The sequence below is a fragment of the Odocoileus virginianus genome, chromosome 15, assembly GCF_023699985.2.
Source record: "Odocoileus virginianus isolate 20LAN1187 ecotype Illinois chromosome 15, Ovbor_1.2, whole genome shotgun sequence".
Lineage (NCBI taxonomy): Eukaryota > Metazoa > Chordata > Mammalia > Artiodactyla > Cervidae > Odocoileus > Odocoileus virginianus.
The window spans coordinates 10,750,548-10,822,636 of record NC_069688.1 but is presented as its reverse complement, the minus strand read 5'-3'; the positions used below and the strand labels follow the sequence as shown (position 1 = coordinate 10,822,636).

At 44.9% G+C, this 72,089-nt stretch overlaps 1 protein-coding gene across 2 annotated transcripts; it reads left to right on the top strand.

Moving 5' to 3' along the window:
* Positions 1–39,308: 39,308 nt before the first annotated feature.
* On the top strand, positions 39,309–44,543 carry MYC (MYC proto-oncogene, bHLH transcription factor). 2 transcript variants are annotated; one of them, XM_020875260.2, is made up of 3 exons: positions 39,309–39,872; positions 41,588–42,350; positions 43,613–44,543. In XM_020875260.2, the coding sequence occupies exons 1-3, from the start codon at positions 39,861–39,863 to the stop codon at positions 44,173–44,175; spliced, it is 1,338 nt and encodes a 445-aa protein (XP_020730919.1). In that variant the 5' UTR covers positions 39,309–39,860; the 3' UTR covers positions 44,176–44,543. The 2 variants fall into 2 exon arrangements, with proteins under 2 accessions (XP_020730919.1, XP_070333112.1); XM_070477011.1 differs by lacking the exon at positions 39,309–39,872 and adding an exon at positions 41,100–41,372.
* Positions 44,544–72,089: the final 27,546 nt, after the last annotated feature.

Below are 72,089 nucleotides of genomic sequence, written 5' to 3'. Positions count from 1 at the left end.
CAAATCCCATAGCATTTCTTTTACTTTACACCACCTCCTACCACAAATTAAAGTACATGGTCCAACAGGGAAAGAATTCTGACTCACCTAATTATAATTTGCAAGCTCAGTACAAACCAGGTGGCTAAATCTCACACATGGGCTGTCCTTGACATTCCTTTCATGACTAGGTCCCTTCCCATCATGTCACCAAGGGAGTGACTTGAGGTTAGAGACAAAGGAAAGCAAAGTACCTCATTCTAAGAAAAACAAAAACTGCTCACTCTACATGCTCCATTTCACAATCCCCCTGGCCAATGCTGCTTCCAATCAGATTGTCACTGCTGAGTTCCTCTCAAATGAAAACTCCAGAGACTTCATGCTCTCTCATTTTTGATGCCAGAAAAAAAATACAGGGCTGTAGGTAGTGATGTGGGCTTTGAACAGACCAATACGAGATTCCTGCCTTGTCTCTTATTGACTGCAAGACCTTGGGCAGATTAGTAAAATTCCTTAAAACTCAGTTTCCTCATCTGCCAAATGGGCACAATGATGGAGCTTGGCACCCTCCCATGGCCATACAGCAAGTATCTCAAAAAGTCATATAAAGGAGCCAGGCCTGGAGTCTAATTACAGGTGTTGTCCTCAAAAATGCATGCAGGGCTTCCTGTCCAAAATGTCCAACTACCTTGCATCGTACAACTTTGCTCTGACACTTCTGCCCTACGAGTATTAGGCCACAGACAGCTTTGTCAAGGTGCTGTGGAATTCTGCACATGGATTCATTCTGACTTCTCTTCCTCTCACTGGAGCTCAGTGAAGTTCAGGTGTTACTTGCCATCTTTTAGAAAACTGTTGAGACAGTTAATCATTGCACCAGTCACCTGGGACACAGGCTGTCCAGGAGGCAGAGGACAAAGGTTTGTAGTCAGCGTGCAAGAGAAGCTAAGTTTCCCTCAGACTCATAAAGAGCTCTTGAACAAGAGGCTGCTAGTGAGGGGCATTTGGCCACTAAGAAGTTTGGGTTGGCCACCTTTTGAAAGTTAGATTTTACAATGAAAATTCAATTTCTGGCTTCTCTTGACACATTGGAAATATCTGGAAAATGTGGGTCTATATTCTGACACGGCAGCATTCAGTGAGGGCTGAGGAACCTCGGCTATCCACTTCTCCCTGCTCCAACCTCAGGTAGAGCACACCACAGCGGAAACCACTGCCTCACTCCTGTGTATTTCTTGTTTTGTTTGGTTTGGTTTTTGGTTTTGCATTCTTCTTGTCATGCAAAGTCTTTCAAGCCTGGTATGCAATGCAAGGCATGGGGCTGCGCCAGTGCTAAAGAATCTGCCTGCCAATGCATGAGACATAAGAGATGTGGATTCAATCCCTGGGTCAGGAAGATCCCCTGGAGGAGACATGGCAACCCACTCCAGTATTCTTGCCTAGAGAATCCCATGGACAGAGAAGACTAGCAGGCTATAGTCCTTAGCGTCGCAAAGAGTCGGACACAGCTGAAGTGACTTAGCACACACAGCACATGCGATGAACACTTACAGAGCATCGGATTAATTGCATTTCAAGCCCCTAGTTATCATCACACTGGGCCATAAGCCTCAGGAGTTGCCCATCTTCTCCCCTCCACTCACCCAGGCAGCAAGACCAGAAGATGGCCAAGTGATAATCCTGCTATTTTGGTGCTGAGAAGCAAAAATCAGGAGGATGTGAGATTCTGGGATGCTGGGAGTTGAAACCTCTCCAACTGCATCCTGCACAGCCTCCAGCCCATGAGGGCACCCAGGAATCTGTGAGACGGCGCACAAGAAACCACCGGATCGTGTATATTTCTTGCCTAGGCTTGGCAGGCATTTGTTTTCTAGGCCTCACTGAACAGTATCTGGAACTTAGAACATACTGCTGCTTCTGCCTGGAAGGCCCTTCCCACCCTAACACTCTTTCTCAGCCACGCTGACTCCTACTTGGGACTCCTACTCACCCTTCAAGACAAACTCGTTGATCACCTCCTCCAGGAAGCCTTTCCTGATGGCCACCTCCACTCTTCCCTGCCTGGGTTCCTGAGTGTTTCTGTTATCTACTGCTGCATAACTAATGCCTTGAAACAATAATAAACACTTATTATCTCCCAGTTTTAATGGGTCAGGAATTTGGGAGCAGCTTGCCTAGATGATTCCAAATCAGAATCAGGCTGCAATCATCTGAAGGCTTGACTGGAACAAGGTTTGCTCCCCAGATGACTCATTCATGTTAGGCAAATTGGTATTGGCTGTTGACTGGAGAAGTCAATTTCTCACCATGTGAACTATCTATAGGACTATGTACGTGTCCTCATGACCATGACGTGGCCGCTGGTTTTTACTAGAGAGAGTGATTCCAAAAACAAGACAAAAACCACAGTTGTTTTTTTTTTTCTGATCTTGCCTTGTAAGTCATGTGCCATCATTTCTATAATATCATGGTTTTTCTTGGTTTTTTTTTGGGGGGGAGGGGGGTATACTACATAACATGTGGTATCTTAGTTCCTTGACCAGGGACTGAACCTGCACTCACTGCAATGGAAGAGTGGAGTCTTAACCACTGGGCCACCAGAGAAGTCCCTGTAGTATCATTCATGCCTCTCGGGTCAGCCTTTTCACAGGAGAGGGGACCAGCTACATACCAAATATGAGGACCTCTCGGGGTTGTCGTGGAGGCTGGGTACCACACTGAGATCCATTTGGCCTGCTCTGTCCTGGCACTTTTCATGTAGTATTAAAATGTATTGTTGCCTTATAGAGCTCTCCCAGGAAAACTATGACTTATTAAAGGATTCTCTCTTGGAGCCTGATATTCCCTGTGCTGGTAAATAGTAGCTATAAGCTTGCTGAGGACAGAAGTCTTTGTCTCTCATATTTCCTGATGAAGCTCTGTCACCCATAGCACCATAGATGTTCAAAACACAATCATCAGTGTGAACAAATGGATGAATCAATTTACTGGTACCCCCAAGTCTAGACGTCAGAAAATCTGCCATGCTATTTTAAATCAGAGATTAAGAAAATTCAAGATTCTATTTCAGTTTCCAGAGAACATTCTAGAGATGCTCAGAGGTGGATCAATGCATAAGCATTTGTTCAGGACACAAAATGAGATCATAGATCAGAGACCTAGCTCTGTGCTCAGCATGCAGGGGCCGTCTGCCCAGACTAGGCTCCTTTCTGTCACTTGTCACCACCTGAACAGGGATGACCCTCCACCCAGCTGCAGGAATCCCCATCTCTCCTACAGTGTGATATTCAAGTGCGTGAACTCACCGAGGATGACTGGGGGTCAATCCCCAACTTCCCTCCTGGGGATCTAAGGGAACTTCAGCAAATTATTGAGCCTCCCTGTACCTCAACTTTCTCATCTGTAAAATGGGAATTGAAACAGGTGCCTTCTCACACACTTGAGGTGAGGACTGAATGAGATCATGTGATCGTGTGTTTCCTTTAGCACCATGCCTGGCACAATTAGAAGAAGCATTTAATAAATGCCAAATATCATCTTTATTCAGCACTGACACAGCATGTGACGGACTGTATTAAAAACATCAAAAAGATAGATTTAATAAACAAACAAGGTTCCTAACGGCCACGTGAGTATGGATCAGAGGATTGAATCTATTCTAACTCCTGCTAACTGGTTAACATGTCAGCTATGCGTGTGTGCTAAGTCACTTCACTTGTGTCTGACTCTTTGTGACCCCAGAGACGGTAGCCCACCAGGCTCCTCTGTCCTTGAGATTCTCCAGGCAGGAAAACTGGAGTGGGTTGCTACTTCCTTTTCCAGGGGATCTTCCTGACCCAAGGGTTGAACCCCCATCTCCTGCGTCTCCTATATTGGCAGGCGGATTCTTTACCCCTGGCACCACCTGGGAAGCTCCAGTATGCCAGCTAGGCATCCTCAAATATAAAATCACTTTATCTACCTTCCATTTAAAGGAGGGGGGGGGTGGAAATCAATGAATTTTTGTTTTCCTCTCTTATCCTTTGCTTACTTAAATGTCAAAGAAGGTTATTGTGCAAAACACCATGGTGTGACCTCTAAATGATCACCAGCCCCTTTGTGTAGCCAATATCAGCACAGAAAGGTTCTGAAAGGATTTATTTTGTCAAAAATCTTTTTTGCTATCCCAGATCTGACCCTAAACATAAATACTGGCAGCCTGGTTGGCATATAAAAGGCCCGGTTGACCCACTGACCCAGTTTACAGAGATAACACCACACAGAACAACTTTACCACTGGCTGCTGAGAAACCTCCTGGCCACACAAGCCTAAAGCTTCTCATTCATTCACTCTGATTAGTCCTGGAAGACCCACCATCCAAGGGCTCTGAACTCAGAGATGCTCGTAAGCTGTGCCAACACTCAGCTCTTTCCAGGGCTGACTTGACTCTTATATGTTATGAACAAAGAGTAACAGAGGTGTTTCTGATGTTCCTAAGAGAAGTGGCTGATAGTACTGCTTCTAGATCCAATGAGAAAGCCCACCTGAGTCAGCGCCAAGATCCACCTCTTCCCAGTAACAAAGCAGATCTTCTGTATGGAGCCGACATCCATCTTTCTTTCTATTGCCCTTGTCTACTGTGCTATTCCCTCTGAGTAGAACAGAAAAGCAAAGAATCTCACCCAGCACAACTCATCCCCACAGGAACAGGAGGCTGAGATAATGGGCAATGTGGGCTGAGCCCCAAAGATCACCCTAAAAATAGCATCTCAGTCCTACCACCTCGTCTCATCTGGGAGTTGACTGTCAGGTAATCCCAGCTTCTCTGTCTTGACTCCTGTTGGAACTCAGAGTCCCAGTGTCACTGAAGGAATCACAGCCAGTCTGACTTCTGGCAACTTCCAGCTGACAAAGAGCTATCCCGTGTTGTGATTTCACTTGATCCCATGACCACTCACTCAAGTATGTGTGACAGCCCCAGTGTACAGACGGACACACGGAGCACTTGTGAGGCAAAGTAGCTTGCCCAAGGCCATGCGGTTAACAAACAGCAAATTCATAAGGTCAAACCAAGTTTATCCATCCTGGACCTTGTAGGATGACACATGGTTACATGTGTGGGCCCTAGAGCTGGCTTCCCTGGGATCAAATTTGAGCTCTTCTCTCAAGCCCCCTCATCCCTACATCTCTCCATTTGGTTCTTGCTGAGTTGTATCTTTTAATCTTATAATACTGTATAATAAACCAGTAAATGCAAAAGGAAAAGAAACATTTATTTAATACATGAATGGAGGAAAGAAGAGAGAGAGGACAAGAGGAACAAAGGAAGGAAGGAGCGAAAGAGAAGGAGGGGACATCATTGCTCAGGTAAGCAGTAACATTATAAAATAATAACAGTAGTCATGTGTTGAGAACCAACATTTCAGAACCTTTACATCCATTCTTTATCTCATTTAGTCTTCACAGTGATCCTGGAATATAAGAATGAGAAACCCCATTTGACAGGTGAGGACCCCAGAGGCTAGGTGACAAGCTAGCATCCACTAGCTAGTCAGAGGCATTGCTTGGGTCCACACTTGGGCCTTCCTGACTTTCTCCAAAGACAGCTAGCAGCTACCCACTGGTATTGACCCGGGTGTTTGAAATCTGTATATCTCTACCTGAAAGAGTTCATAAAAGTTGGTTAAACCCGTTGAATATCTGAACACCCTTCTTCCTAGTTGATCGTTAATTCCTTAAATATTTTCCCTACCTTAAAAGGATGACAGGTTCATTAAGCTGTGAGATAGTATCTGTTCATTAATGTGTGCTAAATTGCCATGCAATTTCTGTTGAATTAAATTACATATTCAATGAATAAGCAAATAATTCATCAAGACTAATGTGACTTCTGTGAATGCCAAAGCAAGATTTGGGCCATTTACTTATCAAATGCTGATTTCTTAAAAAAAAACTCACAATGAAATAATAAATAATCAGCTTGCAAGTTTCATTTGGTATTCTGGTTCAATCAGGAACATATGCACAATACCAGGGACCCTCATTGGCTTCCAAATAAGGTGGCGCTCAGAAAGATGAGCCCATTCATTTTCATTCAGCTGTGTGATTACAGGCTAAGACTGTACAGCTAAAACACACATACATAACCAAGCACAGCATCTAGGCTACTTGGTGGGAACCATAGGCAAGGGCAGTGAAAAGTATTCAAGCAAATGTGGTATTTTATGGGATCTGCCTGACCTGAGCACCAGCAGATTGAGATGGGGAACAACAGGGGTACCCCCCTGCTCTGGAGTTCTCCAAGTGTGGTCCCGAGATCAGCAGCAGCTGCACCAACTGGGAACTTTATAGAAACTCAAATCTCAGGTCCCACCCTAGACCTTCTGACTCAGAAACTCTGGGGGTGGGGTGATTCCTCCAGGTGACTCTGAAACAGCAAATGTTTGAACCACCAGCCAACCTGTAAAAAAATACCAGAAGAGCATGGGGTTTCCCCTTATGTAGATCTAGGTTTGAATCCTGATGGCTACATACCAGTTGCATAGCCCTGGGCTGGCTATTTAACTTTTCTGAGCTTTATTTTTATCTTTTTTTTTTTTTATTAAGGTTAAAATATGAATGTGACCTCCTTCTTAACCTTGCTGGTGGGTCCATGGAGATGACACAGGCAATGGGAACACAGGGAGCCCTGAGCCTTCTCCCTTGTGTTGGGATGTCTTGGAAGATTCAGCATCAGCTCTCTCCCTGCGAAGTTCACCTCCTGGCTGCATAAAGGGAGCCGGGCTCGTTTCCCAGCTTGCCTTTCCTTATGTGGTTCCCGGGGAGAGTAGGCCAGTAAGAGAACCGATCCTGGAAAGCACAGGGGAGGAGGGACTGTTTGCTTCGGAGGAGAGAACAGCAGCCAGGCTGTGAGACTCGCAGCAGCTTCCCAGAGGGTTCCTGAGAACACCCGCTTTCCTGCTGTAGCCCGGGAACTTTGGGTGGTCACTTCCCAGACACACTTGGGAATGAGAGCTCATGAGAAACTTTTGGCTGCTTCAGGCTAAGACCAGCCCTAGTAGTTTTCCTCCTCTGGCTGTTCCAACAGTCTTACATGCCCCTAATACCTTTTAGTAAAACCCTTATTCCCTAGAATCTACAGAGTAGTTCTTGTTCTCCCAACCAAGCCCTGATTTATTCACAGCTCTTGGGCTGGCCGATAAGTTCGTTCGGATCTTTCCGTAAGATGGTATGGAAAAAAACGAACAAATTTCTGGCCAATCCAACATTTCCCTCCCTGAGAAAAATCTTCCCATGATGAGCAGAAGGATTTCACTTCCTTCAGAATTGGAAGGCTCTCCTAATTACCTAAGGGGACCCCCCACTCTCGCCAAAAGCATGCAGCCCCACCGCACACATGGAACGTTCTTCCAAGAATCTAGTATGTTCGCTGGCATGTTACACTCATATTTCTGGCCTTTTTTTTTTTTATTTTAAATAACTGTTTAAAGATTTTCTACACTTCTGAGTGTGATTTCACATCGTTGCAAGCCCCCTGCCCCCATGGAAACCAATCATCGTTCTTTATGCAAATCAATGGGGAAATATGATTCAATTAACAGAAACTGGCTTAACAGTCATCAGCAAGGGCTTGTTTTGTTAATTTGACTTTTAATGTTTTTATAATGTCAGATAAGCCATTTTTCTCCCCTCTTCCAGAAAATGATTCTAAATATAAAAGGCAAAATAATAATGAAACCTCAAATAGGTGAAGCCCTGGCAGCACTTCAAAGCCCTGTGATCTTTTACCTCCGGCTGTCAGGTATTCTCAGCCTCACATGGAGGAAGCCACTGAGGCACAGAGAAGGCATGAGCATGACATTAGGTCACACAGCGTGTGAGAGGAAGCGTGATAAGAGTGCTTCAGTTCCCCGAATACCCCCAGGAAATCCCAGGTCCCTGTTGGTTGGAAATAAGTCTTTGATTAGATGCTAAGTAAATTATCAGTCCTTAGTAATAAATCCTTGATTAGCAGAATAGGTCCAGAATTGCAGAAGTGGGGCTCTCTCTCTCTCTCCCCCTCCTTCTCTCTCTCTCTTTGGAATTTTACTCATGCAAATCTGAACATGGATTTGAGTTCTTTGGCTAAAATGTCTTTCCCAGAACATGGGCTAGTTTCCAGACTTCTGTTTTCTAGTGAATATACCCACTGTTTTGGACTCCTTGGTTTTCCAAGGCCATGGCTACCCAATCTGGCTGTGATAGGGACACCGATACACTAAATCAATGAAGTTCTGTAATGCAGAATGTTTTCCAAAATGAATTCATGGAGATGCTATCACTGAGAATATGGAGGAGGAGGGGATGTCCTAACCAAGGCATTGGTCACATTGATTATTGAATTGGACACAGAAAATATATAGAGGGAAAAAAATGGAAGTCAGAATATTCTAAAATGAAATCTTTAAACGAGATGCAAAAGATAATCAAAATAAGTGGCAAAAATCTGTAAGTAGCTTGTCTAAAACTCTGGTACAAAATTGAGTGTACAAAAATGATCAGTACCACCAGCTGGGCCACCAGGGAAGCCCAAGAATAATGGAGTGGGTAGCCTATCCCTTCTCCAGTGGATCTTCCCGACCCAGGAATTGAACTGGAGTCTCCTGCATTGCAGGCAGATTCTTGACCAGCTGAGCTACCAGGGAAGCCCAAAAGCCCAAAAATACTGGAGTGGGTAGCCTATCCCTTCTCCAGGGAATCTTCCAAACCCAGGGATCAGACGCAGGTCTCCCACACTGCAGGTGGATCCTTGACCAGCCAAGCTACCAGGGAAGCCCAACACCCAGAAAATTATGGCTTTTCTCTTCCAGGATAAGCTGGTCCCTCCAGGTCACCCTTTTGATCAGGACCTAAAATGACCCCACAGACTGTCTCTCCCTGGTCCATAGGAAGTATAGAGACTGAGAGAGGATCCCAGAAGATTTCTTTCAAGAGAGCTATTCCCCTACCCAATGGGAGGTTTGATTTGTTGTCTTAGCTATCCTTTGCTGTAGGTTATACCATCCTACAGCTGAGGGCTCAAAATCACCATAATGGTTGGTGATCGCTCATGGTTCTGTGTGTGTGAGGATTTAAGTCAGCTCTGGCTCGGGATCTCCTGTGGCTGCAGTCAAATGTCACCCAGGGCTGCACCATCCAAAGTCTCCACTCTACTGGGGTCAAAGGATCCACTCCAAAGCACTCACTCATATGGCTGGCAAGTTGGCACTAACTTCTGGCCAGGTCTTTTCTGTAATGTCATCACCATAGGGCTTCTTGAGTGTCCTGACAGCATGGTAGCTGGTTTCCCCTGGAGAAAGAAAACCAAAGGATCAAAGACCTACCGTTGGATGTCACACCCATGACTTCCACAGTATTCTCTTGGTCATACAAGTCAGTCCTAGTTCTGCACCAGAGAGTGAAAAACAAGAAGCTAGCATCCTTGAGTGCCATCTTGAAGGCAGCCAGCACTCAGCACACGGCGCATGACTTTTGCTGAGAAATCTAAAAGGGAAAAGGCTGATGAAGCAGCGGAGTCAGCAAGTGTGGGGTAGAGGATGTGGGTTTCCCATGGACCAGATGTGGACCTCTCTGTGAAAGAGCCCTGCTGAGGAGTCAGATTAGAAACGTGATGAAATATAACGGGGTTATATTCATCAGGACAGGCTTCACGCAGGGCTCTCAGAAGGGCCCCACAGTTGGGTTTAATGCTCAGCTACTGTCATTTTGAAATTCTGAATACTTTTTTTAACAAACAGACTGATGCTTTCATTTTGCGCTGGGCCCCACAAATTATGTAGCTGGTCCTGGGTAGAGGCTAAGAAAGAAGATAAATATCCATGGACATAAAGATGCCATTCCTCTGTCCAGGAAGTATGGGTGAGAGATCCCCAGTGACGGGGTTCCCTGAAGAAACCATGAAATCATCTCCAAAAGAGTCAGTCCTAAACTGCTGAGAAATCTGAAAAGGTATCTAATGGATAGATTTCTGTTTTAGCCCACTGTTGTTCAGTCACTAAGTCATGTTTGACTTTTTGCAACCCCATGGACTGCAGCACGCCAGGCTCCCTTGTCCTTCACTCTCTCCTGGGGTTTGTTCAAATGCATGCCCATTGAGTTTTAGCCTGAATACCTCCAAAAAGCATAGCTTAAGACAAGGGCTTGCAGGCAGGTAGTCCATTTGAGGAAATGACCACCAAATACAGGTTTGGGAGTTCAGAAAGATCACAGCGTGGGGAGGAGGAAATTATGGTCCATGGTTGCTTCATTGAGCTCACGTCTCTAGGCAACCAGAGCTCTGTCTCCCTAGGAACCGCCCCGGAGGTTTGTAGGGTGCCCCTCGGATCAACCTCCTGAGACACAGGAAAGGGGAGCACTAGTCCGCCAGCAGCCACCCCCACGGGTCGAGGATTGCCCCACTGGGTTCTCATCCCCGTGCATGCATCAGAAAGGCTGGGCGGGGTCTTTCAGCATCCTGGGCAGTAACAGCAAAGAAACTCTGGGACCAGAAGCCAAGAATAAGCTTGTGTCTCCAAGTTGCTCCTCCTTGTCACTGGTTGTTGAAGCAAAAGATGAAGTAAACTGTCAGGCTGAGGGGTTCACATGGCAGCTAATTGGTCTCCATGCAGCATCAACAGAGTGAAAACCTTCCTGCCCTTCCCTGAATTCCAACACTAGAAGTCTCAGAAGCCTTGACAGGAAGACACGGACCAGCAAAGGATTGGAGAAGCCAGTTCTCTACCCCTTCCCCAACATCAGGCTTCCCTCTTGAGCTGGAGGGAAAGTCAAGTCTCAACTCTCATCAGCTTAGAATTATATTGGGTGACTCCTACACTGTTGGTGGAAATGTAAATTTGTGCAGCCACTATGGAGAACAGTATGGAGGTTCCTTAGGAAACTAAAAATAGAGCTATCATGTGACCCTACAATCTCACTGCTGGGCATATATCCAGAGAAAACACAATCCAAAGGATACATGCACCCCAATATTCATTGCAGCGCTGTTGACAATAACCAAAACATGGAAGCAACCTAAATGTCCATTGACAGAGCAATGGATAGAGAAGATGTGGTCCATATAGACAGTGAAATATTACTCAGCCATTAAAAAGAATGAAATAATGCCACTTGCAGCAATATGGATGGACCTAGAGAGTGCCATACTGAGTGAAGTAAGTCAGACAGAGAAGGAGAAATACTGTATAGCATCCCTTACATGTGGAATCTAAAAAGAAATTATACAAATGAACTTACTTACTAAACAGAAAGAGACTCACAGACTTAGAAAAAAACATATGGTTGCCAGGGGGACGGGAGAGTTAGGGAGTTTGGGATGGTGATGTACACACTGGTATATTTTAAATGGATAACCAGACAAAGACCTACTGTATAGCACATGGAACTCTGCCCAGTGTTACGTAGCAGCCTGGATGGGAGGGAAGTTTGGGAGAGAAAGTGTACATGTATATATATGGCTGAGTCTCTTCACTGTTCCCCTGGAACTATCACAACACTGTTAATCGGCTATATCCCCTATATAAAATGAAAAGCTCAAAAGTAAAAAAGTAAGGAGAAAAAGAGCAGCAGCAACAGAAAAAAGTCATATTGGGTGAGACATTTTAATTCTTCCATCAAAATGCTGTTTGATGATAAAGTAAAAAGACACCAGGGTAATCCTGGGGCCTGAGTTTTCTCCTAGGGCCAGGAGGATTAGCAGGCTCCCAGAGTGGACTTAAAAGGATGGAGGGCAGGCCAAGGGAAGCTCCTTTGTGATCACCCCCAACGAGTCATGCTTGCTCAACCTAATAGAATATATTCAAAATATACTTGTACTGATGGTACTTGGGCAGAGCAAGAAAATGAAGTTAACAGGGGAAGTGTGTTGTTACAGGAGTCTCCTTTATACCACTGAAATGGAAACCAGAACCCGTGTCCCTTTCACAGCTTCCTGCTTTTCCATAGGCTGTTATCCTGCCTAAAACCTCTCCTCCACCATCCTATTTGCCTCCCCTCTATCATGTGTCAACTCAAGGGTCTCTTTCTGATGGTGAGGGGGGATGTGTATGGATATTTTTGTTTTTGTTACATCATCCTTTTCTGCCTAGAGCAAAAATATCCTGGGAAATCCTAAGACAAGGGCAGAAATGACATAAACTAAAAGGTAATGAGAAGGAAAGATAGCAACTTACGAGAAGACAGGAAATTACAACAGAATCTGGAATGAACTTCTGCAACTCTATGTACACCTTCAGTTACTGACAGGTGCCATGGGGTGAGCCAAAACTTTGGTTCAAATTTCATCAACAACTGATCTGTAAATGGGCATCCAATCTCATCCCAATCAAGGCAAAACTGAATCATTTCTTGGGAAAGAGATTTGTTCCTGATGCTGAGGCCAGCTGGTCAATTGCTCTCCCAGAGTTCCCCTAAAGAGGACACACAATGCCCACGTGTTCAGTACCATTCTCCACAGCATCTTCTCACCAATGATTTTTTATAAGGTCCCCCCACCTGTGACAAAAACATCACAAGCAGAAAAGAATCTTCAAGAGCCAGGCTGGTTGCCAGCACCTTCAGGCCACACTAACGCCCCTTCAGGGCCCTTACATTTCCTGTTGTAATCATTTCTACACCTATCTTTCTCTCTTTTAGTCTGTGAGCATCTTGAGTGTTAAAAACCATGTCTCACATATCCCTGTGCTACCACTGGCAAACATTTTGCTTCCTGCACATGCAAGGAACTCATACACATTTTCTGCTTAAGTGGGAAAATTACAGATTAGCACTCTCAGAGTATATGGGGCAACATTCAAGGCAGGAAACAAATAAATAGGTGTAGCTTAGTCTGGGGCTCTGGAGAAATTTGGCCTCTAAAATGTATGAAACCAGGTGGGATGGGATAGTCTGAGTAAGGGAATCCGAATACAAAATGCAGAAATGATGGCTGCAAAATTTCTCAAAACTTGTGTCACCGTCTATGTTGGTTATTTATTTCTCATAGGAATGAGTGGCAAAAATTCTTTTGAAATAAAAATATCCTTTTGGTTGGTCTTGAGGCAACAGAGAAGCAAAAACTGTCCCGCGGTCTGCATCCCTCTTCATGTTGAGTGGGTCTGTCCACCCAGCATTTAAGATCATGTGCTAACCAATGGTATTTGACCTCCATTCCCTCAACAGACATTAAGTGAAGCCTATTCCTCTTCGTACAGAAGATAAAATGATAATCGAGACAAAGTCTTTGTCCTCAAGAGACCCGTGTCTATTTGAATCATTTTACTGATGAACAAGGTTTCTTCAAATCCTAGTTTGGCCTTTCATTTACCAAAAAAATATACAATTCACTGCACACCTACATCAAAACCCACACCTATCACACAGCGACCTTGTCAAAAAGACATGATGGAGTGAAAACCAGAGGTGACGTGAATCCTCAGAGGATCGTTAACCCTTGCTTTGTGGTCTCCTGCTCAAATCCTGTATTTTCCCACAGCTCTATGAGAGACGCTTTCAGTGCACCTCTTGGGTGATCATGTTCTGGAATATTCTTGAGATAAGGAATGAAAGAACTAAGAATTAGTTATAACAGCTACTTCATACTCAACTTTAATTGCAGAAAAAGCAAATCCCTTGCTCCCCTCACCCAGATGGGACTGAATTCTCTTCCATGATGTCACACTGTTATCTCGCTATACTCCTTATGAGCTCAAAGGTGATGTGGCATTTTCAGAGAGAAAGTTGGCCAATGTGCCCATCCCAACTCAAAAGTGTATTATTAAACAAATACTAAACAGAACCCAAAACCAAATCTAAGTGTGCTAAAAAAAAAAAAAAAAAAAAAATTGCTGGACTGGTTTAAAATATTCTGAGAACCAAAGCAACTACTCTATTCCAAAACACTGGGGAAAAGATTGTTACACAAAGTCTCATTGCTGGCCAGTGAATATCTGAACAACGTATCTCACTACGAACATAATTTGAGAAGAGTGGCTCCTGTCTAAACCTCTATTTTTGGTTCACTCAAAAAAGAAAAAGAAAAAATTCTTTCAGCCTTAAGTTTCTCTGTCTCGGTCTCTAGTCTGAGGACCATATCCATTTGAAGACTTCGGCAATTTCTGTGGAGCCATGTTTAAATTGGGTGAGTGAAAAACTAACTCTCTTTAATAAAAGTGGCATTGTTTTGCAGTCAGGTAATTCCAAGTGGGCTCACTTTTTACTTTCCATGGGAATAGTCCTTGAGGAAGAAAGGGCCTTTGTTGAGTTTTGTTTTGTTTTGAGAACAGTCAATTGGTTCTTTCTACCCTTCCTTCTGGGGCACCAATCTCTCCAAGAAAAACCACAAAGTTCAGGCAGAAATAGTGAAAAAAGAAAGAAAAGAAAGAATCTGTACTGTATGGAAACCGAATTTATCATTATCTGGGGTTGTTTTATGTCATTATACCCACCCCCCACCTTCCCTAGCCCATACCTGGCAGACAGTCAGAGGACCCTCCTCATCCAAAACTCTTTGCTTTGTCCCTATTTCTGGACATAAGGATGTGCGGAGGTGAAACTTTGTTATATGTCCTCTTTCTCAAGTAATCCTGCTTTCTGAGTTCCTGTATAAGTGACTTCTTACCTTCAAACTCACAGAAGTTCTTGTTTGGATTCAGATAAGTGGTTGAGATTTTTAATTGTTCTCAATGGGTCCATTTATCAGTACAACTGTTTCAGTTTCTTCAAGACAAATGATTAGGTCCTCCAGTCTTTATCAGCATGTTGCAGTGTATTCTTCAGGTGTGGACTCAACTTTGCCCTCCACTTCCAGCAGCCATTTCCAATCCATAACTAGGGTATAGAGAGTTTGAACACACACACACACACACACACACACACATTTGTTCTGGGTTATTTTGGAAAGTTTATTACCTACCATTGACATCAAACCAACCACAAAAGACTCTGTTTTCTCAAAAAGGAAGCAATATTCTATATCTGAGTATGAATTGGGAATGGAGAAAAACAGAAGAAGTGAATAAAGCAAAGGGTGACAGGAAAAACTAGGCATTCTCAATAGCTGAGAAAGATAGCGAATAAAGTAGATGAAGTGCCTATAAAAGATCAGGGCTTCCCAGGTGGTGCTAATGATAAAGAACTTGGCTGCCAATGCAGAAGACTTAAAAGACACGGTTGGATCCCTGGGTGGGGAGGATCCCCTGGAGGAGAGAATGGCAACCCGCTCCAGTATTCCTGCCGGGAGAATCTCATGGACAGAGGAACCTGGAGGGCTACAGTCCATGGGGTTACAAACAGTCAGACAGGACTGAAGCAACTTAGCATGCACATGCCCAACTCAGAAATTGAGGTTCAGAAAGATGAGTAGTGGAAGGGACTGTTAAAAGGGAGGGGACATGTGTGTACCTGTGACTGATTCACGCTGATACACTGCAGAAAAGGAAGAAAGAAAGATAGCGCTAAGTTGTGTCCAACTTTTGGGATCCCATGAACTGTAGCCCGCCAGGCTCCTCTGCCCATGGGATTCTCCAGGCAAAAGCACTGGAGTGGGTTGCCATTTCTTTCTCCAGGGGATCTTCCTGACCCAGGAATTGAACCCAGGTCTCCCACATTGCAGGCAGATGCTTTGCTGACTGAGCTATGTGGGAAGCATATATGGCAGAAGCCATCACAATATAGTAAAGTAATTATCCTCCAATTAAAAATAAAATAAAATTAAGTAAAAGGAGATGAGTAGCTTGCTGAATGTTATATAGGCAATAAGTGGTGGAACCTTGCAATAAGCCCAATCCTTTTCATTTAAAAAAGATGATTTATTTATTTATTTGGCAGCATCAGGTCTGGTTGCATCATGCAGGATCTTTCACTACATTATGCAGACTCAGTAGTTGTGGGGGGTTTAGTTGCTCCCCGGCATGTGGGATTTTAGTTCCCCAACCAGGGATCAAACCTGAGTCCCCTGCATCACAAGGTGGATTCTTAACCACTGGACTAAACCAGGGAAGCCCCCAGTCATTCCTTTTTATTAGCCAAGAGAGCAGTGGGACATAGTGGAAAGAACCCCAAGCTAGAAGTTCATGGATCTGCATTGTAGTCCCAGCTCTGCTCCAATAAGCCATCCCTCCAATGCCCCTCTTTCACAGTTAAACAACAGAATTAATTGGACAAGACATTCTGTGGCTCCAAGAGCAATGCGAGAGATTCTACTGTAGACAGCACATACACAATAAATATTTACTGAATTAGCTCTCGACTGGCTGATTACTGAGGTGCTTGGCAAGGTAACAACCTAATATCTTCAGCATGAGGACATGGATATCAGAAAAGGCCACAGTTACATACTTCACTTTAAATTATTTGATCAAAAATTATCTCTTTAAATGCTTGATCCCTGGTTGGGGAAATAAAATCCCACAAGCTGTGGAACAACTAAACCCAAGCACAGAAACTTCCCTCCTGGCAAATTTCCTGAGAGTAGGGGTTTTGACTGGTTCATGGCTTGGCCCAAGACGGAGAAGAGTAACTGACACATAGATGGTGCTCAATAAAATGAACAAATGAGTGAATGAATACACTAAGACTTTACAGAGCAAACCAGGGAAAGTTTATAAAGGCAGGAGCCTTTATAAAGGCTCCTAAAGAATCGAGAAAGATTCTTAGAATTTCAAAAGTGAAACAAAAAGTTTATTTTAGCACTCACCATGTGTGAGCAATATTACAATGGATTGTTGACCAAAGGACTAAAGTCAGAAAACAGTCCAGGAAATAGATTGGAAGAGTCAGATTTAGAGAGCTATGAATGGGACAAGAAGAATATAACAGCTACCTACTGCGGCATACAAACCAGACAAAATGTAATGCCTTAGAAAAAAAAAGAGTAACTTCATGGCGGGGAAACCTGGCAAACACTCCTTTAACCAAGTGTCAAGGTTAACATCATCAGTGTTGTCAAGTGGATCTCATGATAAGAACAATTCACTTCTGCAGTGTTTTAAAAAATCCATAGCCCCAGTTTAATCGTGAAAAAAAAAAAATTAGACAAACCCAAACTGAGATACCATCTACAAAACTCCCAACTAATACTCCCTCTAAACCTCAAAGTCATGAAAACTAGGAAGACTGAAAAATTGTCACAGATTGGAGGTAACTAAGGAAATACATTAACAAAATGAATTTTGATGTCTTGTTTTGAACCCTAGAATAGAAAAGGGATAATAGTGGAAAAACTTGCAAGATCTAAATGCTATCAACAGTTCTATTCATAGTGATATGCTTATGTTGGTATCAGTTTTCACAAATGTACCACAATAATGTATAAGATGGTAATATTAGTGGAAATTGAAGCTAGGTGACAGGCATATTACCTTTTCAACTCTTTCAAAAATTTTAAGTTGTTCCAGAATAAAAAGGCTATTTCAAAAATGGAATGTTTTCAAACAACAACCATTCATTTAATGCACAATTGTGTGGGTAGGCAGTTTAGGCTGGGCTCAGCTGAGTGGTTCTGCTAGTATTGGCTGGATTCAGTCATGCATACAGTCCACTGTAGCTAAAGAAGGCAGCTCTGCCTCTAGGGCTTCACTGGCTTTGGGCAGAGGCATCTTGGCTCTGTTCCATCTAATCTCCCATCCTCCAGCACCATAGCATGAGTTTGTCTTCATGGCATGGGGACAGGTGTCCAAGACAGAATAAACAGTAGTGCACAAAGCTTCTTGAGATCTCGAGCTGAAAGTGGCACGCCATCAACTCCATCTTGTTTTAATGGCTAAAGCAGGTAATAGGGCCAGCCTAGATCCATGGGAGAAGAAATAGACATTATCTCTTGATTAGAAGCTGTACCAGCATAGTGTAAATGCATTAATTCCTGTCATTTCTACAACCCGTCTTACATGTGTTTGTCACTTTATCTCATCCTTCTTGATCCTTAAAGCACTTATGTGTGGTCCAGAAAAGATCAGTGAAACAGTTATTATTTGTTATTATTTGTTTGCCTGTTATTTGTTTGCAGCCATTGGTAAATAGAGTCTCGGAGAGGGGAGGACCAGCGTTAGCAATCCTCATTAGGACTCCTGGCATAAGCAGAAGAATGCAGACATTGCAGACATAAATCTGAATCTCAGCTCTTCCACCTATGACTGTCATCTTTGCCAAATTTTACCTTTCTGCAACTCAGAGTCCTCCTTTAAAATATGCGGATAAGAGTAACAGTGGTAAAGTGTTGTTATAAGGATAAAATTTATATAAGGCAGTGTCTGGTCCCGCCTCCAGCCCTCTTTTCAGCATGCACTTGACTGTAGCTGAGGAAAGCATCAGATGCAATTCTCACTGAAGAATTTTCAAGCACAGACACATCACAGCTTTGCCAGTAAGGGCAACGCAGAGCAGCTTCTGGTTCTGCCTGGTCTCTTGAAAAACCAGACCATCCTCTGTAGAGTTTGAATTGAACAATAGTTAACTAGACACTAAACCTCAGGTTAAGACACCCAGTTGAGAGGTGCTACCATTCTTGCTTTATGGAGAATGAGGAATACAGAACTTGTCACATAACTATGAAGTGAAAGAATAAGGCTTAGAACCAGGCTGTTGGACCCCATGCCCAAGCTGGCAACTACAGTTATTGTCTCCACCCCTAGCTATGTGATCCTTCATCACCCAGCCCCCACTTAACTACAGACTCTGTTCCAAACACAGTAGAGTCCTTGATGGAGACTGAGGTGCCCTGGGGACAAACTCTGAGCAGCATTTGGTCACTTCAAGGTTCTACATTAAAAACTCCAAATACTCTTCACTTTCCCCAGTGGAACTATTACCAACATTGTTATTCCAACACCCCTTCCCCCAAGAACTACATTTGTTCAGAAGCAAACATTAGGGAGTAAGATAATGAGACTTTGAAATTAGCAACATGATTCAACCCCCAAGCTCAAATGGAAGCATTTGCAGCTTCGTATCCACCCCCACTAATGTCACTGTCTCTCTGTCACCGCTGAGGACCCGGGAGAGGCGTAAAGATGCAAAACCCTACACTTGCACAGCTGGGAAAGGAGCTCGTCCACTGCATGGCTAGCCCAGTGCTTTTATTGCACAGATGCAAAAAATAAGCCCAGGGAGACCAAGGGACTTGTCCACAAGGCTAACTGGAAACATGAGAAATCCAAAGTGTTTCTCTGCCCAGGATTGCCTGTGACAAGGACACTATGAGGCAATAAAACACAAAGTGTTATTTTGCAAAAGAGAGGCTGGGTTGGCAGATCAAGGGCTTGCAGAGGATCTGGGCTGGGAATAAGACTGCTGATGCATCAAATAGATTCATTGACTCCTGATCCATCAAATAGACAAGACTATGTCTTATCTTGACTTCGACTTGTAACTTGTCTTTAGGTAAATCAGGACTTCTTTGAACCTTAGTTTTCTCATCTGTGAAACAGGGATAAATATGATCATACCACAGAGACACTGAAGGAATTAAAATGAAAGAATAGGGAATTCCCTGGTGGTCCAGTGGTTAAGAATCTACCTGCCAATGCAGGGGACATGGGTTTTATCATTGGCCCTAGAAGATTCCACATGCTGCAGGGCAACTGTGTGCACAAATACTGAAGTCCTAGAGCCATGCTTGGCAACAGGAGAAGCCACCACAAAGAAAAGCTAGGGCACTGCAACTAGAAAGTAGCCCCCACTTGCCACAGCTAGAGAAAGCTCACTCATAGCAACAAAGATCCAGCACAGCCATAAGTAAATAAATAAAAGCACGGAAATTGTGCTCCCTGATATTTACTCAAAGGAGCTGAAAACTTATGTGCACACGAAAACCTGCACACAGATGTTTATAGCAGCTTTGTTCATAATTGTCAAAACATGGAAGCAACCAAGATGTCATTATATAGGTGCATGGATAAATAGAGTGTGGGACTTCCAGCTAATGGGTATTATTCAGTACTAAAGAGAAATGGGCTAAGAAGCCATGAAAAGATATGGCAGAAACTTAAATGCCTATTACTAAGTGGAGGAAGCTAACCTGAAAGGAGGGTTACATGCTGTAGGAATCCAACTATATGACATTCTGGATCAAGCAAAACAATGCAGATAGCAAAAATATCAGAGTTGTGGGGTAAGGGGTTGGGAGGGGGAGGATGAATAGATGGAATACAGAGAATTTTCAGACCTGTGAAAATATTCTGCATGATACCATAATGATGGATATATGTCATTACACATCCATCCAAACCATAGAAAGTACAACACCAAGAGTGAACCCCAAGGTAAAGTACAAACTTTGGGTTTGTATGCATCAGTGTAGATTAATCCTTGGTAGAAATGTACCATTCTGGGGAGTGTTGTTGATAATGAGGGAGGCCAGGCATGAGTAGGGGCAGGGAGTATATGGAAAGTGCATGCATCTTCCTTATAATTAGGCAGTGAGCCTAAAACTGCTCTAAAAACTCTTTTTAATTAAAAAATAATAATAAAATGAAAAATGGTGCATTGTGCTCTTGATGCAGAATTTAGCATGTGACACATGCTACATGAGTGACAGCTGTTTATATGATCATTTTAGTTCCAAACTCCAAATTTTTACAAAGTATTACTGAGTAATGGAATATGACTCAGCCATAAAAGAATGGATGAATGCCATAAAAAGAATGAAATAATGCCATTTGCAGCCACATGGATGGACCTAGAGATTATCAGACTAAATGAAGCAAGCCAAAGACAGATATCATAAGATATCACTTTCATGGGGAATTTAAAAAAAGAGAGACAGCAGTACAAATGAATTTATATATGAAACAGAAACCGATCCAAAGACATGGAAAACAAACCTATGGTTGCCAAAAGGGGAGGAGTGGAGGATAAATTAGAAGTTGGGGATTAACATTTATGCACTATTATATATAAAATAGACAACCAACAAGGACCCACTGTATTGCACAGAGAACCATACTCAGTATTTTGTAGTTAAGCTATAAGGGGTGGTGGGGGGGGGGGGAGCTGAAAAACAATAGATGGATATTTGTAAAACTGAATCACTTTGCTTTACACTTGAAACTAACACAACATTGCAAACCAATTATACTTCAACAAAAATAAATTTTTAAAAATATTATGCCTTATCGGAGTTTTTAAAAGGTTTTGATGGGCTCCCTGGTCTCCATTCAACTCTTTGCCCCTTTCTTTTTCCACCAAAAGGGCAATTTAAAGTGTCAGTTTGAAGACACTGAACTTTTGTTTGAGCTCTGATGTAATATCCAGATGATTTATTCACAGAAGCTAATCTGCTAACTCAGGCACCTTGTTTTATGGTCCAAACTCTTTCCGTCTCATTCAACTCAGCTCTAGCCAGTTCCCCAGAGACAAAGTCTAAACACTGCTTTCTGAGACAGAGATCCCTACTTTGATCCTGAGCAGCAGAAAAGCACTAGATTTTGTTTTGTATTGTATTATTTTGTTTTGTTGATCCTAGATGGCCTAAAGGAACACAATTCACAATCCATGTCGAAAGCCCTTACGTCTGGGTGCATCCTAGTCTGTTTTCCCAGTGGACTTCAGGTCCACACCCTTTCTCCTGATCTATCTCTACACATTAGATAAGTTCTGCAATCCTATCCTTCAAAAATTCTCACCAATCAACACATTTCACAGCAAGAGGCTTTGTAGTTAAAACCTTTGACCTCAGAATTTTATCTTATCCCCTTCCTGGGTCATCCAAGACATTTCTACCAATCTCATAGAGTACAGGTGAGGCTAAGCAAATATTTGTTGAAAGAAAGAATGACTAAATATTAACAGCTAACATTTATTGAGTATTTATGATGTGCTAAGCAATAGAAGCACATTATATGCATAATCTGATTTGTTTCTTCTAAGAATACTATAAGGCAGGTACTAATGTAATCCCCGTTTTAAAGACAAGAGGACTGAGGCTCAGAAATTTTTAGTTCAGATTTATAGAGCAGGGACAGCAGGATTTGAACCCAGGGGCTTCTTTTCTCTAACCACTCATGGTTTAGAACCACTCTCTGCCCACTTCATGGATTATGAATATGAGAATATACAAGTAAATGGATAATTGATAGGAATGTCTCAATTCTTTCTTCAGCCGTTGGCCTTCAAAAGCCTATGTGTGGGTCTGTTGATCTTCCCTAATATCCTATTTCAACTGATTTAATTGATATCTTTCAGGAAGCCAAGGCTGGCTCATCTGTTTTCAACGAAAATTCAGCCTTTTTTTTTTCAGTCAGGAAATCTACCACAAAAGGATGGATACACATATAGGTATCGCTGAGACCCTTTGCAGTTCACCTGAAACTATTACAGTATTGTTAATTGGCTATAACCTGAAATAAAACAAAAAATTCAGAAGAAAAAAAAAAATAAATAAGAAATCTACCACAATAGACCACATTTTCCCAGTGACTTAATCATGGTTTTTGCTCTCCATTTTTTTAATAATATATATTGTATTTATTTATCTGGCTTCATTGTTGCACCATGTGGGTGGGATCTTTGTTGCTGGGTGCAGAGTCTTTAGTTACAGAATACAAACACTTAGTTGCAAGCTGTGGGATCTAGTTCCCTGACCAGGGATGGAACCTAGTCCCCTTGTACAGAGTCTAAGGTACTGGACCCCCAGAGAAGTCTCTTTTGCTCTCCAATTTGAAAGACTCCATTCTGCCCTCTTCACACTGCCTGAGTTTGAATCCTTGCTTCATTGCTTACTAATTGCTTGATCCTAGGCAGATGATTGAACCTCTTCATGCTGCAGTCACCTCTTCTTCAAGGTGGAAATGAGAATGATGATATGCATCTGATGGGGTTGCTGTAAGGTCTAAGTGCTGAGTACATGTCAGTGCTTGGAAGAAAGTCTAAAGATGGAAATCTGCTCTCCACCCTTTCAGCATGTCTCTGGAATTGCATTTATAACCTCATCTGGAGACAAGGGCCAAATATCTCTTTGTGAATGAGGGAGCAGACCAAACAGGCCTCCTGCTTCCTCCTCCCACTCCCCAGCCTAGGTTCCCCGGTGAGATATCACAGAGAAATAAAATATTCCCCATGTGTGCATGCTAAGTTACTTCAGTTGTGTGCAACTCTGCAATTCTATGGACTGTAGCTTACCAGGCTCCTCTGTCCATGGGATTCTCCATGCAACAATACTGGAGTTGGTTGCCATGTCCTTCTTTAGGGGATCTTCCTGACCTAGGGATCAAACCCACATCTCCTGTCTCCTGCATTGGCAAGTGGGTTCTTTATCACTAGCGCCACCTATGAAGCCCCCAAGTATTCCCCAGGTAAATCAAACTAAAACAAAATGTTTGAAGACTCTTAACCTCCCAGAGTTCACTAAGTCTTCTCCAATCGCAGCATTTTCCATCTTAAGTCCCATTACACATGCCTCCAGCAGCTCTGACTGTCTACCTGCAGTGTGTGGATTTTTTCCTTGCACTGTCCAATGTAGCCGTCATTCACAGGGGAGTAGGCCTCTCTATTCTGATAAGGCTTAAAATATGAGCTACAGAATAATAGTCCAGCCATATGTCCTTCTGCCTTATCTGCAAATCCCCTTATCAGCTGTTTTATTGAGGCTGTTCAGGACACTTGATTCTCCTATCCTCACCAGAAAATGCTCTCATTCAGTCTTTCTTGGGCTCCTGGAGGAAAATGCACCAATAATGTAGTATCTGCTTTTTTTTAATTGGCATATCAATTAAGACATGCTGCCATTGTTTGTATAATTATTAGATTTGTCCCCACTGTTAATCAAAGAAATGCAGATTCAGGCAAAGCTTTTCTTAGAATGATAATACACCCAGTTCTGACACTGTTATATATATTGAGGGCAGTCTAAATCACAGCAACATCTTCTCCGGGCTAGTACTTTAGCAATAAACATCAATGCCTTCAATGCCTCTGACTCAATAATTTCCCTTCTGAGACTCTATGCTAAGGAAATAATCCTAAACACAGAAAAAAATCTTTATGCCCCAAGATGTTCATGTCAGTGTTATTTACCATAGCAAAAGCAATGAAATCATATAAACACATTTTTTAAAAAAGGAAATGGTTATATGAGCTATTTTATAATGACCTCATAGAATACTTTGTAGCCATTTAAAATGGTACTTTCAATTAAGTTGACAATTTTTGTAATATCACGTGAAATGGGGGAAAAGGCAGAATACAAATGTACATATATTGTTGTTGTTCAGTTGCTCAGGTGTGTCCAACTCTTTGTGACCCCATGGACTGCAGCACACCAGGCTTCCCTGTCCATCACCATCTCCCAGAGCTTGCTCAAACTCATGTCCATTGAGTCTGTGACGTCATCCAACCATCTCGTCCTGTCATCCCCTTCTCCTCCTGCCTTCAATCTTTCCCAGTATCAGGGTCTTTCCCAATGAGTCAGTTCTTTGCATCAGGTGGCCAAAGTATTAGAGCTTCAGCTTCATCATCAGTCCTTCCAATGAATATTCAGGATTGATTTCCTTTAGGATTGACTGGTATGATCTTTTGCTTAAAAGAAAGATGAGAAAATATAAAGACACTAATGAATGAATGCTGTCACAGTAATGGTTCAGAGTGCTGTGAGAGTGGATAAGTGCTCAGATTTAGACTGGAGGATCAGGAAAGCCTCTCAGAGAATCTAGAAGATAACCAGGGAAAAGGACTACTCAAGGAAGAGGAAACAGAACGTGCAAAGTTTCTGAGTCAGGAAAAACACAACAAATAGATGTTATTGAGGTGCTGGCTACTGGGTGCTAACAATGCAACAAAGTCTTTGTTTTAGATTTGCTCTCCTGTCCAGAACCAGGAGCTAAAATTTCCTTGTATGTAATAAGGATTAATATTATCTGCTGAAAGTGAAAAGCACTCAGTCGTGTCTGACTCTTTGCAACACTATGGACTGTATAGTCCATGGAATTCTCCAGGCCAGAATACTGGAGTGGGTAGCCTTTCCCTTCTCCAGGGGATCTTCCTAACCCAGGTCTCCCTCATTGCAGGTGGATTCTTTACCAGCTGAGCAATCAGTGAAGCCCATCTGCTGAAAAGACACTGGCAATTCAAAGTCTGAGCTTGGCATGTCATGGGGAAAGGTAGCAGTAACAGCATTGTCACCTGCAGTTGTCATGGGGCTGAGGATTCCTTCACTTAAGCCCTTAAAATAGGGCTGGCAAATGGCCAACAAGCACATGAAAAGACGCTCAATATTACTCGCCATCAGGGAAATGCAAATCAAAACCACAGTGAGACACCATTTCACACCAACTAACATGACTATAATAAAAAAAAAGACAGATAACAACAAGGGTTGGTGAGAACATGGAGAAAACAGAACCCTCATACACTGCCGGTGGGAGGGGGGGCAAGTTGTGCCCTACTCTTTGTGACCCCATGGACTGTAGCCCACCAGGCCCCTCTGTCCAGGGGATTTCCCAGGCAAGAATACTGGAGTGGGCTGCCATATCCTGACCCAGGGACTGGACCCTGGTTTGCTGCATTGCAGGCAGAGTCTTTACTGACTGAACCATTTCAGCTCAGCACACTACCAGTAGGAATAAAAAATGGTGCAGCCACTTTGGAAAACAATTTACAATTTCCTCAAATGGTTAAACATAGAGTTACCATATAACCCAGCATTCCCACCCTCAAGAGAAATGAAAACCTATGTTCAACACAAAAATGTGCAGAGGAATGTTCATAGCAACATTATTCATAATAGGAAGAAGTAGAATCAACCCAAAAGTCCATCAACAACCCCATGGATGAAGAGATAACAGAGATGTGATATATCCATACCAGGGAATATTATTCATTAATAAAAAAATCAATAAACAAATTAATTAAATATAAATGTAATATCAATAAATGCTACAACATGAATCTTGAAAACATTATGCTAAATGAAAGAGGCTGTCACAGAGGACCACATGTAGTCTGATACAATGAACACGAAATGGCAAAAATAAACAAACCCATGGAGATAGAAAGAGTACTTGATGCTCAAGACTGGAGTGTTGATGGGAAATGGAGAGTAATTGACAATAGGTACAGGGTCGCTTTTGAGGGTGATAAAAATGATCTAAAGCTGATTGTGGTGATAGCTGTATTACTCTGAATATAGAAATAAAACACTGAACCATGCACTTTTTTTTTTTTTTTTTTTTTTTTTGGCTGCTATCTCAGTTTGCAGGATCTTAGTTCCCTGACCAGGGACTGAACCCGCACCATTGGCAATGAAATCATGGGGCTTTAACCACTGGACCACCTGCGGATGCCTTGAACCATGCACTTTAAATAGAAGAATTGTATGATATGTAATTTTTATCTCAATAAAGTTGTTATAAAAAATAGGGTCAGACCAACTGGCACATAGTGTGTGCTTAATGTTGGCTAATATCATCACTATTCAATAAATATCTCTTTTCTCTAGATGAAACTTTTCCTTATAATGACAACTGTGAATCAATCAGGAAATTTTCTGAATCGGGGTCATAAATTCAAAGGCTTACAAAAACCATGCAGGAGCCAGAAAAAGGTCATAAAGTGAAGGTGCCCAGCATAATAGAGTGGAGGAGATTGAATCAAAATAGAAAGCTGACTGCTTCTCACCTCCATCCATATGGGAATCTAGGCCCAAAATTACCAGAGTTGACTTTTCCAGGGAAGGCAGACTTTCAGATTATTATGTGAAACCTATTGACTTCTAAGTATTGGCATGCATACCTGCATGCTCAGTTATGTCTGACTCTTTACCACCCTGTAGACTGTAGCCCACAAGGCTGCTCTGTCCGTGGGATTTTCCAAGCAAGAATTCTAGAGTGGGTTGCCATGTCCTCCTCCAGGAAATCCTCTCCACCCAGGGATCGAGCCCACATCTGCTTCGACTCCTGCATTGGCAGGTGGATTCTTTACCACTGAGGCACCTGGGAAGCCCAAGCATCAACACCTATGTTAAAATGTTATAAGCACTGAGAAAGTCAAAACTTACACTTGAGCCAATGGAGCAGCAGGAAAATTTCAGTCTTCAAGTTGCTTTGTTGTTTCTGCTCAGAGTACTTTAGCATGATTCCCAGAATTGTCCCCTGTCCACTTCCCTCCTCCTAAACTCTGCTTTACCCCTCACTTCCTCTGCCAAAACTCATCCAGGCTAAAAAGACAGAAGAATTCATACATAAATAGTTTCTACATTCTGGTAGATGCCACAGGGGCACACAGCTTTTGATTCCTAATCCAAGTAGAGAATCCTACAACAGAGTTTTTACTTAAAGACCAAATGTAACGTACAATCCTGTATCTCCAGTAGGGATTCCCTGGTTGCTTAGATGGTAAAGAATCTTCCTGCAATGCAGGAGACCTGGGTTTGACCCCTGGGTGGGGGAAGATCCCCTGGAGTAGGAAACCCACTCAGGTATTCTTGCCTGGAGAATCCTACGGACGGAGGAGCCTGGCAGGCTACTACAGTCCATGGGATCACAGAGTCGGGCACGACTGAGCGACTAATACTTGTATCTCCAGCAAAGCCGGTTTTCATTAATTTCCAGCACAACATTCGGATATACTGGCCAGAACTTCAATATGTTCTTCTTCAGTGTTTAATCCTTTAGAGCATCACAGTTAATTATTTCAGTTTTATGGCTCACTGGGGGCAGCAAGCATCCAAGCGGGGTGCCTTCCACCTCTCTTCCCACCCAGTCAGCCCAGGGAGGTGTCAATGTAATTATTTAAGGAGGTGAAAGGTAACGGGCAAGGAAGAGGAAGGGAATTGAGCCCGCAATTATGCACTAATGCTTCAACAGAGCAGCAGATGGCATTCCTTGCATAAATTATTATTTATCCGCGGAATTCCCCTCTGCCTATTACCAATTCCACCCTTTTAAAAAATTCTTTGTTGGGCCTGTGAAGTCCCCTGGCCCGTGTCCAACGTCAGCTCCCTCCCCCGTCTCCCTCAGCGAGGGTGAGAATTCCAAGATGGCCGCAGGCAGGCCGCAAGGGTTTCCGAGGGCACTGATGCTGAGGTCAGAGGTCACAGGGAGGCGTCCACTTCATTGTGCAGGCTGGAGGCAGGGTGCAGTGGCTGCCTGGGTGTGAAAGCAGAAAGTGACAAGCACGGTCACCCAGCCTCTGCGTCACCCTCAGTAATGAGACCTCCTGCTGAAGTTCCCTGCTGGTCTAGCGGTTACAAATCAGTGCTTTCACTGCTGTGACCAGGTTCAGTCCCTGGTCAGGAAAGGGAGATCCCCCAAGCCGCGCAGCATGGCAATAATAATAATAAGACCTACCACATATAGACACCCACCAAAATGCCAGCTCAGGCAACATAGCTTGGAAGTTACTATGCATGCCCCTATAGGACCCTTGCATCAGCCCCCAAGGCAAGCAAGAGCATTCACTGGGGAAAAAAAAAAAAAGAAAATGAAGAAACCAGAAGCTGTGAGATAAAGAATTCTGCTAATCCTAATGACAAGACACCTTTTTAAAAAGACTATATAGCTGCATTTTTCTTCCTTTTTTTTTTAGCTTGTACAGAGTTATAAAAATCATCTCTACCTTTTCAACTATATGTTTTTTCTAATTCTTATTTTTTTCTGAAGAGAACAGGACTTTCAATCCATGTAATTGAAAGCAAAAAAAACAGTTTTTAATTCCAGAATACTAAAATGAAAACAAAATCCTCAAGAGAGTAACGATACCCAAGACAGCTATGGTTTTTGAAGACAGCTGGCATTCTCAGCTAACCTTCAGGACAACTCTGGGGGGTTATGCTTGTTACCATTTCCTACAGATGGGGGCACTGAGGCTCTGTTCATTAAAGTCATTTCTCAAAGCCTCCAAACCCACAGTCAATGTCATGTTTGAACCCGGACTTACAGGGATTCCCAGGACAAAACAATGTAGTCTCTCCTCTGTAAACCACCACCACCCTCACCCCCTCACCAACACAAAAATCTACTTCCCAAACACAAATATTAGCTGTCTCACGAAATTTTTCAGCAGAGAGAGAACCAAGCCTCCTGGAGGGCAAAGACTGTCCATTTCTCTGTGTCCACTGCCTTGACACTCATGCTGCTCTTGTCTCCTTGGAGTTATACACCAGGATATAATGGGTATATATAAAAGGGTGTACATATATAATGGTAGCCGTGAGAAGCAAAGTGCATTTCCCAGAGGAAACTGGCCCTGGTCAGCAGCAGCAGCAGAGACATGGCAAGTCCTGGGCATCAGGACTGACTGAGGCTTGTGGTAGAACAGATGAAGCCAAGACTGGCATCAAAAGGATTTGGATGCTGAATTCTACCTCTACCACTCACTGTGTGAGTTTAAACAAGTCCCTCCAAGGCATCAGTTTTCCCCATCTGTAAAATGGAATATTAATCTGCACCTCATAGGATTACTGTGGAGACATAGTGAGATAATGCAATGACTTTCTAACATTTCTAATACACAGAGATTCGGATGGTGACTGCAACCATGAAATTAAAAGACACATGATCTTTGGAAGGAAAGCTATGACAAACCTAGACAGCGTATTGAAAGGCAAAGACATCACTTTGCCAACATACATCCATATAGTCAAATCTATGGTTTTTCTAGTAGGTCTGTATGGATTTGAGAGGTGGACCATAAAGAAGGCTGAGTGCTAAAGAATTGATGCTTTCAAATTGTGGTGCTGGAAAGACTCTCGAGAGTCCCTTGGACAGCAAGGAGATCAAACCAGTCAATCCTAAAGGAAATCAACCCTGAATATTCATTAGAAGGACTGAAGCTGAAGCTCCAATACTTTGCAACCTGATGTGAAGAACCAACTCATTAGAAAAGACCCTGATGCTGGGAAAGATTGAAGGCAAAAGGAGGAGGGGGCGGCAGAAGATGAGATAGTTAGATAGCATCACCAACTCAATGAACATAAATCTGAGTAAGCTCCGGGAGATAGTGAAGGACAGGGGAAACTGGCATGCTGGAGTCCATGGGGTCACAAAGTGTCAGACAAGTTAGTGACTGAACAACGACAAAAGAGATGTAGTGTATTTCATATTATAACCAAGTTCATGGTGGGGGGGGGGTGGTCATTAAACCATACTTAGTAATATTCTTTGATAGCTTGTATACTTTCTATGCTAGTCCACTTCTGTGAACTACCACACCACTACCAGTTGAATTGACTTCATACCCAGTAAAGGATCATAACTTTTCCCTGTGAAAAGCCAGACACGATAAGCTTCTCCCTGCCCAGCACCAATAACCGTGTTCACACACCTCCTTTCTTCTGGGGGATTCTGGTAAGAATCTCCTCTGGGTTTGATTATAAAATTGTGAGGAAACAGACCTGCAGGGGGCGCTGTTTTAAGCGGTTGTGAATTTTGGTTTAGTTTCTATTTTGCCGGTTTTGTTTTTTGGTCATTGAGTCCAGTTCTGCTTATCTGGATGACTTCTGTCTTCATCCTCCTCCTCAACCATCTCCAGGCTTCAACTATCCTCAAGGAACATGAACAAGACCCATCCATCGGTGGAACAGAAGCAAGGAAGAATTCTCAGATGGCTATCTTTGGATTAAAACTGGGCTGGGCTGCATATGTCTTCCTCTTGGGAGCTCCCTCTGATAGCACTCATTCAATAGGCATGTATAGGACTTTCCTGATGGTCCAGGGGTTAAGACTCCATGCTCCCAAATGCAAGGGGCCCAGGTTCAATTCCTGGCTGGGGAACTAGATCCCATATGCCTAAGCTAAGACCTGGTGCAGGCAAACAGAAAGATAAAAATAATAACTTGTCCATGAGTGTTCATAACAGCACTATTAGTAACAGCCAAAAAAAAAAAAAAAATACACCAGGCAGTGTGCTAGGCCCTGGAGACCAGACTCTGCAAATGGCAATGCGGAGGCTTTCTTGGCGGGTGCCAACATGAATATGACACAGTCCCTCCTGACCCCAGAAATTTCTGGGCCAGGAATCACAAAAATCCATAAAAGAAGTAAACTGTTAGATTTCTTATCACAAAAGCATGGACAGTTAAGACTCTCAAGGGGAACTTCCTTGGTGGCTCAGTGATAAAGAATCCGCCTGCCAGTGCAGGGGACATGAGTTTGATCCCTGGTCCAGGAGGATCTCACATGCCCAGGAGTTCACACACCACAACGAGAGAGTAGCTCCCACTGGACGCAATGAGAGAAAAGCCTATGCAGCAACAAAGACCCAGCATAACCAAAAAATAAATAAAATAAAAAGACTTTCAGTGGAAGGGGAAATATTATCAGAAGAGGAACACTCTTTAGGTGGCTTATTAACATGTAAAAGCAGAGATCTCAGACAGGCAGACCAAGGGCTGAATCTATCCCGCAAACAGGTTTCACTTCTATATATAATCTTCCCTAGTAGCTCAGCTGGTAAAGAACCCGCCTGCAAGGCAGGAGACCCCAGTTGGATTCCTGGGTTGCGAGGATGCCCTGGAGGAGGGCATGGGAACTCCAATATCCTTGCCTGGAGAATCCCTGTGGGCAGAGGAGTCTGGCGGGCTATAGTCCATGGGGTCACAAAGAGCCAGATGCTACTGAGCAACTAACCACAGCACCCCATAATTTTTTAACTTGAGTTGCCAGCATTTGATATTCCACCTTCCCTGAAATTCCACCATCCCTGAAAAATTGGAAGTGTTGGCACCAGTGGGCCCATATTGAGGGACAACAATCCACGGATGCCGAGTAGCAACTGCCAGCTGCATACAGACAAATGTTCTCCCGTCTGTCGCAGTCCTCACCACTCCCTTCAGGCTTCCTCATCTACATTCCCTGTTAGGCCCCTGGAAGCATTCTAGCTTGCATGCCATGATCTAAAACATGATGAAGGAAATGTGGATTTGAAGTCAACAAAAGCTTTTCAATCAGGGTGTCAGTCTATGCTTTAAAGGAATAGTTTTTCCAATGTCCCTGTCAGTTCACCAGGGCAAGAAAAGAGATGTAGATTTCAGCAGAAGCTTTGTTCAGCCAGGAATTCACTCTGGGGTTGGCAGGACCACTCTGATGGTCAGTTACTAGACAGTATATGAATTCAGTCAAAGGAGGGTAATTCTAACAGAATGCCTGGATTTGTATTAAATAAGAACAATACATAATTCGACCTTGCAGATATTCCAGAATTTTCCTCTCTCTGGATGAAGGGATCCATGAAATGGCTTAGGGTTGGAATAGTCAGTCAGTCTTACAGCAGAGGGAGACTGGCAAGGGGTGGGTTAGGAATTAGTCATCAAACATTATGGAATCTCTCTGGGAGAAGAGACAGCCCCTCTGGTTCTCATCTGTCCAATGTCACACGTGTACTCATCCACCATTTTTCAATCCTGATGAAGTGATAAAGGAGAGAAATGTCATGGAACTTTCTGGGAAGCACCATGACATAAAGATACATTAAACTTAAAAGAGCATATTTTTCTGCTAAAATTCTAACAATTGCTAGCATTTACTGACCATAGGCCAAGCATTAGTGTGCATGTGTGTGTGTTCAGTAGAGTCTGACTCTTTGTGACCCCATGGACTATAACCTGCCGGGCCCCTCTGTCCATAGAAATTTTCAGGAAAAGATATTGGAGTGGGTTGCCATTTCCTACTCCAGGCCAAGCACCAGGTTCTGTATCAAATGCATTGTCTCATTTAATCTTTACAATAAGAAACTCAATAAGAAAGATGCTATCCTATGTACAATAGCCAGGACATGGAAGCAGCCTAGATCTCCATCAACAGATGAATGGATAAAGAAGCTATGGTACATATATACAATGGAATATTACTTAGCCATTAAAAGAAATGAATGTGAGTCAACTGTAGTGAGGTGGATGAACTGAGAGCTTGTTACAGACTGAAGTAAGTCAGAAAGAGAAAAACAAATACTGTATACTAATGCATATATATGGAATCTAAAAAAAAAAAAATAGCTGATGAACTTATTCACAGAGAAGAAATGGAGACACAGACATAGAGAATGGACTTGTGGACACAGCGGGGGAAGGAGAGGTTAGGACAAATTGAGAAAGTAGCACTGACATATACACATCATCATGTGTAAAACAGATAACCAGTAGGAAGTCACTGTGTGGCCCAGGGAGGCCAGCCTGGCCCTCGGTGACATCTGGAGGGGTGGGGAGGAGGCCCAAGACGGAGGGGATATAATACAGTTATGACTAATTCTCACTGATGTACAGCAGAGACCACCACAACATCGCAAAGCAATTATCCTCCAATTAGAGAGAGAGAGAGAGAGACCCTATGATGACAGTAGTCCCACTTTACAGATGAGAAAAGTAGTCAGATTCAGAGATGTCATGGGATTTGCCAGATTTAGCAATGAATGAGTCAGTGCACAAGGCTAAATGGAAGGGGACCCTCAGAACCATTTGGAATCCACTGCAAGCCAAGTCTAGCAGCAACCTGTAGTGGGTAGGAGAGAAAGGAGAGTCAATAGTGGAAACAGAAGAAGCAGCTGGGTATGTTAATGTCAGGAGAAGAAGTCACACTGGGATTCTCACTCTGACATATCAGGGCTGACACTGTTCTGTTGGGAGGCTGTCCTGGGCACTGTTGGACATTTAGTAGCATCCCTGACCTCTACCCAGTGTATGCTAGTGGGAACACTCCTTGGTAACAACCCCTGAACGCCTCTAGACATTTTCAAATGTCCCCTGAGGACAAAATTACTTTGTCAAAAACCACTGATCTACCAAAGAAGCAAGTTTCCCTGGCAGCAGCAAAGTTAAGAAAATGGGAAAGGCCCAAGGTGATCCAAGGGCACTAGGTACTTTCAAGAAATTCCCTTCTGTCACAAAATCCATCAAAAGTAGTCAGAGAAGGAACAGAATTTAAAAATATGAACCACCAAGGGTGAGCTGTTCTCAGAAAGTCCAGAAGCCTTGGTTTGGGATCTCCCATCCCCCTGGCTTCCAAATGAAGGTCTAAGATTGAAAAGTAGAAGTTTCTACCCAGTGAGTCTCCATTTCAGTCATCTCCCCACCTCCAACCCAGCTAGGGTCCATCCTGGAGACAGATGTTGCCCAAAAGGACCACGGCGAAGACAGGCCAAGTGAGCGAAAGTGTGGAAACTTCTGAGATTGGCTTGGGTTTGGCACTTACAGAACAATAAACCGAGCCTTTGAAGAGGCTAAACAAAGGAACCATTTGTCTATTCCAGCAGCTACAAAGTGAGGCAAGATTACAGCGAGGGACTGAAGAGTGAAAGAAGAATGCCAAGCTGGAGAGGAGACCAGGGTTTACCGAGTCCAACTCGGACCCTCCGCCAGGATCTAAGGTCCGTGGGTAAGACAGGCAACTGAATGTCCTCAACGCGACACAGGAAACGTAGGCTCTAGAGCTTTATGTTAAAAACACTTGCTGATTTTTTTTTTTCTTTCTCAGCTGCTTTAATGTATGCAGTATGCTAGAAGCAAGAGTAGGGGGAGAGAAACAACATTCAAAAACATGCATTTTTAAAAAGGCACAAAGCTTTTCTTCACTGCTTTTTTTTTTTATATCATTCCTATGAATTAATGATGCTGGATTTTATTTGCTTGTCTGTTGGAGAGCTTTCCTGTACTCCTCTCATTGGGAACAAGGTTGGCATTAAAATGCTCGTCAGACTTTCCCTTCTTTTAACATTCCTTGGCTAGCTTGGTTTTAATCTAACAGTCCTTTCCAAATGATCTTTCTGCTGGAGCTATGTATGTATTTATCATTCTCCCCCGACCCTTTCCTTGACAGTCCTCAATGACTTGAAGGGTTTTTCTTTCTTTTTTTTTTTTTAAGTCAGTTACTTATTGATTTTGGCCATACAGAGCAGCAAGTGGGACCTTAGTTTCCCAAACCAGGGATTGAACCCAGGCCCCCTGCATTGGACACAGAGTCCTAACCACTAGACTATCAGGGAAGTCCCTAAAAGGGTTTTGAAATAGCATCCCAATCACCTTTGAGGGGCTTTCTGTCTCATCTCCAGGTTGCAGCTAGCTTTTTGATCACCCACGTCCAGTTTCTTTCCACTGCTCTTGTCTATCGAAGATCCATAGGAAAGTTTCTCGGGGTGGGCTGGAGGGGGAGAGATATTCAAAGAAGGGGAGGAGACTGGGGTTACCTTATACAAGTCACACCTTCTGAATCTCACCATCCTGTGCCTGCAAAGAAAGGAGAAAGTGTGGTCAAATTGCTCATTCTTTCTGTACTTCATCTTTCCTAAGTATAAAACTGACGCATGACTATCAATGTAAAAATATGCAGAGATCAAATGACTTCCAGTTATACCACCCTGGAGGGAAAAAAAAAAAGTTTCCTGCAGTGACCCAATGTTCTCTTCCGTGAGGCAATCTCACTGGACCTGGAGTCCCAACCCTGTGGGTGAAAACACAGCTGCCGTTTGGGCAACCTGTCTCTTCTTAGAAACCCAGCAGCAGCCCATAAAAGGAAGGAGACACGCAGCCTGGGAGCGTCCTTAGACCAGCAAACCAGAAATGCTCATTTAATAGACACCTTGCCCTGACTTCCAAAAGGAAGTAGAAAGACCCAGGCTGTCCCTTAAAAACTTTTCTTAAAAGACAAACTTCATCAGCTATCTCCAGGTGATCAGGATCAGAAACTCTTTATGATCAAAAGAGATCTCAAAAGAGATCAAAAGCTCTTTAAATTCTGTTATTTTTCTATTTATAACTTTTATTTTACAGTAACGTGCATCTCTTTGGTCATCTCGAATGATATTATTAGTTTTAAAATCCCTTGCCACTTCTCAACCCAGCAAATGTCTCTTCTAGGTCAAATGGCTCTTTAAAATTACTAAAAGATAGAGAAGTCCCTTAAGACAGCCTTGCCGAGACATGGCTTTCCATTTCCTCGGCTGTGAAATGGGATGGCCCCTACCTTATTTGGAAGCACAAAACTCCAGGCTGCTACTTGCAAATACCACCACAGTTGATACTACTAGCCTGGGAAAGAAGGTTGAGTCCTGAAGCCACCAACAGCATCTCTGCTTGAGGTTCACATCGCCTACACATGGCTGGCAGGGTTTGGTAGTCAGACCTTAAGACAGGTATAACAGCCATCTTTAGCAACTTTCAGAAACAACCATCTGAGGTCAAACTAGACCTACTTTTATTGTTGTTGCTTGATTTATTGGTTTTGAGTTTTTGTGGTTTTTTTTTTTTTTTTTTCCTTGCCACAGTAGAGAGCAGTCATTCAACCTCCATAGAGTAATGCCAAAAGAGCAAGGTTCCTAGGAAAACAGCCGAAGAGACCTCTTTCAGGAAGGGGTTCCTACTGCCAACGTTTCCTGAGGATCTATCTAGGTGATCAGACACTGGCAAACATCCTTCTGGTCACAGAGACCTATCTGAAATAGTCACACTCATTAAGCATGCTATGCAAGTTTCCTTCACATTTACTTCCACCTTTATTGCTCAGTTGTTTTGATATGAAAGCTTTTTCTTCAAATGATCCTTTACACTTTTTTCCCAGTGGAATCCCAAATGCCTACCCCCCCCCTTCATCGTTATGAAAACATCTGGCTCTTCACCAATTTTTTTTTTCATTTAAATAAAACAGTAGCAAAACTAACTCCTCACCTCCCCCTTGCCTCCACTTCCCCAGTAAATCTAATGTCTTTCTCTAAAACTTGGTGGCTAGAAGATGATTGGTTTCAACGGTGTGTGGTCTAAAGCGTGTTTCGCTGCTTTAAAATTTTGCTGGAATTTCTTTCGTGTGTATACTTGTTAATTATTTCACCGTTTCCCATAAATGGAATCAGCTCTCTATAGGGTGATGTTCATTGTCTATAAGTGCCTGCGTGCTCAGTTGCTCAGTCATGTCCGACTCTTAACCTGCTCCTCTGTCCATGGAATTTCTTCAGGCAAATATACTGGAATGGGTTGCCATTGTCTCCTTCAGGGGATCTTCCCGACTCAGGAATCGAACCTGCGTCTCCTGCGTCTCCCGCATTAGCGGGCAGATTCTTCACCACTGAGCCACCTAGGAAGCCTGCCCGTGAGTAGCTACGGGTTAATTTTCACCACCGCTTATGCAGTTGAACAGCCGCCTCTGAACCTCTTTTCTCTCCAGTGATTCCTCTCTCCACCTCTCTGCAGTTGGCCTGAAGGAATCGTCAAACGGCGGCTGGAAACTCATTTTAAGGAACCGCCCCTTCCTCAGCCCGGCGCAAAGCCGGCGCTCCCGGACGCCCCTGCCCCCACGCGCCCCGCCCGCCCGCAGCGGGCGTCCCGACGCAGCGACCTGGGCCGCCAGTAGAGGGCAGGCTGACTTTAACTTTCGCAAACGTGGGGCGCGGGTGCCGCTCCGGGCGGGGGCAGGGAAAGAGGCGCTGCAGCAAAACCCTGGCTAGGGATTGGTCACTTTTGCGTTTGCGGCAAAGACCTGGAGGCTGGAACAATTTGCAGTCCTTAAAACCGACTTGTGCCTGTGCCTGATTTGGAGGAAGTCACTACTCTTAACAATTGAGCGCCGAGCTGCAAACTCAACGGGTAATAATTTATCTCAAACACAAGCTTGACATAGGCGAGCCCTCCCCGTCCCGAATTTTTTTCACTTTTGGAAGGAGGAGGAAGGGGCGTGGAAAAGTTTACTTATCATGCCCTTGGATGAGGGACCGGGGCTGGGATAGATCGCCTCTGTATAATGCAGAATAGTAAATCCCGAGGGGATTTGCATTATATGTTAAATATCGATTCATTGAGGGAGTGAACAAATCATGTGTCGTGTTGGGCAAAATTCTAGGTCGACGTGAACATGAAAGGTATACAGATGTACATGGACTCTATTATACATACACACTTCACTATGGTATTCAGAAAAAAATATAAGAGTCAGTGAACTAGGAAATCAATGCCTGAAATTCGGCCAATTTTTAATTGGCTCAAGACACTGCCAGCACCACACTCCCCCACCCCCCCCCCCCCCCGCTCAAGACACGGAAGTAATACTTGGCTCCTCTCCTTAGATGAGAATCGATGCATTGTGTGTGTGTCTGTGTGTGTGTGTGTGTGTCTGTGTGATTTCGAGCCCAATGATAAAGAGGAAAGCAGACCCAGAAAGGAAGTCAACGTCCGGTTTGTCCGAGCAGGAAAGAGTTAACGGTTTTCCTCACCGGGGACTCTGCAGACTCCCCAGGCAGGATCTACCGGCTCGCCCCCTTCCCTCTTCAAGGGAGTCTGGTCCCGCGCCTCCCGCCCCCCTCTCCCGGGCTGTATCCTCCCGTCTAGCGCCTTTGACTTTTCCCCAACCCTGGGAGCCCCAGAGTGGTGCAAACCGGCGCCACGGGGCGTAAAAAGGATTCGTCTCTTTTCTGAAACCTGGCTGCGGAATTGGGAACTCCGAGAGAGGCGCGGGGGTGGAATGGGGGTGTAGAGGGACGGGGGTGGTCCCCCGCGGCGCGCACCCGCAGGCGCGCTCTTCCCTTACTCCAGCAGAAAGATCTCAGGGATTAGCGCGTACAGCGGGGAGGCGGGAGGGGGGAGGAACGCTGGCTCCTGCACAGATCCGTGGAGGTCTGCGCGGGCAGGGCCAGGAGTGGGGGGTCCTCTGCGGCTTGGGCAGCAATTGGGGGATTCATTGTCAGTGGAAGGTGCCCACACCCAGAATGCATAACACCCCCAACAAATGCAATGGGTGTTTATTCATAACGCGCTCTCCAAGTATACGTGGCAGCGCGTTGCAGAATTATTTTGGTTATTCCAGGCACCATTTTTCTTCCCTATACCTCTGATCATGTATCCCATCGACACTTAACAACACCCCCCCCGCCACACACACACACACACACACACACACACACACACACACACACTCAGAGCGCGCGCCCATCAACACCCCTTCTTTCCTCCTCTCTTCGTAGGAGTTATTTTCCGAAGGCTGCCCCTTTCCCGGCCTTAGGGAGGCGCCAGTCCACCCGGGACGTGCATGGCGCAGCCGTGGGTACACGGTGTATTATCAGCGTCAAGGGATCAGCGGCTCTGCCCCAGATGATTTAAGCACACAGGACAAGTATGCGGTTTGTCCAACACAGCTCTGCTCCAGAGGAACCAGGCAGCACAGAGAGACGGTTTGAGCGGGAGCAGAAGAAAATGGTAGGCGCGCGCAGTTAATTCATGCGGCGCTCTGACCGTGTTTACATCCGAGAGCTCGGCGCACTGGAGTGCCAGGCTCAAAGAGCTGAATCTCCTCCCCCTCCCGTCCTCCCTCCCCACCAGCGCCCCTCCCGGGTTCCCAAAGCAGAGGGCGGGGGAGACAGAAAAGAGATCCTCTCTGGTGAGTCCCCGCCCACCAGCCCTTTATAGGCGAGGGTCTCCGCTGCGGAGGACCCCCCGGCTGCGCTTCTCGCGGCTACCGAAGCGGCTGGCTCGCCGCGGCCGCCGCCGGGCTCCACCACTGCCTGGAAGGGCAGGGCTACTCCGAGGCTTGGCGGGAAAAAGAACAGAGGGGAGGGGCCGTACCTTCTCGGTATAAAAGCAGGTTTTTTCTGGGCTTTATCTGACTCGCTGTAGTAATTCCAGCGAGAGGCAGAGGGAGCGTGCGGGCGGGCCCTACAGGGTGGAAGAGCCGAGCCAGCCTAGCGAGCGGAGTCGCGCTCCGGGCGCCCGGAGAAGGGAGATCCGGATTCAAAGGGGGGCTTCTGCGCCTCCAGCCCGGCCGGCCCCCACCTCACCCTCCCCGCAGACCCCTGCTAGCGGTCCGCCACCCGCGCGGCATCCGCGAAACTTTGCCCACTGGAACTTACAACACCCGAGCGACACCAAGACTCCCCGGACGCAGAGAGGCTCTTCTGCCTTTTTGGGGAGACACTTTCCCCCGCCGCTGCCCACGACCCGCGCCTCTGAAAGGCGCTCCTCGCCGCTTTTTGGACGCTAGATTTCCTTCGGATAATGGAAATGCGGGTGAGCACCCGGACCTATTGGCCTTTTCCATTTATTTTTGCTACCGCCTTAACGCCGCGATGAGCAGAACGCCCGAATCGAGCGTCTTTTCTCCCATTCCTGCGCTATTGACACTTTTCTCAGAGTAGTTGTGGCTTGTCCGGGTGGGGTGGAGAGGAACCAGAACTGGGTCGGGGTACAGTGACTTGTCAAGATGGGAAGAGAGAGGAAGGCAGAGAGAAACCGGGGCTGCGTTTTCTGAAAGTAGCCTTTAGAGGTTTTTGCTCGCCTTAGATGGACGCTAACCCCGGCCGGGTGGACATTCATGCTTTATTGCATTAATTGCTTTTTTGCCTTTTGTCGGGGAGAAGAAGGGTATGCTTCGCGGCTGGCAGAAAACCCTTTACATCCTGAGCTCCTTGGAGTAAGAATTATACATTGCGTGTGTGAGCGAAGGGAGCTCCGCAGCCGCTGACTTTCCCCTGTCTGGAAAAGGGCATTTAAATTTCGGCTTACTGCATTTCTGACAGCCGGAGACAGACACTGCGGCGCGTCCCGCCCGCCGATCCCCTCGGCGTCTCCAACGCTCCCGGCTCCTTTTAGAAGTTGGCCTTTGGCTTTTTTTTTTTTTTTTTAAGGATAATAAAATTAAAGATTTTGGTCTACAGAGAGGTTAGGACTCGGTGTTGGGAAGGCGCGGGGACGGGGAAAGGGAAGCTGGGGCAAAGATGTGTCCGAGTCTCCTAAAATTATTGACTCGGGGAGGGGGGTAAATGAGGGCAAAATCTCTGCACCCAGCCTTGGCTCCCCGGCCGCCTTCGGGGTCCCCGCGCGGGTGTCCCTGCGCCCCCTGAGATGCGGAGGACAGCCAGGAGCGAGGCTTCGGGCTTTTCGAGAACAGCTGCTACCCTCGGCCGGTGAGGGGGAAGACGCCCGGCTCCCGGCGCGGAATCGTAGCAGGGTCTCTGGCGCAGTTGCGTCGCCGTATTGAGTGTTGAAGGGAGACATCCCTGTTATTATTTAACACTCTCCTTTTATTTATGAGGGTGGGGTGGGAGGTGGTTGGAGAAGGGCTAAGGCTCGAAGCTGAGCTCACCACCCCAGCCGGAGAGAGAAGGAAAGCCCGCAAAGGAAGGAAAGGGGGGCGCGCTGGGGGCAGGGATGCGGGAGGCGGAGAAGGGAGGCTGGGAGGGGCGGCGGCGCCGGCAGGGGAAGCAGCGAGACGAGGACGCGCGAGTGGGAACGGGCGCGGCGCTAGGGGCCCCGGAGCGGGAGGGGGCCGAGCGCAACCTCTCCCGCCGCGGCGCCTCTCGCCGCCTCCTTCAGGTGGCGCAAACTTTGCGCCTCGGCGTTTGGCAGATCTTATTTCCCACCGCCGCCGCCGCCTCTCCCGGCCTGTGACTGAGGCCAAAGCTGATTTCGATTGCTCTGCGGTCGCGGGGCCGACTCCCGGGCTTCGCGCTCCAGGCTCCCCGGGGGGGAGCAGAAAAGCCCCGCGGCGCTGCGGAGCTGGTTCGCCAAGTGTGTGTCTGAGATAGTAGAGGGTCACTCAGAGTGGGCTAAAAGGGTGCCTTTTTTATCCGTTCCCCACCCCCCATCAGCCCCATTTGGGGATCGCGCTGGAAGGGGAGTGGTTCTGAATTGTGGCGCGCGGTGCGCGCTGCGTGGGGTTTCGGCACCATCCAAGACCCCTTTAACTCAAGACTTGCCCCGTCTTTGTGTGCCCCCTCCGGCAGGCTGCAGCGATGCCCCTCAACGTCAGCTTCGCCAACAGGAACTATGACCTCGACTACGATTCGGTGCAGCCTTATTTCTACTGCGACGAGGAGGAGAACTTCTACCACCAGCAGCAGCAGAGCGAACTGCAGCCGCCGGCGCCCAGCGAGGATATCTGGAAGAAATTCGAGCTGCTGCCCACCCCGCCCCTGTCCCCGAGCCGCCGCTCCGGGCTCTGCTCGCCCTCGTACGTCGCGGTCGCCTCCTTCTCGCCTAGGGGAGACGACGACGGCGGCGGCGGCAGCTTCTCCTCCGCGGACCAGTTGGAGATGGTGACCGAGCTGCTGGGAGGCGACATGGTGAACCAGAGCTTCATCTGCGACCCCGACGAGACCCTCATCAAAAACATCATCATCCAGGACTGTATGTGGAGCGGCTTCTCGGCCGCCGCCAAGCTCGTCTCGGAGAAGCTGGCCTCTTACCAGGCTGCGCGCAAAGACGGCGGCAGCCCGAGCCCCGCCCGCGGGCACGGCGGCTGCTCCACCTCCAGCTTGTACCTGCAGGACCTGAGCGCCGCCGCCTCCGAATGCATCGACCCTTCCGTGGTCTTCCCCTACCCGCTCAACGACAGCAGCTCGCCCAAGCCCTGCGCCTCCCCGGACTCCACCGCCTTCTCCCCGTCCTCTGACTCTCTGCTCTCCTCTGCCGAGTCCTCCCCGCGGGCCAGTCCCGAGCCCCTGGCGCTCCACGAGGAGACCCCACCCACCACCAGCAGCGACTCTGGTAAGCTGGGACCCTCCAGGCACGTCAGAGGGGTCGGCTGTGTCTTTCCTATTCTCATCGGCTGCCAACTCAAGGGGCCACATTTCAGTTGCCCCCCTTCCCCTCTGCCTTTTTTGCCCTTATATTTGGAAAAGAAATGCAGGTCTGGAAGGGTCTGGGAGCTCACCATCCCTGAAACACTGAGCTTTAGTGTTCTTCCCACTCCTTCCCCTAAGATCGCCCTAGTGGCCAGTCCTTTCCTTTCCCTTCCCCGCCCCCCCCCCCCTTAGGAATTTCTTTTGGGTTTTTAAATCTTCTAGTTTATCTAGCAACTCAATCCGCTCCCTCTTACCCCTCTTAAGCATTTTAATTACCCTGGAAGGGGGCGGGGCGGGTCGTCGCTGTGGAGTTTAGAGAGGATTGATCTCTCCAAGAGTGAATGAATTACCTCCCTCCTCCCTTCTGAGTTGTTGGGATTTAATGGACTACAGATCAACAAAAATGAAGAGGGGCAGTGTACAGAGACGGGGCAGCCTCCCACCTGAGCGCCGGGAGCTAGTGGAAGTGCCTTACAAGTGTACGGACTGAGTTGGGGTCTTTGCACCTCTTTTGAACATTTAAAAGCCAGTCCCTTCCAAAATTAGACTTCGTTTTTTCCTTCCCCCACCTTCTAGGACTTTTGGCAAAGCTACAAGGCTTTTTTTTTTTTTTTCTTTTTGCACTTCCAGTAAGATAGGGAGTTGCTAAAGTTATACCAAAGATTTGCAGCTATCATTTGCAACACCTGAAGGGTTCTCGGTAAAGATAAAGTCCCTTCCAAATAGGAGGCGCTTGGGAATGTGCGTTGTCTGGGTGTGTCCCGGGCCTCATTAAGTCTTAGGTAAGAATTGGCATCAATGCTGTATCCTGGTAAATTGTAATTTTCTTGTCTGTGCCATAAACCCAGCTGTCATTTTCCTCCCTGAGATTCTGTCTTCATGAGAAGAAAAGCAGAGATGATTGGCTACCTGTCTGGGAATAACTTTGTGGCAGGGTCCTTTTTTTTTTTTTTTTTTTTAGCCTCACTGAATGGCATGTGGGATTCTTAGTTCCCCAACCAGGGATCAAAACTTGCCCCCTGTGATGGAAGCATGGAGTCTTAACCACTGGACTGGCAGGGAAGTCCTCTGGGTCTTCTCTTACCTAATAATCCCTTGTGTTGGCATAGTATTAATTTCATCTGGTCATTGATTGCTTTAAGGAAACCGTTGTTAACTGGTGATTTTTTTCTTTCTTTCTTAAAGAGGAAGAACAAGAGGATGAGGAAGAAATTGATGTTGTTTCTGTGGAAAAGAGGCAGCCCCCTGCCAAAAGGTCAGAATCGGGGTCACCCTCTGCAGGCAGCCACAGCAAACCTCCTCACAGCCCGTTGGTCCTAAAGAGATGCCACGTGTCTACCCATCAGCACAATTACGCAGCGCCCCCCTCCACTAGGAAGGACTATCCTGCCGCCAAGAGGGCTAAGTTGGACAGTGGCAGGGTCCTGAAACAGATCAGCAACAACCGCAAATGTTCCAGCCCAAGGTCTTCGGACACGGAGGAGAATGACAAGAGGCGGACACACAACGTCTTGGAGCGCCAGAGGAGAAACGAGCTGAAACGCAGCTTTTTTGCTCTTCGTGACCAGATCCCAGAGTTGGAGAACAATGAAAAAGCCCCCAAGGTAGTTATCCTTAAAAAAGCCACAGCGTACATCCTGTCGGTCCAAGCAGAGGAACACAAGCTCACTTCAGAGAAAGACGCATTGCGGAAGAGACGAGAACAGTTGAAACTCAAACTCGAACAGATACGGAACTCTTGCGCCTAAATTGACCTATTGGAGGGAGGAACTGGACTCCCTCAGGAAATTCTCATTTGTTACTAAGGGAAAGTGAGGGAAAAGGTTCCTCTGTCAACTCCTTACATAGGAACATCTTTCATATGCATGAACAACCTCACAACCTTGGCTGGATCTTGAACACTGAAAGATTTAGTCATACTATAAACTGCCTCAAATGGAACTTTGGGCATAAAAGAACTTTTTTTTTTTATGCTTACCGTTTTTTTTTTTTCCTTTAACAGATTTGTATTTAAGAATTGTTTTTAAAAACTCCTGAATTTCACCCAATTTTCCTTTGTAAATATAGCCATTAAATGTAAATAACTTTAATAAAATTTATAGAAGGTTATACCTACTATATAGGTAAATTTTTTTATTTAAGTACATTTTCCTTTTTAAAGTTGATTTTTTTCTATTGTTTTTAGAAAAAATAAAATACCTTCAAATATATAATTGAGCCAAATCTTAAGTTGTGTTTTGTTTTCTTCCCTCCCCCACCCCCCCCACCCCCCATTCTCTTTTCATCGATTGCAAATTAACAGTATTTGGCCCTTAAGGGAATGAGCTTACAAGGATGGGAAAAGAAGTCATTTAAGGAAGGGTGAGGGCTTTTCTTTGTTCTGATGGGTCTGGGGACTTAAGGTCTTTAAGTCCTCAGGGTTATAAGATGCTTCCTGGAGATCTCTGATAAGGGCCAGAGTTGATACTTCAAAGAATGAAAGGGCAGTAGGCTAGTGAGAGGGTTAGAGGTAGGTAAAAGGGATGCTAGAAGTTAAAGATAACAGTTATGAATACAAAGGAGGGTGAGGACTGGGGATTCCGACAATGAAGGAAAAACTCAGCTTGGAGGTTCCGTGCCATTCCCCAGCTCCATTGGAACCCAGGGGTTCTGCCCCTTGAAACAGTCAATGGCAAAAGAGTAGGAACTGACTTTTGCTGCTAACCTGCAGTAGCAGGCACTCTGGGAGGCAAGTTATTAACCCTATTTTACAAACAAGGGAATGTAGAAGCTCAGAGTGGTTATAGAACTCCACAGCTACACAGTGGAAGGCTGAATCCAAGTCCCGTGCTTGTTGAAAGTACTCAGCACTTGACTATCATGCTTGAGCTCTTTCTGTGTCAGCAGTACTGAGATCAAGGATACTTTGGGGTTGGGGCCTGATGGACTGACCCAAGGAATAACCATATTTAGGTTTCAGGCATTTTTCTGAGCATTTTCCTTCCAGTAACTCCCCAGCAGCCATATGAAGGAGGTACTGTTGATTTCTCCATGATAGGGAAACTCATCCATGTGCCAAAGTGCATTGATAATGAAGAACAGAACCAGGATTCCAATGCAGGCTTAACCTGTGCTAGACCACCTGTCAAACAAGCCAGTAGCATTAAACTGGCCGGTCTCAAGGACCTGAGGTTTCAGCACTTAGGCCTGATGGGACCTCAGGTCTTCTTTTCTCCTTTTATTTTGTATTTGTTTGTATTCTGTTGTTCCTTGCTTAGTTTTTCCTTTCACAAAGAGAAACTCACGGCTCATTCACACCTGTTGTTGTTCAGTCACTAAGTCATGTCTGACTCTTTGCGACTCCATAAACTGCAGCAGGCCAGGCTTCCCTGTCCTTCACCATCTCCTGGAGTTTGCTCAAACTCATGTTCATTGAGTCAGTGATGCCATCCATTCACTCCTACCTTATGTCATTTGTTAAATGAGACTCACCAGTTGCTCCTGAGAAGCAACCAGTATGGAAATGCTACAGTCCAGATCATAAAACATACTTGCTCTTCATATGTGAGTTATTATTATTTTGGAAATGACAAACTCCCCTTCTTTCCAACCCCTTTCACACAGGGACATGCATGATATATGCTCATCACTAGAACATGAAAAGCATTTTTGAATGTAGATTTTGGGTTTCCCTGGTGGCTCAGACGGTAAAGAATCTGCAGTGAGAGAGACCCGGGTTCGATCCCCAAGTTGGGAAGATCCCCTGGAGGAGGGAATGGCAACTCACTCCAGTATTCTTGCCTGGAGAATTCCACAGACAGGAATTCCAGAGGATCCTCTCGAGCCCCAATTAGTGACTAACATACACACACGTTATGAATTACAAACCTTTGAAAACCCCACAGTCCAAACCAGAAACTAGAACATTGACGACATAGGTGAATGGAAGTTACTGTCACTGTTATAATTATCTCATTGTCTCAGCCTCAGAGTAGATCTTTAGATCCCTGTACTTACTTGGGAATTTAAATCGACTGTGACCCATAAATTGATAAATAGTTGCTGTCTTTGGCTTTGGCCTCCAAAATAATTTATTCAAGTCCTTAATGTCTTTTTTCTTGAGGCTTTATTCTAGATCCTAAGTCCTACCCTAATAGCTTCAAGCTGCCACACCCTACATCCTAAACTCAAAGAAAGATACAATCCACAGAGGTGGAGTGGTTCGCAGTGTTAGCGAAGCAGAGGCAAATTCACAGGAGTCACTCTCTGCCCCTCTGTGGCTCTAGCGTAGCTCTGGAGTGAGTCAGTGCGGAACACGGAAGGTGTTACTTTGAATCACGAAGTCTGGACAAGCCTGTGGAATAGGAGAGAGTGCTTCTCACTAGAAAAACAACTCCCTGTTCCAAAGGACCAGGAAACAACTTTCGGGATGCAGACCTTGGCTGTGGAGAAGAAAGGGAAGCATTCCAAATACGTATCAGCCCCCGCCCCCTCCTTAGGCTTGTGAAGCCAGGGAACATTCTGAAAACAGAATAGATGCCAACTTCTTTCCAGAAAATCAGGCTGACCCTGACCCTCACTCACACAGATTGGTCCTCCTAGCCAATCCAGAGCGTCCCCAGCGTTTGTGCTGTTGTGTAATCTTATTTTGTAGGTAACAATGATCAAGAACTGGAGAAGGAGGGATGGAGCTTATGATTCAGTCAGGAATATACAAGGAATAAGTTAATATTAACTATACCTTTAACCCAGGATGCTGTCCAGGAATTAATGCCTTCCCCTGGGGATTCCTGGAGTGGTTTTGCTTAGGGATGGAATGTATAAAGAGGAAGAAAGTGTTATTTTATGCTGCCATTTGGATAGAGATCCACATTATAAAAACAATCAATCAAACTTTTAAATGCACAAAGTTTTCACAATCTCAGCCTCATAACTGGGTACTCACAGCTAGGATGTGTAAGTAGAGTTCTCTGCTGGTCTTTGGGAAAGAGAACAAAGTAATCATGTTAGAGGTTTTGCTTTTGGGGTTTTTTGGGTGTCGCTTGGTTGCAATAGCCCATGGGAATTTGTTAGTGTACACGCTGAGGGCCTCTGAAACATTTCTTCCCAACAATGCATAAACTTTAGGTTAGAAGTGGCTGAACGGTGTCCCTGACACTATAAATGCATCTGTAGCTTTACAAAAGGATTCCCTTTTAAGATTATAAACCACTTGTTGTTGTCCTTAGATTGCTCAGTCATGTCCAACTCTTTGTGACCCCACAGACTGCAGCACACCAGGCTCCTCTGTCCTTTACTATCTCCTGGAGCTTGCCCAAACTTATGTCCATTGAGTCGGTGATGCCATCCAACCATCTCATTCTCTGTTGCCCCCTTCTCCTTCTCCTCCTGCCTTCAATCTTTCCCAGCATCAGGGTCTTTTTCAATGAATCATCTCTTTAAATCAGGTGGCGAAAGTATTGGAGCTTCAGATTCAGCATCAGTCCTTCCAATGAATATTTATTACATGCCTGTTTCAAAGAAGGAGGTAGACACAGCTAATAGAATGAGAACAGGGACCTGTTTTGGAAAAAAATTAAAAAAAACTGAAAAGACTCTACCACCCACCACAAAAGCTGTAGCAATAATTTTTCCCTAGTCTAGATCCTTCTAGGGTGAAACTAGACTAATTCTATTTATTTATTTTTATTTTCATTACTCTAGAGATTAATTCCAAATGTAGAAGAAATACCCAAGAATGCTCATTTTGCCAAACTGGTTTGAAGTGACTCAAAATGACTCTGAGTTGATTTCTCATTTTGTTTTAAATCTTATTTCTTTCAATATTAGTCTACACTAAGCTCTTTAGGAAGACACAGTGGAGGGGAAGCGTTAATGGTGTGTAGACCTTCTGAGGCTAAAGGAATGTGCTTTGTTTTTACACAATGCCTGGGAGCAGCTCAACCGCAATCCCCAACACTTTCTTCCTTTGTCACCCCATCAGCCCATAGAGGGATAAAACAAGCCAGTGCAGTCAGGGGTCTCTCCAGACTAGGGAATGGGAGAACTCAAGGAGAGAGGATTAACCTTCTTTACACACCTCCTATCTCCTTCCATCTCACAGGGCCCTCCCAGCAGCCCACCTAGAGAGTAATTTTTTAATGTGATGACACTGAAGTTCAGACAAGTTCTCCCAAAATCACACAAGCAGCCAACAATAAAAACAAAACCACTATAACAGTAATGAGTCTTCACTGTGAATTTTATACACAATTTTCTTAATTCACCACCCTCCAAGCCATGGGTAGAAGATAGATTCAATTGCTAATCCCTAATTTACATATAAAGAGATTGAAAACTTCTAGAGATTGAGTAATTTGCCTGCATTCATAGAGCTGGCAAAATGGTGAGAGCAAGACGGATTGTTGTTTGCCCATAAATATTTACTGAGCACCTACTAGGTGCCACAGTGTGCTGGGGGTGTGAAGAGATGCTGAGATAAATGAGATAGATAAGGTCCTAGCCCTGAGTCACCTATGGACGAGTGGAGAACAAAGGAACCGAAGACAATTAGACTCTAAGTTATTTCACAAACACTTTCAAAGTGTGCTATGTGGCAGGAAGGGGTTCAGGCTCTGGGAGCTGCTGAAGACCACCCCCATCCCCCCTAGGCTAAATGGAATCCAGGAAAGAACCCTGGAAATACTGGAAGGGGAACAAAGGAGAAGACACTATTATTACTTAGGAGGAAGAAGACTCCAGGAGGAGGCCCTTCTGTCAGAAGTATCAAAGACAGCAAGAGCGGAAGCAGGGCGTGTGAAGAATAGTTCCATGGGATTAGCAACATGGAGGCATCTTCCTGACCATACCTCCTCCCCAGTGGGACCCCAGCCTCATCCACCCAAGATCCTTCCTCTTCTTCATTCCTTTCATTCAGACCATCACTTAAAACAGCAGCCTAATCTTTCTTTTGGCATCCTCAGTTCAGTTCAGTTCACTCAGCTGAGTCCGACTGTGACCCCATGGACTGCAGCATGCCAGGCTTCCCTGTCCATCACCAACACCCAGAGCTTGCTCAAACTCATGTGCATCAAGTCGGTGATGCCCACCCAACCATCTCATCCTCCGTTGTCCCCTTCTTCTCCTACCTTCCAATCTTTCCAGCATCCTGCCCTCCTGTAATACCTTCTCCAAGAGTTCTCAAAGTGTGATTCCTGGACCATCAATACTAACACAGCCTGTGAATTTGTGACAAATTCAGACACATTGTCCCCTGAATTAGAATTTCAGGAAGTGACTCCCAAGCTTGGGTTTTAATAAGCTGCTGTAGGGCTTGAAAAAGTTGAGAACCACTCACTGTTTTCTCCATCACTGCCACTCCCAGGATCTCTCTAAATCACAAATGTAATTATGCCCCTCCCCTTGCCTTTCACATATGAAGTCCAAGGTCCTCCACACACTGGCTTCCACTGACTCAAAGATCTCATCACTTTGGTTTTCCAATATCCTATGAGCTTTTTCAGATATTTTGTCCCCTCTGCTTAAAAACTTTTGACCCACATTCCATCTGTCCATCAACACAACACCCACAAGCCTGGCACACTCTTATTCATCTTTCGTGGCTCACCTCCTAATACTCTAAGGCCATGAGACAAGGTTCCCTAGGAGACCAAGATTGTCTGCCCAAACACTCTCCACTCTTTATAGAATCACTTGTCTTGTCTTGAGGAATGGAATCACATCAGTCCTGTTCAGCAGTGAATCTTCATCAGTGACAACATAAATGCCTGACACTGAACAATGACTCAAAAATTCTTTGGTGAATGGCTGAACGCAGTGCCATTTTCCTGGTGGCATGGGTCTTAACAGTGAGTAGAAAGCAAAGTACAAAGTACAACAACTTTTTCAAGAAGCTTGTTTTGAAGATAAGGAAAGAGATGGATTTATCAAAAGAAGACCAAGATTTGCATTTGGTTGATTTTCCATCCTAAAGGAGATCTGTCCTGGGTGTTCATTGGAAGGACTGATGTTGAAGCTGAAACTCCAATACTTTGGCCACCTGATGCAAAGAGCTGACTCATTTATTTGAAAAGACCCTGACACTGGGAAAGATTGAGGGCAGGAGGAGAAAGGGACAACAGAGGATGAGATGTTTGAATGGCATCACCGACTCGATGGACATGGGTTTGGGTGGACTCTGGGAGTTGGAGATGGACAGGGAGGCCTGGCGTGCTGTGGTTCATGGGGTCGTAGAGTCTGACATGACTGAGTGACTGAAGTGAACTGATTTGCTTGATTGGATCTCAATTTTATCTTACTAAAGATAAGTGAAGTTGCTCAGTCGTGTCTGACTCTTTGCGACCCCATGAACTGTAGCCTACCAGGCTCCTCCATGCGTGGGATTTTCCAAGCAAGGGTACTGGAGTGGGTTGCCATTTCCCTCTCCAAGGAATCATCCCAACCCAGGGATCGAACCTGGGTCTCCTGCATTTTAGGCAGACACTTTACCGTCTGAGCCACCAAACTTCCTTATCAAAGATAAAGAGATTATTAGTTTGTAGACTGATGGGAATGAAGTTGAGAAGGGGAGAAGTGAAGATACAGGAGAAAAGGGGTAATGTATCTAATGTAAGTATCTCGAGGGCAGCTTCCATCTTTTTCTGCCTGGTGCCAATAACATGCTGCCTGGAACTCTAAGGGGGAAGACAAAGACTAGGTGGACTAGGTGAGGGGGGCATGCCTTCTTGAACATAGTCACCCCTTCACATAGTCACCCGTGACTCTTCCCAGTCACGATGTCCAAGACCAGGCCAAGTCTCTCCTTCTAGGCTCACAGAACATGTTCATCCATATAGAAATAACCTGTTTACTTCTCTTTTTCCCTTTTTAGACTCTAAACTCCTTGGGGACACATACTATGACTTTTTCCATCACTGTACCTCATAGGGCAGACATAGTATCTAGCATATAAGATTATGCTGATTGAATGAATGAGTGTATTGACGAATGAATGAATGAACCTATTTGTCATATACTTTCAGTTTCTACACCCTGGAGTTGCCCATCTTTTTTACCCCATTCAATCCAATGTTCTGTGCTCAGTTCATGCCAAACCTATTCCCCGCTGTGATGTCTACCTAATTTATTCCAAAGAGCAGAAGCCTCAGCAGCAGCTTCTCTGAGTCTCAGTCAGAATCTGTAGGTTGCAAGCAACAGAAACTCAACTTCAGCTGGCAGACATGAACAGTGGGGGGAATGTATATAATTAGCTTTTGTAAACTGAGAAAGCCCAAGGCTGACTGAATCTGGGAGCTCAAACAGACAGTGGCATCAGGATTCTTTCCATACTTCTGTTTCAGTCAGGATCTGCCCTCCTGACTGAGGGGGCAAATGGGTGCCAGCAACTATAAGCTAACATAGGCTCATCAAAGAAAGCACATCCTTCTTTTCCTGATTGTTCTTCTGGGGTCACGTGCTCACCCTGAGGTTTGGCTCCCAACCCTCCTCCTTGGGTACAGTTGGGGCCAGGAGTGTGACTGATAGCCTCCCATCCAGCAAGGGAAATGCAATTAATTCCTGAAACACAAAGATGGGCGCGCACAAAGAAGAACCATTCCCAAGACTGACTCACTGGGTAACAGTGATGCTAAGCTCCTCAGAATTGCTTGGAAGAGGCCAGATGTTTTAAAACCCTGACTCAATCTCAAAATCACCTGAGGATCTTTTTATAAAAGATCCACCTCAGAGCTACTAAACCAATGTCCAGACAGTGGGGACAGGAATTCTGTTTTTCCTTTTTTTTAAAGTTCCACAAGTGATGGGGATGAAGAAGTGAGTTTGGGAAATAACTGTCATCATCAACAAAGGCATCTGGCGGCAGGAATCCCACAGACTTCAGTTTCCGTCCAGTTGGGTCACCAGCTGGCCGTGTGATCCAGGGCAGAGGATGTTACTACTCTGAGTCTGACTTTCCCGATTTGAAGGGAGAAGAAAGGAAAGGTGGGGCTGGGGGTATGTGGGAACCATACCTCTCTGCCAGGACAGTTGAGAGAATTAGATGAGATTGTATATGGGAAATGGCCCAGGAGGACTCAGTAAACAAGCATTCCCTCTCCCTCATCTCCCTCTCTCCCCCTCCATTTCTAACACGTCAGCAAGTCCTTCAGATGCTCCGTCCTTCCTCCTCTCGGCTCTGTTCCCGTGTCTCACTGGTGTCAGCCACCGCTCTCTCTCTGACTACCAACACCTTGTGCCTGAGTCTCCACTGTAGCGTCTCCCTGACTCTAATATGGTCTGCTCAAAGCAACAGGAGTGGTCTTCTTCAAAAGGTGACTGATCTGGGACTTCCCTGCTCACCAGTGGTTAAAGAATTCGTCTTGCAACGCAAGGGAAGTGGGTTCCCTCCCTGGTCAGGGAGCTGACTCCACTTGCCGCAGAGCAACCAAGCCAACAAGCTGCAACTACTGAGCTGAAGCATCACAGCTAGAGAGCCCATGCGCCATATGGAAAGATCCCGTGACGGAGACCCAACACAGCCAAGTTATTAATTCTGAAAGGACGACTGACCAGATCCCTCCCTGACAGATGAGAACTTAGGAGCCCTCCTTACTCTGGCTATAAAAATATGAATATCTTTGTACCCCTTCCTAACCTGCCCCAGCTTCCCTGTCCAGCCTGCTGCCATATCATCCCTTACCACTTTATTGAGGCAATTTGCCTTTTTCTTTTTCTCAACTGCCAGGCACATTCCCTCCTCTGGATCTCAGTTCCTCGACCTGCCTGGTGTTCCTCACACACTTCCGTGTCTCATTTTGAATGTCACCTCTTCAGGGAAGCCCCTCGGATTTCTGCTTCCTCAGTTCTCTTTTCTACACCTTTGCAGCTAATAAGAGCTAGGCGCTGTGACACCCTTCTCATTCAGCAGGTTGTCTGCCTGTCTTATGTCTCAACATCCTCATGAGACGGAAACCCTGACTTCCTCATCACACACTTCAGGGTCCTGAGTTTCAGAGTCATTGGGTGACTTTCTCAGTGTCATAGAGCTAGGCAGTGTCAAAGAAGCGATTCAGCCTAGGTCCCCTGATCCCACATCACGAGGCTTCTCCACTTCCTGCTGTTTCCCACCTCAGAGACTCCCCTGAAATCGTCCAGGTGCTCCTCTGGCCTCCTCGATGAAGTTGGAGCTGCTTGCTGCTGTGTCTTGGTATCTCCAGTGCTATCACTGACTGGGCACATAGAAGGTATTTAGTTAATGTTGCAAAACAAATGCAACCGATGAGCTTCATGGCCAGAAAAAGGCAATAGGTTGATGCTTAAAGGAGTTTGTTCCTGCCATGCTTCTTGAGGGACACATGACATACAGCTGGAGGTAATGTCATCTTAGCCTTGGCTTTCTAGAAGAACCCACCAGAGCAGATGTAATCTTCTCAAGAGCCTTCTACTCATGTTGGGCTGACTTGGTTCAAAATCTCATGTCTTTCAAAATAAAGGCTTTGTTTCCTTGCCTTATCTAAATCCAGGATAATCTTCTAAACTAGGGACATCTGGAGAAGGCAATGGCACTCCACTCCAGTATTCTTGCCTGGAAAATCCCATGGACAGAGGAGCCTGGTGGGCTGAGTCCATGGGGTCGCTAAGAGTCAGACACGACTGAGTGACTTCACTTTCACTTTTCACTTTCATGCATTGGAGAAGGAAATGGCAACCCACTCCAGTGTTCTTGCCTGGAGAATCCCAGGGACTTGGGAGCCTGATGGGCTGCCGTCTATGTGGTTGCATAGAGTCAGACACAAATGAAGGAACTTAGCAGGGACATCTCACCACTGGGATGGATCTTCCAAACTGGCTCAGTGCCAAGGGCATGCCAGGTCTGATCCCTACCCCTAGACTGCCCCCATCAACAAATATTTATTGTATTACTCCTGCATACAAATTAGGCACCAGTGTGGAAGAAATAATTTAAACAATCTAGTGAAGACGTGTGATATTAAATAAATATTTATGCAAGTAATTAAATAAATTCAAGGACCCAATGTAGTGGGGTGAGGAAGAACAGAGTGTTATGGGGGTGCCTGACAGCCTAGAGGTCCAAGGAAGGTATTCAGCTAAAACATGGAAGGTGGGTATGAGTTAGTCAAGCCAAATATTTCCAAGACTTTGCTATGGAAGAGATGAAGAACCTAGAGGAACCACAAGAATGGAAGGATTGGACAGCACAAGGAGAAGAGCATCTCTGGGTGGGGCTTAAGGTGTGGGCTCCAAGCCGGATCCCCTAGGGGCTGCATGAAGGGGTTGGACTTTGTCTAAGGACACTCTGCAGTGGGGGAGCTCGCATCATTCCCACTACATTTCTCTGAATCTTCTGGTCATGCTGGCACCATCCCTGGAGCCTTGGGTTATGGTCAAGTTGAAAGTCATGATGCTGAGTACCGGGACATGGGATTTTCCCAATGGCTGTTCTCCAAACGAGTTATATTCTGTACCTTTGTCTGTAATGAGGATCAGTAAGCCCGGACCAGGTAATCATAAATATGATGTTCTTTCCAACTGGGACATAGTAACAAAAACCCTAAAAATAATAATAGCAACATTAACATATATCAAGTGCTTTCTAAGGGGCTAGTACTATGCAAAGCACTTCACATGCATTTTCTCCATGAGTCTTCACAATAAGCACACAAATAAAGGACTGTAATTATGTCCATTTTAAAGATGAGAAGAAAGATGCAAAGAAATCTTAAGAGAATGGCACAAAGTCCTTTAATGAAATAGAAGATATAAGATTTAAAAAAAGAGAGAGATAGATAGGATTCAAGCCCAGGTCTGCTCCATTTCCTTGTCTGACTCTCTTACCAGCCACATCATACAGCTGTCATCCTTTAGAAAGTCCTGTAGCCTCAAGCACCAAGATGATTTGTGCCAGTCTAACCACAAGGGCTTCCCAGGTGGCACAGTGGTAAAGAACCCGCCTGCCAATGCAGGGCTGCAGGAGATGTGGGCTCAATCCCTGGGTCAGCAAGATCCCCTGGGGTAGGAACCCCACTCCAGTACTCTTGCCTGGAAAATCCCATGGGCAGAGGAGCCTGGTGGGCTACAGTCCACGGGGTCGAAAAGAGTCGGACATGACTGAGCACAAGCACAGCCATTTCAAGGCCATTTCAGGGTCTTTGAATTTTTGACAAAGTACCCCATGTGATGCTGGCAGTTCCTAGATGGAGCACTGCAGAAGCATCCCATGAGGGCTGGGGCCAAGGGAGACAACCCCACAGTGTGAAGAATCTGGAGTCCCAACCATCACCAGAGTAATCCAGGCCAGACAGGCATCCAGGGGCCATTATTTCCAGGAGGCTGGCATGCCCCTCTCCTCTTCTTAACAAACTAAGCTGTCATTTCCCTCACCTCAAAAATCTCCCTCGTAGGCACTGAGACTGCTGCCTTTTCCACAATACATTTGGAAACTTATGATGGAATGCCTCCCAGGCTGGCCTGGGGGATTTCGCCAGCAGGGCACTCACTGTTAATGGGCTCATCAGAAAGGAAGTCAGTACTGTGAGCTGGGGGTGGGCCAATTAGACATAATGAAATAGGAGATCAGAGCAGTGGAAGTGGTCAGTGAGTGTAGGAACATTCTGCGTGTGAAGCCCCTAATATCTGGTGAACTGACCATCATTTGCAGATGAAAAAGCTGCGGTGAGGCAGGGGAAGGATTGTGTCTAGAGTGTTCAGGCTTCCAGGGGCACCCTGGGGGAGTGACTCTCGAGTCTCCTACACCCACTTTCAGGAGCCTTCAGGGTGCTGGGGCTGCAGGCATCCTGTCTTCTTCAGGTAAAGTACCTCCGTCTCCTTTTGAAATGTCCTCTTACCCACTGTAGGTGGTCTGGGCAGGTTCAAGGGAGTGCCCTAGCCTCTTCCAGCCATGTAGATGCCCACGGGAGACTAGGCAGAATTTTTTTTTCTCCCAGGACTTTGAGTCTTGACTGGAGTGAACCAAGAACAGGAGAGAGGTCTCAGTGCATTCTTTCTGGTCACTCACTGTCCCCAGGGAGACCCACTTGTCTGGCTCTGTAGGTGCTTGGCATTGCTTCCCAGGTCTCCATCAGTTCTGGGAACTCCCCAACATCCTTCTAGAAAATTATATTTAGGACTCAATGACTCAGTAGGAATTTCTATTTCTTACAGCTAACAAGCCCAGTATGACATGAAGCTTGCTTCAAGTTTGCCCCCACAATAGGATGCTGCCTTGTTCTGGGGACAAGAAAACAATAACGTTCAAAAAAAAAAAAAAAAAAAGGCAAAGAGAAACAGAGGACCTAAAGCCATAACAAGGTGTAAATACAATCAAATCCTGAGCCCTGATATCCTTTGAGTCTCATCTCATTGGCTGCGTATTTTGTTCTCTGGTTATCTACAATTACGAGTAGTTTGCACTGCAGTCCAGGCCCGCAGATACAACGACAGAAGGCTGTCTGGATGCTGTAGTGTCTCCACCCCGACTGTCCAGGAGTTCTTCCTCCACGCAAACCCAAATAAACTCTGCACAGCTTAAACGCAATCCTTTTTCTCATGTCCCATTTAAGAAATAATTATTTTGTTACAGGTATTGCAATTAGGATTTTACATATATCATTTAATCATCTCAACAGTTCTATGAATTACGTACTGTGATTAGCTCCATTGCATGAAAGGAAAAACTGGTCCTCTGAGATTGGGGAGAGGGATAATAAATGAATTGCCAAGGTCACGAAGTGAATAGCTGGTAGACCTTAGATGTCAACTCAGTTTAGTCCAATTCTGGAGGCTTTGCTCTGAAGCCCTAAAGCTGAATTGTCTGGGAACTGACCAGAGACAGTTCATTCAAGTGGTTCTCAGTCAAGAAACACCCTTGAGATAGGAAACCTGAATACCAGAACTTCCTGGGAAATTGTTGTCTGAAAAGCATATGATATTATAATTTCATATTTGAAACGTAGAAAATCAAAGCAATCCTATAGTTTTGCTTGTTTTTTATTTTACTTAATTATTTATCTGGCTGATCCACATGGCAAATGGGATCTTAGTTCCCAGACCAGGGATTGAACCCATGCTCCATGCAGTAGCGTCTTAAACCACTAGACTGCCAGGGAAGTCCTAGATATTTATTTATTTATTTATTTTATTTTATTTATTTGGCTGCTCCAGGTCTCAGTTGCAGCATGAAGGGAGGGATAGAACCTGGGCCCCTTGCATTGGGAGCACAGAATTTCAACTACTGGGCCACCAGAGAAGTCCCCTCCCCCACTTGTTTTCTGGCTTGACTGATTTTTAATACAAACCAGGGCACCAATGAAAGTGAAAGGGGCTGCTGTGAACAGTCAGGTCTGGGTTCCCCCAGGAACTCGATTTGTGATCACCATTTCACAGGTGAGGAACTGAGCCTCAGGTAGAGAAGGATCTCACAGCAAAGAAGTGATAGGGTCAGAGCTGAACCCTGAAAGAAGGAGAGGAGGCCCCCTACATTCCCCTAGATGACTTTTTGAGAGCCTCTGCTAATCTTTTAAAACTCGCTTATAGCAGAAAGGGGCTTCCCTGATAAAGTTGGTAAAGAATCCATCTGCAATGCAGGAGACCCCAGTTCGATTCCTGGGTCGGGAAGATCCCCTGGAGGAGGGAAAGGCTATCCTCTCCAGTATTCTGGCCTGGAGAATTCCATGGACTGTATAGTCAGTTGGGTCCCAAAGAGTTGGACACGACTGAGCGACTTTCACACACACACTTCACTATAGTAGAAAGCCCTTCCTTATTCAACACAGTTGATTTTTTTTTATAACTCACTTTGTCCTGCTCTTCATTAATTTTCTCTTGATTATGAGCTCCCTGGGGGTGGTGGGAGGGGATGCGTATAGTCACACTTGGGACGGTTCCGTGTTAACTGAAACTGGGCCTCAGTTAACCCAGAACCTGCAAGATGAGGATGCAGTTCTGGTTTGCTCACGGTTCGGTTAATACAGTACCTTGCAAAGTGAGGGGTGTCTGCGTTCTGTTTTTCTGTTACAGCAGTAAATCAGATTTTGGGGGCTGCCATAACAAAGCACCCTAAACTGGGTGGCTGACAGAACAGAAATGTACTCTCACAGGTGTCAGCGAGGCCATGCTCTTCTGAAGGCCCTCATTGTTTAGTCGCTCAGTCGCCTCTGACTCTTTGCGACCCCATGGTCTATAACCCGCCAGACTCCTCTGTGCGTGGGACTCTCCAGGCCAGAATACTGGAGTGGGTCACCATTTCCTTCTCCAGGGGATCTTCCTGACCCGGGGATGGAACCTGAGTCTTCTGCATTGCAGGCGCGTTCTTTACTGCTGAGCACCAGGGAGGCCCCTAAAGGCTCTAGGGGAGGACATTTTCCGGCCTCTTCCAAGCTTCCGGTGGAGCCCAGCAGTCCTTCCACGCCTTGGCTCGTAGCTGCGTCACTTCTGTCCCTGCCCTGTCATCACACGGCCTTGGCCTGCACTTGGGCTTATCCCTCTGTCTCCCCTCCCCTTGTTATAAGGACACCAGTCATCAGACGGGGCCTTCTCTGATCCAGTATGAGCTCATCTTAGCTAATTACATCTGCAGAGATGCTATTTCCACACATTCTGACTCCTGGTAGACAAGAACTCTGGGGCAGGGGGAGAGGACGGACAGTTTAGCCCAGTGCAGGTGGGTCAGCCCCTCCAGGGCTGGATGTGTGGCATCGATGAACTCCAGTCTCAGTGCCCAAACTGGGGAGCACGTCGCAGGCCCTCCAGGAGCCTGGTGGGGCCCATTGATGAGGGCAGAACTGAGGGAGGGCAGCCAGGAGCTCAGTTCACTGGAGGCCAGCTTTCTCTCTATGCCAACGCTCTGCACAGCGAACCACTCCCAAGTCCCCTTCCTTCCTTTTTCGATGTGGCTTTCTCTTTCTGCCTCCTACCCTCCCTTGCCTCCTTTGAGCTTTCCTTCCTCCTCTTTGCTTCCCACAAGTGGCTGAACCCGCATCGCCTCTCTCAGCCACAGACCCTTCTGACTTTTTTTTCTCTAAAAACCCCAGATGAAAAGTTCCCTCATGGGGAGTGCTGCCTGTATCTTCCTCTTTCTCTGGTTTCTGGACACCAGTTCACTTTTTCTGATTAAAAATGAATAACATAACAAAAAAGATGAATAACATGTTGTCACTCAACGAACTTTTACTCTCTGCCAAACTGTGCCACACATAGCACACTCATTAGGTCACGTCCTCCGGTGTTTTGTTTTTGTTTTCCTATGTTGATTCTTTTTTTATAGAGATACAGCTGATGTACAATTGCTTTTTATTTTTTTGTCCACACCGTGTGGTTTGCGGGATCTTAGTTCCCCAATCAGAGGTTGAACCTGGGGCCTTAGCAATCAAAGTGAAGAGTCCTAATCACTGGACCACCAAGGAATTCCATGACATATTGATACAATATTATGTTTCAGACTATAATACAGCATATGACTCACAATTTTTAAAGGTGATAGTCCACTTGTAGTTATTATAAAATGTTTGCTATATTCTCTATATCATACAATAAATCCTTGAAGCTTATTTATTTATTTTATTAAAGAATAGTTAATGTTTAATGTTATATAAGTTTCAGGTGAACAAAATAGTGATTCACAATTTTTAAAGGTTATGCTTCATTCATAGTCATTATAAAATATTTGTTTTGTTCCTCGGGTCGTACAGTAGGTCTTTGTAGCTGATTTTATACATAAGAGCACGTACCTGTTCTTCTCCCACCCCAAGCATTGTTTATTCTTAACATGATTGTCATCAGACAGATGAGATGAGGTCTTAAGCAACTGTGTAGTTCACCCTGGGTCAGGCAGCCAGCTCAAGGTAGAGTCAGAATTTGAACGTACATCCATCAGATTCCCCAGCACTTTCTCTTCCCCACTCTGGGGTTATGAAAGGAATTCTTGGAAATTGTCTTCCTTCACACTGCTTGCCAGTAAAGCTTCTGGAAAACATATGAGACAGTTGAGTGTGATCTGTTGCTTTCTTTATAGGGTCGGACAGACTCTTTCCATTTCCCATCTCCTCTGTAATCATTGTGGGGTGGAGTTGCTATAAAATGCTATTAAAACAGAACCCTGAAGACAAAGTGACAGCCTGCAGATCTTTATCAAAGGTTTTCTTAGAATCCATTTTTCTCAGAGCAGCTACTTTGGGCTTCTGACTGCAATAACTTAAGCCCTAAAATGCAAACTTCTCACACTTTCAAAAAGCTTGTTGGCAGGTTTCCACTGAACTTGATTCAGCATGTTCTGCATGCTGGGGACACCCAGCCAGTGTCTCCTCAAATCAGAGTCAACTCACAGCCTCACATACCCAACACCCCAATCCTGGCAAATTTCTTGCAGCTTCATAAGCAAACCAGTTCACTCCTGTTTCTTTGTACCAGTTGGTCCCTCAGCTGAGAGCCACCCACTGAATACAACTTGCTGGGGAGTTTGCCCTTCAAGGCACCAGAGCACCAAGGAAGGCGTTTCCCCACCATACTGCAACTTAACCCTGAAATAGGAAACGGCAACACTCCATGATCCTTGTCTGGAAAACCCCACGGATAGAGGAGCCTGCTGGGTTATAGTGGGTCATAGTCTGAAGTGAAGTGAAGTGAAATGAAGTCGCTCAGTCGGTCCGACTCTTCGCGACCCCATGGACTGTAGCCTACCAACCAAGCTCCTCCCATGAGATTTTCCAGGCAAGAGGACTGGAGGTCACAAAAAGTCAGACACAGAGGAGCAACTGAGCGCATACACGGTGCACATTACGGCATTCTCCTCTGAACCCTAAGGCAGTCCCCTGGTGGGTCGGTCTCAGGGCAGTTGAGGGGAGGGGATTTCAGACTCTAAGGTAAAGTCTGGGAAGCATGCATCTTAACTAGTTCTCCAGGCTCTTAAGAAGATGTCCTCCTAGGCTGAGCCTCCAGCTTCCCACAGTAGTTCAAAATTTTTGTCCTTACTTAAAAAAAAAATTAATAGACACTCACACTGGGCTCTCTGTGTTCCAGGTACTGTGTGCATTTCACACGGTCCATTCTCACAAAAGCCAGAATAACCCAGTGAGGAACATATCCTATTATCCCTATTTTTCAGATGGACTGTACCCCATGGACTGTAGCCTGCCAGGCTCCTCTGTCCATGAGATTTCCCAGGCAAGAATATTGGTGGAAACTGAGGCACAAAAAAACTGAGAAACTGGTTTGAGTTTACCCGAGGAGTGAGTGGCAGAACTGTCTTATCTATGGATTTCTTTCTTTAAGTCATCTCATGTATTGAATTTAAGTAAGTTATTTGAATTTAATGTGAAATCCATGAAGGCCAAGATTTTTAGCAGTTTGTTTACTTCTGGACCCTCAGTAGCTAGAATAGTGACTAGGTACAGAGTAACCAACACTGTATATTTGTTAAACAAATGAGTAAATTCATAAAAACAAAAACATTTAGCATGAGATTGAGGTGTTGGATATATGCATTTTTCCCATTCATACTCGAGGTACACTGACCTATGCAATTATTGCTATTTAAACAGTGTGTACCATCTAAAATCATGTTGTATTTTTATACTGTAGCTTTATCCCAGCTTAGGAAGCCCTGGGCTAGAGCTTTCCCCTCTTGTCATTATAATGACTCCTTGCATGTGTGCTAAGTCACTTCAGTCATGTCTGACTCTTCGACCATATGGACTGTAGCCCCCCAAGCTACTCTGTCTATGGGATTCTCCAGGCAAGAATACTGGAGTGGATAGTCATTCACTTCTCCAGGGGATCTTCCTAATCAAGGGATCAAACCCAAGTCTCCTGCCTTGCAATTGGGTTCTTTACTACTGAGCCACCGGGGAAGCCACAACTGATTCCAATTTTCTCTTCTATGCTGCAAGCTCCTGGAAATGGAAACTGGATTTATTCATCTTTGCATCCCTGTGCCTGAGGTAAAAGTCAACTACTGCATTCTTCACTCTTGCCAGAAGGAACTGATTTAGATTTGAAATCTAAATCTTTTCCAATCCTTTAAGATCAGAAAAGAGGTAATAGGATTATGTGTGTGTGCATGCCCAGTAAAATTCAACTCTTTACAACCCCATGGGCTGTAGCCTGCCAGGGATTTTCCTTGCAAGAATACTGAAATAGGTTGCTATTTCCTACTCTAGAATAGGATTGACTGGATGGCAAAGAATATGTTGTCCTTCAGTCACTAAGTCATGTTCGACTCTCTGTAACCCCATGGTCTGCAGCACATCAGGCTCCTCTGTCCTCCATTGTCTCCTGGAGTTTGCTCCAATTCATGTCCATTAAGTTAATGATGCTATCTAACCATCTCATCTTCTGGAGGAAGAAATGGTAACCCACTCCAGTATTCTTGCTTAGAGAATCCCATGAACAGTAGGAAAAGGCAAAGGATAACAAGAAGGCTAAGGAAGCCTGAGACACTGCCCAAAAAGAGAAAGTCGCTCAGTCGTGTCCAACTATTTGCTACCCCATGGACTGTATAGTCCATGGAATTCTCCAGGCCAGAATACTGGAGTGGGTAGCCTTTCCCTTCTCCAGGGGATCTTCCCAACCCAGGGATCGAACCCAGGTCTCATGCATTGCAGGTGGATTCAACAAAGAGACGAGCCCCTCATTTGATCTGTTGAGATAAGGAGATGTGAACTCCACTCTGGCTGACTCTTGGTACCCCAGAGACTGTCTTCTTTGAGCTTGTGGCCTTTCTCAGTCTGTAGAGTCCTTGTGGATAAAGATTGTGTCCTTCTTGTTGCTCCCCACTGTATCTTCAGAACCTGCTTAGTGCCTGGTAGATAAAAGACAATAAAAACTGTATGGACTGCCCTGGTTGTCCAGTGGATAAGACTTCATGCCTCCAATCCAGGGGGCCCAGGGTTCAATCCTTAATCAGAGAACTAGAACCCCATGCATGCTGCAACTAAGAGTGCCACAGCTAAGAAGCCTGCACGCCACAGTAAAGATCCTGAGAGCTGAAACCAAGACCCAGCACAGCCTAAATAAATAATTAACTTTATTTTAAAATAAATAAATTAAAAAACTGTGGGTTGAATGAATAAAGGAGAAATTGTTGAATATGTTCTCATGAGAAAAGCATAACATATCTTCCCACTTATTTCCCTATTTTCACAGTCTCCTGTGGCTCTAATATTTCCATGTAAAATACTTTTGTGGGAGGCAGTTGGGTTGGAAAGGATGACCTGAAGTTGTCTGAGAAGAACATTTTACAGAAGCTGGAAGAATACTAACACAAAATTGGGGGACACTGGAGATTGCCAAAGAGAAGATTCTGTGTCCAGCCTCATTCCAAGTCCCACAAGGTACCTAAACTCCATTTTCCTGACTGTCATATTCTGGGGTTGGTGCAGTGACCTCATCAGACCTCATGTGCTCCAGCTCATTACTCAGAATATTGGTTCTGCTCGGGACAAGATGCCAACGAGAGTATCATGAGCTAATGATAGGGAGGCAGGCAGGCAGGAAGTCAATGGTAGCTAAACTTTCCTTGGTATACAGCAGCTAAGGCCAGAGCACACAGGAAAGATAAAGGCAGAAGCTGCCAGGAGTTGAGTAGTGAGGAGAGCATAAAGACACAGGATTTAAGAAAGCATTAAGGGCCCCATCTTTGTAGTGAATACCCAATTGTAAAGAATATCCTGATTGGATGGAGCAAAAACCAGGCCAATGGGAAAAAAGAAAAAGAAGGCTGATGGACACACATCAGATTAGTAGAAAGATTAGATGCTGTGTTAAATTCTTTCCAACCCTGAGATTCTTGATAGAATGACAAGCGCCTCCAATAGCATGCACCCAATAGCTTGCCAATTCCTTTGCATCAACAAAGAGAGTCGTCATCTTCTAATATATCAAAGAGCCTACACAGGGTCAAAGGAAGGGAAAGGAAAAGAGAGAGAGAACAAGCAAACATAGAGAGTGTTTACAGTCACCGGGCCAGATGTGTTCACGTGTATTGGTGTTTAGTTGCTAAGTCATGTCCAACTCTCTTGCCACCCCATGGACTATAGCCTGTCAGGCTCCTCTGTCCATGGGATTTTTCAGGTAAGAAAACTGGAGTGGATTGCTATTTCCTCTTCCAAGCGATCTTCCCGACCTGGAATCAAACCCATGTCTCCTGTATCCCCTGCATTGACAGGTGGATTCTTTATCATTGAGCCACCAGGGAATCATTCATATGTATAAAAGAATATTAAACTATATCCCCCAGGGAGGTACATCCTATTACAAGTGCCTTCTTGTACATGAGAAAGCTTAGGTGGGTTGAACTGTCTGCACAAGGTCACCCAATCAGAGGATGGTAGAATTGGGACTTGCCAGCAATCCCATTGTGGAAAGCAGCCTCTAAATGGCCCCCAGGTCCTCACCTCCTGGTATTCGCATCCTTGCCTAGCTCCTCTCCCCAGGTGTGGGCTGAACCTAGTGACTCACCTTTAACATACATACCATGGTAAAGATGATGGGATGTCACTTCTGAGGTTAGGTCATAGAGAACTGTGGTCCCACCTTATGTTCTTTGTTGTTCTTCCTCAGATGATTCACTCTGGGGAGAGCCAGCTGCCATACCATGAGGCTGCACGATGGAGGGGCTTACTTGGTAAGGAGCTGATATCTCCAGTCGCCAAGAAGGACCTACGGTCTTTCTAAAGCCACAAGAGCAACCATGGAAGGGAATTCATTCCTAATCCAGCCTTGAGGTGACTGCAACTCTGTCTAGTGCCTTGGGAGCAGCCTCAAGAGAAACCTTGAAGAAGAGCCACCAACTAACTGAGCCTGGATTCCTGCCCCCCTGAAACTGTGAGATAGCAAACATCTGTTGCTTTCATTCATTGGTTTTGGGGGTCATCTGTTACACAGCAGTAGATGACTAACACACCTATCAAAAAAAATGACTCCATAGGAATAGTCATTAATTCTGTTCACCAAGTAGTTCACCAGTTCTTTGTCCTTCTGGGAGATTACAGGATTACTTTTCCCATCCTTTGAGTTGAGTGTGGCCAAAAGATCTGCTTCGACCAACAAATTGTTAGTAGAAGTGACACATGCCATCTCTGGGCAAACTTTTCAAGAAACAATATGCAAGTCACTAGCTTGCTTTTTCCCTCTGCAGCAGTCCTAGAAATACAGCAATAGGACCTCCCCATCTGGTCTCCTGGCTGAGAATGACACAGAGCAGAACCACCCAGGATCCCAGGAGTAAGTCCTGAGAGTAAGGATAAACGCTTGTTGTGGCAGACCTCTGAGATGTTGGAGTTATTTATCACTGTGGCATTACCTAGCCTACTTTGACTGGCCACTTTATCACCTTGAGAATTATAACTTAACTCAACCTTCAGTTCATCAACAAACCATATTATTGTTTTGCTTACCTGAATTGTTAACAATATTTTCATCTACATCAAAATTTACCTGTGATCACATGCTATCACAAAGTAGGCATGTCAGTAAGGATTGATATAGTCACTATAGTCACCTTTATCAGAATTCATATGAAAAACCTTTTATCTGTCTCAGGGCCAAGATAGCTCTTCTTTTGGGACACAGAGTTTACAATCAATTTTTCATGAGTTTATTTTACTTTAAACCCCAGAGGCATTAGGGGAAAAATGATGGATGCTATTTCCTGCTTCTCCTTGGTTGCTGGGAAGCTCAGAGTCATTTCGGTGTCCATCTGTAGCAAGCATATGATACTTTAAGGCATTTATTTTCAGTGTTAACCTTGTTCTTGGCTTTATTTTTCTTATCGTTTTTCTTACCCTGATTTCTTTACTCTGTTTTCCTTACTCTGATTTCTCTACTTAGTCTTTCCTGTGGTATAATATATATCCATGAGGTATATCATATCCATTTTGAAATGAAGGAAAAAGTAAAAACCATAAGAGCATTGCTTGGGAACATCAGTGACGGAACAAGCTTATAAATTGATGTTAGGAAAAAAGCAATCAGTGTTTCCATCCCAGTTTGACATTAGTGGCTATATGGACTTATAAGAATTATTGTGCCTGAGTTTCTTTTTCAGAAAAGCTTGGGGTAGAGGAAATGCTAATAATATCTCCCTTGAAACTTTGTGTTGAGGATTATGTTGGGGAAAGTGCCTGGCCCTTAATAAGTGCTCTCACCAAATTTTAGTTCCTTCCTTCCTTGACTCAAAACCCCTTGAACAGCTATTTGCTCTTGAAACTTGCTCAATCATGTTCCTGGGTGACCTGGTGAGCTCAGAAATATCTGTTGCTGAGGAAATGGATCTTAGCTGTGTCAGGAGAAGCTTAGGTCAGAAGGAAGTGGGAAGAAAGGGCTGGATTAAGAGGAAATCACCACTGTCCAGCGCTTGCTAAGGAAATTAACATATATGAGCTCATAGGGTCACAGTGGGAAAGAGCAGAAATTCATGGCCGGAGACACTGCAATGTGTCCTAAGAACAGCTAAGGGGCTGCCTCTAAGGGGTTTACTGAAAAAGAACCTCTTTAGTGTGACCCTGCTGGAGAGCAGGGGATGGTTATACCAGTGAAAATTTTAAAAATATTTTCTGCTCCTAATCTCCCAATTCGTCCCCCCCCTCCCCTCCCCACTACCGTGCCACCCTACTGGATCCAGATGTCCTTTCTCTACATCTGCGTCTCATTCCTGCTCTGGAAATAGGTTCATCTATAACCTTTTTCCAGATTCCACATATATGCATTAATATATAATATTTGTTTAGTAGAAACTAACACAATATTGTAAAGCAATTATATTTCAATAAAAAGATAAAAAATATTCTCCATATGTGCAATTTTGTATGACAGAGTATAGAGCCCTATTGACATTTTGGGTTTGAATGATTCTGTTTCAGGGGCAGGGGGCTGTCCTGGATATTATAGAATGCTTACAGGATATCTGGCTTCTACCCACCAGATGCCAGGATCCTCCCTCACCCCAGGTCATGACAATTAAAAATGTCCCTAGAGATGGCCAAACATCCCTTGGTTGGATGGGGGGTGGGGGAAGACAAAATCGCTCCCTTGCCTCCTCTGAGAGCCACCCGTGTCGAGTAACCAAGTATCTGACATCCTTCAGTGACTACTAAGCAAAATGTCTGGGGAGACAAGAATGCTTACAATGTGGTCTCAGTCCTCAGGCAACTTGGAGCTCATGTTCCGGTTGGGGAGATGGACAAGGAGACATAATCGCCATCAAGTCCGGCCAGCACCTCAGCAGAGCAATAAACTGGGAATGCAACACACGGTAGGCTCAAAGTGACAGCGGCCAGCTCTTGGAGGGAGGAGAGTAAGCTTTCCTGAGAACAGAGTCTCGCCCTGGAGCCACTGACCCCCTTCCCCAAACTGGCCTCCTCCCACCTTTGCGTTACCCTCAGTATTCCCTGTGTTTCCTTCATAGCAATGACTGTGATTTGTCACTGAGTTTTTTTGTTTCTCTGTGATTTCGTTTCTTTACCTCCTTCCCCAGACCATAAATTCCATGAAAATAAGGATCTTCCATCTTGTCTGCTCTACATATCCTGGCCCCTGGCACAAGGTAGAGCCCAAAACAGGGACTCAGCAACAATTAACAGAGGAAGAGCAGTAGAAAGGAAGGAAAAGAAGGAGGCAGGTAGGGAAGAAAAGAAAAAAGGAGAGAAAAACTTGGGATTCCTTGGGGCACAGGAGGTGGGAAAGGCATTCCAGGCAAGGAACAGCGTATGCAAAGGCATGGAGAAATCAACAAGCTGGACTGCGTTATTTGTCGGGTTAAGGTTAGGGTTAGAGTTAGTGCAAAACGAAAGTGCAGGACCCCCTTTTCAAATGTTATTATAACTTTCATAGCAGTAGTAACAAAGCCTCAGAACAAATGTGGGCCCCAGAACAAGTGCAGGCCCCCATGGGATTGCCCAGCCCATCTGTCCTCGGAGATACACGTCCTGGGTCACCATTGTCTGCGAGGTTCGTCTCTTAGTCCACACGCTGGTCCCATGGGGTCATCAACGTGTCCTCCAGCCACCACACCACACATGTTCTTTCTAGCGGCCAAAGTCACTTTCCCAGAAGAGAACAGAGCCCGGCTAAGTGTGTTCTTCCAAATTCGATGTTGATATTGAGAAACACTGCTGGACTCGGGGAGCTAGATGCAGGTTCTACAAAGTGCTGCTTGGCGGAAAGCTCGAGAAACCCTCCGCAAGAACCAAACAAAGCTGCAGTGTGTGGAGCTCTGGATCCGAGCCTGGGAGCTGCAGGAGGAAAGTGGACTGAGTTCCTACTTAACCAGCCTCATTCAGAGTCTAGTCAAGTCTTCCTGGACTCTGAGCCTGGAGAACACGACAACTGGTTATCAGCCTCCAGTGTGAGCTGTGGATAAACGCCCTCTGATCCGGTCTTTGGTAAAACTAAAATTTGCAGGCTATCTGAAGGGATAACTTTAATTAGGATGTACACGTTGTGTTTTCCTTCCAGTTGTGGTTACGTAAGTCATCTGTTCAAATCCGTCTAAATTTAGGGTTGAGTGGTAATGGGGCCGGTGACTACTTTGTGTGCGGTGTGAGTGGGTGTTCATGAACACACACAGGCCCTCTCTCAAGATTTGCACATACAGAAATATGAAAAGGAATGATGACTATACTTACCTTTTCTCTTGTAAACCTAGAAAAAGCTGGTAATCCAAGAACTCTTAGAAATGAGCTTTTCTCGGGTCATATAAATCATAACCTGATTATTAGATCTCCTTCTGGAATGGAGGCTTCCCTGGTAAAGAGCCCGTCCGCAGTGCAGGAGACTCTGTGGTTCAATTCCTGGGTCAGGAAGATCCTCTGGGGAAGGGGCTTCCTTGGTGGCGCAGCTGGTAAAGAATCCGCCTGCAGTGTGGAGGTCCTGGGTTCAATCCCTGGGTTGGGAAGATCCCCTGGAGAAGGGAACTGCTACTCACTCCAGTATTCTGGCCTGGAGAATCCCATGGACTATACGGCCCATATATATACAGTATATACAGACTATATACTATATAGTCCATAGACTATACAGTCTATGCAACCATGAGGTTGCAAAGAGTCAGACACCACTGAGCAACTTTCACTTTCACTTTCTGGAATGGAAAGGAGAAGGAAAGAAAATCCCCTTTCCTGAGTATTTACCTGCCACGTGTCAGGCTCTTCCATGAACATAATTTCAGGAACTTTCACAAGAACCCATTTTACAGATGGGAAAACAAAAACTCAGGGTTTTGCTGATACCCCAGCTCCAACACCACATTAGGATTGTCACCCAGGACTTTAAAACTCATATTCTTGCCATGAAACCACATTGTCTCTCAAAGGGGGTGAAAAGGTGATAGAAGAGAAGAGGAGAGGTCATTTCTTTTCCTTGAGGATTAAAAAAAACCACACAACACAGTTCCGTGACTTACACGTTATTAGTCCAGACCCAGTGTCCTACCTCACTGGTATTGAACGTCCTCTCTTTCTCTACCTGTTCAGCTCCAGAGAGGCAGTGGGCAATCAGTTAGGCTGCTTATAATCCATGGTCATGGAAAAGTCCAAAAGAATAGTAATCCGGATAGTGTGTGATTTTAGAAGACATTTTCCGCTGCTCTTTGATGTTGGAATTCTGGTCATTCCCAACATTTTCAGTAACCCATTGATTCTACACTGTCCTCTCATTCTTGAGATTCAAATAGTCCTGTCTACTCCTACTTTTTGACTTTCAAGTTACAAGAGAAAATGCCAGGTCCCTCCCTGCCCATTCTCAGAGGAGGAAGCAAGGACACAAGGGTCTGGCTTGAGAAAGGGGAGCTCATTTGCTCTTCTTGTGGGTAACCTGAATCCTGCCCAGACTTCTGCTAGAAGAGCGGGAGCAATGAGACCCCAAGTCCTAAATGTGGGTTGAACTCTGCCCTGTACCAGCTGTGTGATTTAGGGGAAATCACTTACCTTCTCTAGTTCTCAATTTTCTGGTCCTTAAAAATGAAGATATGAATATACAAGACCCACATATCGTGGTGGTGGTGGTTTAGTTGCTAAGTTGTGTCCGACTCTTGCGACCCCGTGGGCTGTAGTCTGCCAGTCACCTCGTCCATGGGCTTCCCCAGGCAAGAATACTGGCCATTTTCTTCTCCAACATACTGTGGATGGAGGAATTTTAAATTGTATATATTTTGGCCCAACAATTCCACTCATAGAAATGTATATAAAGGAAATATTCAGGCAAATACACAAAATGATACATGAACAGAGATGTTCTCTGGGACACTCTTAACACTATTGAAAGATTTTAAGCAATCTGATGCCTGTCCATATGGAATGTGTTAAGTAATTATGACATATCCATGTGTTGCAATACAAGTGGGCATTTAAAATGATGTGGTAGTTCTCTATTGGCTGAATTAAGAATTTATAGGTGATACTGTTACATGTGCAAAGAATACTTCTGGGGTTATATAGGGTGGGAGAGTGAGAAGTATGAACTAGTGGGTGTAAGACAGGCTGTAAAGATTTATTGTACAACATGGGGAAGATAGTCAATATTTTGTAATAAGTGTAAATGGTGTGTAATCTTTAAAAACTGTATAAAAAAAAAATACCCATGGTAGACTATTCAAAAGCCTGACTATATTGGTTGATTCAAAGAGTAGAAACTGGGGATTTGTAAGAGAACATTCTTTCACTGGCTATCTTTTGATATTTTTTGAAGTTTGTATCTTGTGCATGACTTGTCTGATAACTGCTTAATTAATTAAAGTATTTAAGAATTTTAATGTAGTTTGACTGTATATGAAGACTCATAGGGACATATCTATTACCAGTAGTTGTCTTGCATTGTAGATCACATGGAATATTATTCCCCTTAATTATGCTTTTCTGAATTTTCAAAATTGTTTACAATAAGCAGTCATAATCTATAATAATGAAATAAAACAAAACAATGAATTACTTTCTGTTTTAGAAAAGCAAAATCTACCTACTAGTTGTAAACCCTTTTACTTATGGAAAGCTTGAAGTAATTATATTATTATGTTAGTTATATTGCTGTATAACAGATTACCCACAAACTTAGCAACTTAAACACTCATGATCTACAAAAGCTTTTGTGGGACAAATTTTAGGGACAGATTAGCTGAGCATTTTGGGCTCAGGATATTTCTTTTAAAAAGAGAGAGCTCCTTCAGAACTGAGTTGTATTAATATTACTCTGTACACTAAGGGCTTGGCACAATGCTGTCTCAGCAGCTGCTAAATAGTTGCTTGCAGATTTAAAGGAACATAAGGAATCCATAACCTGAAAGGCAAGTCTGCAAAAAAGTAAATGTAACCCATGGCAAAATGATCGTTTGACCTATTCAAATCTCATCTCCAATGTTCTGCCTGCTCTCTCTCTGATCTTCCTTCCATCTTGCTTCCGTCTATTGCTCATCTGCCCTTTACTCCCCATGTTCATCTCCTTGGGTCTCATCCCTGGCCCAGTTACCCATTAGCTATTTGATTTTGTGCAAGTTTCTTAATGTCTCTGAGTCTCAATTCCCTGATCTGTAAAACACGGATAATACTTCCACAAAGAGTAATTTTTAAGCTGGAATTAAAGAAAAGTACATAGAGTGCCAGGAACTTCAGTCAGTCAGCCAGGAACTCAGGGGAAGTTAAATAAATATGATTTCCCTCTTGCTTTTTATGTTGTCATGAACTATGTGCACATTTCATTTTGTGGT

Bases quoted from the DNA above. Each gene is read 5' to 3' on its own strand.
- MYC (XM_020875260.2), top strand. The intron at 42,351-43,612 runs GTAAGCTGGGAC...TCTTTCTTAAAG, and splicing joins CACCACCAGCAGCGACTCTG to AGGAAGAACAAGAGGATGAG.